Source organism: Schistocerca cancellata, unplaced genomic scaffold (assembly GCF_023864275.1).
Source record: "Schistocerca cancellata isolate TAMUIC-IGC-003103 unplaced genomic scaffold, iqSchCanc2.1 HiC_scaffold_1147, whole genome shotgun sequence".
NCBI lineage: Eukaryota > Metazoa > Arthropoda > Insecta > Orthoptera > Acrididae > Schistocerca > Schistocerca cancellata.
Window position 1 is genome coordinate 938,137 of NW_026047146.1, and position 72,089 is coordinate 1,010,225.

A 72,089-nucleotide genomic window follows, 5' to 3' on the forward strand; every position below is an offset into this window, starting at 1 on the left:
TCTCATTTTCATTTTGATGAACAATATGTGTTTTCGAAAACTTCCACACTTATGGCATGACAAAGCATATTTTGAAAGGGCCTTCCCGATGATAACAGACATTAAAAATAAAGGCCTAACAGGCTAAACCCTGAAAAGTAATAAATCAAGTTACTTGTTACAGTACGACGCAAAACAATCTCAATTCTTGCATTTAGTATCCAGATACGGAGGAACTTATCCTTAATTTTGGAAAATCTATGTATCAACTCTCTATCAAAGAAGAACAGGTGCCACAAGTTGAGCAAAATATTGCCACATTTACGGTCTCATGTGATACATTGATATTTTAAAAAATGTTAACGCATTTCACACACATAGCTGAGAAATCCTCATTTCGAATGAATACCTTAAAACTTCGCAAGTTCAGATTCCACATGAAGGGCAAGATACCTGTTGCATCACACTACAGTTAAACAGCGATCTTATGAATGGTCCACGCTCTTCGGTTCCATCGCAGCCGTCCTTGGTGTCTCTGTTCGTAAAATGGCCACAGATGCCACAAAGGCACAGAATAGACTTGTTTACAGTTTAAGTTCCTTCCTTAGGCTATTTTTTGTTGGCTGCATAATAAATTGTATCTGATACTGTAGCGGATTTTCCAGCAGTGCCGGATTAGCCACGTAACTGGAGTAAGCAAACGCTACGGACCCCGCACATTGGTGGTAGTGTGAGGGGGGGGGCTCAAAAACTGTTGTCAAGTTAGAGGTTTCTTTTCTTTTTTCTTTCTTTTAGTCATATCAAGTATAGCATTTATTTGTTGCAAGCAATCTGTGAAAAAGGTGAATTATCTCGCCATTTGGTTAAGTTCGCAACATTCTGCCAACTGATTGATAATGTTTCTGGCGTCACGAGGAAGAACAGGGTAACAGGTGTGTCAGAGCTAACCTCGATGGCCAGCAGTAGCTTCTTAGTGACGTTTAGTTCATGGAACAAACCCCCTGCATGCAGCCAACGCCATAGAGCGCACAATTAGAAATGTAAAAGCGCAGGAGTGTTGACGTTGGCAACACTGATTCAAAAAAGAGCAGTTGACACAAGTGCCGAGAGGCACAGACATCTAACAATCGGTGCGTGGAGGCCAATCGCCAACTTTTTTTACAAAGTAGAAGATTGTTTAAGTGGGTGACATCGATTTTATATAGTGATTCATATATACCACGAAGTTTAAACAGTAAAGAAGTATGTTGGGTTTCGTTATGTAACTATGTAATTACAGCTATTTGTGTCTGATATCATCATAAAACACTGAAGTTTTCATCTGGATGATTTCGAATACAGCAGACATTTATTTAGTGCTCAGAATTTGTTCACCCTTAGTAGTAGTACACACTTGGAGTTTTTAATACCACAATGGAACGTCAGTGACTTGAAGTCATATTTTAAAGCGGAAAACAGAACACTTATGAAATAACAAACAACCTTGCAATCGATTTTGAGTCAGAATTTGAGCAATAATTTTGATAGTGACGAACTTTGACCATCCGTGATGCACATTTTAAGCATTAGCACGTTGCAGTACCTCACCTCACTGTATCCTATTAATGGTAAAGAGTGAAGCACGGACACAGCTGATTGGTTAGACAATTATTTTAATAACATGTTAATAATTTTCAATTTACAAATCCGTGGCGTTAAAGAGTGGTGTAGCTGTTGAATCTGTACCTCACATTAATATTGTCAGCTTTATAGTTCAAAGGAAGTGTTCCCTTAACGATACTTTTAACAATTTTTCAAAGGGTGGTGATCTGGAATCACGTCCGCCCAACTGCTCCGGACGTTGGCAGCGAAAATCATTCAACATTGGACATAGCTTTGCTTCATACAAGTCGGTACCCTTTGATGATACGCTCAGTGGTTTCCACTGCATTGTGGATTTACACATATAATAAAATATATCAACTTGAAGATATCTGTACGTAGGAGCTTTTTAAGAAAACTAAATAGGAGGGTGTTTTTTTATAACAGCTGTCGAAGCGAAAAAAATAATTTTTAGAATTTTTGTGTGTATGTCTACGCGCACCACGCAAAAACTGATGCCCGCAATTGGATGCGATTTTGAGCTGTATTTTTGCAGGTCTAACTCAAAATTTGATACAGATTTCATTTTGACACGCCAGGTAGTGTCAAAGTTATCGCAGCTTTGCCATAAAAGTAGACTTGGCCACTGTTTCTATGTTTCGATACAGTGTATCGATACGTGGAAGTGTTTCAGTGTTTCGGAACGGCTGTGGTTCACTGTTTCGAAACAGTGGTGTTTCATTCCGCCCCTGTCTCGGATAACCGCACCAGATACGATCTCGAGCCAGACACAGAAACTGTATCGTTCTTTCAAAATAAGGCTGTTTCAGTCCAGCTGTGCTTGGAACGGACTGATTGTATCGAAACAGTGATGTTTCATTCCGCTCTGTGTCGGACGAGATTCGGGCTCGGCACAGGTACTGAAACACAACATACCACTTCGTGAAACACTTTCAAGAGTGTCGAAATCTTTTTGACAAGCGGTAGCATGAAGCTTAAGATATCCGAAAATAAAGCTTCGTTTCTAGCTGACTGTCCTATTCCGAAATGGCGTAACATTTGCTTTATAAACATTAACCAAACAATAAAACAACGGGTACTATTGACATTCAAAATAATAAATATGTGAAAATCATTCCGTTAAATTACCCTTTTTTTTATAACATACGCTTCTCTGTTCAAGTACAGTAATCATATTAAGAAACGCAAGTAAGCCTAGAACATTTTGAATAAAAAAAGGCGTAGAGTGACAGTTATTAGACATGTATATAAATTTGATGTAGGTATAATTGCAAGCAATCTGTTTGACATGTCACTGATAGTGTAATCGTGAACGGGAAGGGCTGGGAAGCATGGTGAATTTATAGTAACGGTTCGAAACACCTTGAAAGACAAAAATTTTTCTGTTGTATGTTGTTATTTATTCGAATTATTTGGCATTATTTGTGAGTCTATAGTCACTGTGCCTATTGTCCACAATGATTCCCTTTGTGTGCATGGGAATTAGCAGGATGGGTATATTCCCATACTAGCGGAATGTGGGAATCCCAGTAGCATATCCGTAGTTTCTGCAGTTTGCTCCCACTTCCAGTTCCGTTCGTGGTGGTTCTTCTGTCTTCAGCTAAGGCTTTCCTCAGCCAATTGAAAAGTATGAAAGTCACACGACACGAAAGTAGCGCATTTGCTGCAAGAAATACGAAACTGCCTATACGCCTAAGTGATAGTTTCATACTTTCTGCGACATGATTAGCGCTCTCGCACCTCACTTGTGTTTATATGGACATACCAATACAGTAGACACTCAAGATGATAAAATGTCTAGGTTTATTAGATTTCAAAACACATACTGTTTCACTGTTTCGAAACAGCGTATCGAAACATTACATTGTACTATTTCATTTGTTTCGAAACAGTTACGTGTTCCAGTTTGCCCATCTCTACATAAAAGTAAGCGCTGTTACGCAACACAGGAGACTGCCGCTTGCTGCAAACAATGAAATATGCCGGCAGGGCGGCAAAGCTTTGTAAGAGTCTTCAATACGCGGACGAAGTCGCGGATAAAAGCTGGTCGCAGTGTAAAAATGCACGAAGCAAACATGTCTCTGGCGCCAGGTGCAGACTAACAAAGCACGTGAACAGTCTCGAAACTATGTTTCGCGGGAAGTGGCGAAAAAAAATACGTGCACAAGGGAGCGGTAAGTGTGCGTGGCTCTGTCTTCTTTTAATGGCCGTTGAACGAAGCTACGCACAGAAATGTCGCCATTTAGTAAACATTTAGCAAAGACTGGTTATTAATGTGTTGTTTTGAGTCATTCTAATCTCTCCGACAGCAGAAACAAATCCGGGCGTGTCTCAGACAATCCCTCCCCGCAACGGACAGCTCTGGATGCGACCAGTGCCAAAACAAATCCGCAGAAAGCCAGACTTGTGACAACTCTAAACCAGTAGGCAATCTTCTTCCACCTGGTTTCACCGTCATTCCGGAAACGGCAGACCTTTCAGTTCCGTGTCCTTCACTCACTGAAGTGGTACAGCTCGCTGAGCTGCAGAAAACCGATATCGCTGCTGCCATTGACAGAAAAAAGAACGAAGCTTTGGAACTAGAAATTTACAAATTTTTAATGGAAAATTCGTTAAGATCGTGTTTTCCATATGTACAAGTAGCCTTACGCATTTACTTATCTTTAATTATCACCAACTGCTGTGAAGAACGCTCGTTTTCAACGTTGCAGCGGATTAAAAATGAATTAACAAATACGATGGGACAGGAACGTCTAAATGACCTCAGTATAATGAACATTGAATACGATTTGCTCAGATACGTTGATCTAACTTGTATTATTTCTAAATTTGCCGAAATTAAATCCAGAAAAGTTTATCTGTAACAACCTTGTTTTATTTGATATGCTAAAGGATACGACCCACACAAACCAAGAGCCCCTCGTCAGAATTTGCTACAGGCTCCGCGCTTGCTTAACCAGGCACTGAATTCGAGTACGCCTGTAACGGAAATGACTTACTCTTGTCTGGTGCCACTGCGAGACGAATAGCCGGCGGCTCTGGGCCACTGTTCGCTAATGCGATTCTAAAATCACTCGCTAGACCGCAGTAGCGGCCAAAAATAGTGTGTTCCTGGGTACACTATCGCACAGGCACAACACTCTCACCTACAGAACGTCTAAGATTAAGCAAGTTCGAATCCTGCCTCGGGGATGGATGCGTGTGGTGTCCTTAGGTTAGTTGCTTTTACGTAGTTCTAAGTCTAGGGGACTGATGACCTCAGATGTCAAGTCCCATAGTGCTTAGAGCCATTTCAAACATTTTCAAAGAAGCTGCACAAACATTTACTCAGACTTTTATACGATTTCAAATAAAAGCAGAGTTTAACAAACTGCTTTAAATCTGCAGATTTCTAAAACAAATCGTCTATTTTACCGGAGGACCAGGAATTTCACTGACTATATAATGGTTCGAATCCATTCGGATTTCAATGAATGACAACATATGTAGGGGAGCAGTTATTACTGACAACAGTCACACACAAAGAAAATATACACATTCGCCTTTCAGCATACAACTGCAAATCTCTCCATCGCCGTGACGAGTCTCCCTCTGCCACGCACTTGAGTCTTATTTGCGCAGTATTTAAATAGAAAACTGTGCACCTAAGAAGACGTAGAAACGTTATGTTCTAGGGTTATGGTATTAATGAGTCACCTTTTGAAAACAGGGAACTCAGATAAAGATCTGGGTGTGGCAATATGTGGGGATATGAAATGGAAATATCACATAGACTCAGTTGTAGGTAAAGTAAGAGGCAGACTTTGGTCCGCAGGCGAGACATTGGAGCAATGCGGTCGGTCTACAAGGGAGACATAGTTTACAAATCACTCGTGTGACCCATCCACATACATAGCTCGATTGGGTGGGACCCATTACAGACAGATTAACAAGCGATATTGAGCGTGTACACAGAAGGGCAGCGCAAACAGACAAAGGAGTGTTCGCAAGAAAGCCTGCTCACAGAAGTTCCAGCGCCAGTACTGAGTCAGCAGGCCACACACGGCCCCCTGTGTGAGGCCCCTGTAGCGGCTGCCGAGGCGGACTGCGGTTGGTACCTGCCGCCCTCTCAGCCGTTGGCAGCACTGGCGCAGCGGCCATGTCCTGCGACTTCAGTTGTCTGTCGCATTTACAGTGAGCTGTTTCCAGTGTGAGGGTCTGCGTCGGCATTTCGTGCTGCAGCTTCCGCTCCGATAAATTCTTGTGCGACACGGATATCGTTAATAAGGTAAGGATGACCATTTTCATTTTTCCCTGCTTTGTTGAGTTTTTTTTCTGTAGTGATAGTAATTCTGTGGTCTCATTTATTTTTTATCGGTTATTTCACTCGCAAATTGCTTATTAAGATCTTGGTATATTATAGTCATACCAAAATTCCCATTAAGTCTGCTGTTCTAAGGATTTTAGACCTGATTTCAAAGCATTTCACTCGCTCAGTCCGCTCAGAACGAGGTTCTTCTCTTGTTCACGCTCGAATCTTTTTTTTTTTTTATCGAATTATAGTGTTGTTTCGTGTACATCTGATTTGTACAAGGACTAACCTACTGTTACTGAGGAATGCTGAAAAAAATAGCTGCAGCAGTGGAACAAAACGTTTTCCTTCTATTCTAAGGAGACACGATGTTAAGACAAAAATTAATCTACTCAGGAATGAAATAAGTTTGCATTGGCACATCGCTTAGAGCTTGCTCAGTCTGTTGCCGTTATTTATCGCTCGACGTCAAAGCAAGTGGGACGAGTTTTAGCCTTCCTTAGTGGAGCATTGAATCACATGTTTCGGAATCTGAGCTCTACGAAAACTGCAGAGTACGAAACTTCGGCTACACAAAGATTTATTCCAACAGACCACAGAACATGACGTCACGCAAACATGTTGTAGTACAGAACGCTTTTCCATGTAATTTCGGTATATATTTCCTACAGTAACGTTTGTGGTGACACACCAGTCTGTTGGATAGGCAGTAAGTTAGGTGAGGTTGTGCTGCATTTCGTCTTTATTCTACCTCTGTAAATTCAGACATTAATAAACTGCTACGTTGACAAAAAACTGATAATTTTATTGCGTACTTTTGCAGATCTCAATGTTCGCCGTTATACGTTTCGTCTTTGTTCACTTCTGTTAATACGAACTCTATATATCCAGACAGTGACTGTGGCTTACACTGATCAAAAAACATTTTTTTTTTCGTAGTAAGAAGGGTGTATGAATGAGGGAAACAGTACCGCACATAAAGGAGCAGTACTGTAGAACTTGACAGTAAAACCAGTCGTCCTCAGTGTATTTTCTGATACGTCTTCATCAATGTTCAGAATGATGTCAAAATACACCGAATGACAATTACAGATCTTAGTGCAGAACACAACTACTACACATGTTCTTGATCAAACAGCCCACTATGAACCGGCATTCCACACTTGGGCTGTTCGATCAACAGATACGTGGGCAGAAACTGAAGATTGACATACATATTTTTGTTAAACAAAACCACATAAGATTTTGAGTAACACTTTATCAGGATAAAGAAAGGATTAATCAACTGCTGGTGCGGTTTTGCTTAACAAGAATGCACACTTACAGGTGTACTTTCCCACAGCATAAAGAGTGTTGCTATTATATACAGCAAAAGCATACATAGTTTATATCACAGCAAGCGGATCTCTTGATATTAATACGCAAAAGGTAAATTCAACGCTTTTTGTTGAAGTAAACGAAAAAATAGGAATGCTAATGGTTGAAGACGAACTTTCCAGAAGAAGGGTTGATACGATAGCGTCCTCCCCACCTCCCTGAAATCCTGGTTGTGCAGACAGACCTATCTGTAGCACAGCACGAGTTCTATGTTAGGTTGAAGTAAGGTGGTATGATTGTGAGATGGGGAAGCCAATGAATGTGAATGTGAAAGGAAGGGTGGGGCAGCGGATTCGTATGTAGCATAGTCTGATGTACACATTTTCACTGTGTTTGACGCATTGTGGCGTGTATATACATTACACCTTCAAAAGTACGACAAAACATGTCTCCCACGAGTGTTTTCCCGAAGTCAGACATTGGCTTTCACCTGTGTCGTAATTTGACGGGACATCCTGAGTGCATGGACGGAACACAACACTGACATTTATTTTCCTTCTACATTGTTTGCTTGGACGGCACAGCATGGTGATACTTTTATCTAACTTAGTTTGAAGGGGTAGTTTGTGATTTGGCGAAGCGTACGAATATATTGTAATGGGAATAAATTAAATAGTTCTTACTGCTAAAGGTATTTTACGTATATTACATTTTGATGAGTGATTTATCCGGCAGCGGTCAAAGGAGATGTGTAGTAGTATCAACAGGTGCCGTATTTTCGAACTGCTAGTGTGGGAACATCATGAAGAGCGCTGGTTTATATTTTCATTCACAAAATCGGTACACCAAGAATCGTCACGTGTGGCTATATGTGCTTTGCGTCTCGGTCGGGAAACAAGATCTTTACTGTCATATGATCTTCTGATGCTGATCTGTCAAGTGTTATATGGAGCCCAGAATTCATATGACAGCCTTCAGTCACCAGTATGCAAATGAACGGACGGTAACAATTCATGGAGATATGTTCCATCTATGCAACCAATTGAAGGCAAGAAAGCGCAAGTGATACATGCAATGTGTCCAATTAAATGTGCGTGAAAGAACACCGGAAATAGGCCAGCTGGAGCATGGAAATTACCGAATACATCTCCAGAACATGAGTAAACACCGCTGGAAATCGCCACTGAAGATGCTTCACAAATAAAAGAAGCGAAACGCGTATGGTAATAAACAAAACTGCATTCAATTAGTTGCATAGACGGAGATATCTCCACGAATTTTAAGGCAACTAAAAAAGAACGGAAAACAGAAAAATTAAGACAGTAGCAAATTTGCCGTCAGGGTGGGAATTTCGTTTTTAACTACATAATGCACACGAAGGTGCACCAAGAATTTTCCCATAATTAACAAATGGCGTGACGTCAGTGACATTTCTCATGGCAACAGTTGCCTTCTGCTGTGATTAGCTGAAAACAACACTCGGAGCAAAGGCCAGATTATATTCAGTTTTCGCGAAAGTTAAGTGGCACATTTTGGAGTCATTGTTTATTAAATTGCACACTATTAAACTTTTAAGTTCGTGGTAAATTTATTGTACATAGATACTGGAGAACGATATCATCTTCGTCTCCATGCAGTCCAGGCACGCAGTACGAGCAGTCGATAGCGTTTCCAGTACCTGGAGCTGGAAAGACGATTCAGAGATTCAGGACGCTTGGTCGGCTGTCTTGCTGTCGTCAGGACTGGTTAATAGGATGCAAAAGTTAACTCTCACATTGTTACTCTGTGAGTTCATGACGTATCTATGTGACTAGTATATTTATGCATACAAGACAAATTTAGTTAGGTTTGTCACGATTACTACTTTTACTAAAACTTTTTTTGTACAAATAAGCACACGAGTTCTCTTTAGATGTTTTTTTATTTCTTCAACGTAACGTTTACGCATATTTGACCATGAAAACATCTTTACACTGTGGCGTCTACCCTTATTACATGCCGGCCGCGGTGGTCTAGCGGTTCTAGGCGCTCAGTCCGGAATCGCGCGACTGCTACGGTCGCAGGTTCGAATCCTGTGTGATGTCTTTAGGTTAGTTAGGTTTAAGTAGTTCTAAGTTCTAGGGGACTGATGACCACAGATGTTAAGTCCCATAGTGCTCAGAGCCATTTGAACCATTTTTGAACCTTATTCCATGAGTGATATGCTGGCTGCTAAAAACCGCAAAATTACGCTGTTCTTAAGTCAAAATCTGTATATACACGTTCATAAAAACATTTTGGTTATAAATGTGTTGTGGGGTGAAGGAAAAACTATGAAGTGTTAACAATAGTTCTTTAATACGTCATTTACATATCTAAGTAGTTCACCAGACTACGTAACTAATCTACTTGCTGATAGTTGAAAAGATTAAAATTAAGACACACAACACATTTAACCTTCGTTAATACACACTATAACCCATGGTGAAATATTAAATCAAAAACTAAAGAAAGATTTACAAACTTAGTTAATCTGATTTCTTTCCATTTTCTCGTCCACAGTCGACACAAAACGAATAAAAAATTGTGTAATCTTCATATAATCAAAAGTTACAATTTGCGCAACATAACCTATTATTTTGCAGATATAATTCTCCACACTTGTTACACGTACATAGGAGTACTTTTCTTAATTTTTTGTCATCATCCGTGTCGTAGGGATCTGGTATGTTGTGCAACTATTTGAACGAAAATACATACAAAACAGAAATTTTTGCAGTTATTAAAAACTGTTATTTTAACTGTGTGGGAAGTATCCCTAGCAAAAAAAAAAAAAATGTGGAGCATGTGTACCGGATTTTGTTGTTGTATGTATCCTTGTCTATAGAGTAGAGACGCCATTCTGTACAAATTCAGGACCTTGATAGCCAAGATGGTCAGACTAAAATCAAAACGTGTCTAGCAGAACGTACTGCTATACAATTACTGAAACATTTGCAAATATTTGACCATTTTGTGCAACAAAGAACTAATCGTGGCACTGATAAAGGTTTGGAAGTAATATTTATGGAGTTATCTCAGCCATTCCCCAGAGAGTTTGTGTAAAACTACCCCTATCGAAACGTAAACACTTCTATTACAGCCTGGGGTGCACAGAGCAGCTGCAGTGCCAATGCTCACACACTCTGCCGGTGTTTGCCGAAACTGCGAGGAGTGCGCAGTCCGTAGCGCACGCGGCGCCTCTGCCGGATTTACGCAGTCCGACAGTGAAGGCACTCAGCAACACGCAGTAAACTTTACACACACGTTCTTCCTTCAAACCTTCACGAAACTTTTTCTCGCTGACCCCCCTTCCCCCCCCCCCCCCCCCCCCCACGCACAGACATTGTGAAGGAAGAAACCTTTTTTACTGTTCGATCAGCAAAAGTTCAGCAGAAGGCATAATATTCTTAATTTATTACTTGTTTACTACTGACGCTGTTCGCAACGCAGTTTGCAGGCAGCATCCAGATTCACTACTGGACGTAGCTGCGAAATTACATCACTGTACCCCATATTGCTGAGGAGATGCGATGTCAGAAAGATTGACATGCGTGAAAAACCCGCTTCCCCTTAAAGTGGAGCTCAAATTCCCTTGGATGTATCACCCAGTATTTCATAATGACAGAACTCAATGACCTCTGACAAACTTCGAGCTTAATTTCATATCTTTTCTAAACTTTTTGTTGCTTACATCTTTAACTCTGAATATTTATCGTATGAACTCACTTGTAACGTAATCAGGAGTTTGAAACTGTTGTGCACATGCAAGCATATTTTGATATCTTTTCTAAACTTTTTGCCGCTTACATTCTTAACGAAGAATATTTTACGTATTAATTCACTTGTAATCAGGAGTGTGAAACATTTTACACACGTGCATTGCATTCCTTAAAGCAGTGTTTTTCAACCGTTTTGAATGCGCAACCCCTTTCCAAGTAAAAATATTCTGGCGACCACCAGAACCACAATGTCAGCGATTTCAAGGGGAACGTATTCAGTTTTCTTTCTGTTGATGCTATACTGATCGATAAATCTCTGCCCGCAGAGATATAATAAAATTCTTTTCCCGGTAGAGGCGTGGGGGTGAGAAGGCATAGTCCCGCGCGTTTTCGGTCACTGGAATGAGTTGTCCGGGTACGCCAGCAAGTACGGACATGGGGATCGCGACCCACAGGTTGAAAAACACTGCCTTAGAGAATCGGCGGTTTGTTGGTTACACAAACACTAAAAAAAACTGGGATGAATTGGCTGATAACATACTTCTCTAACACGATCTCTCGGCTTTTCTCGGAGCGACTGATTAGTGGTGTGCTCCCGGTTGTTCTGTCGAGTTGTTTGCATTTTCAGCAACTGAAGACCACAGATGGCTCGACGCTCGCTGTTCTGTGTAAATTGTAAACAACTGGCCAGAACAACCTGAAGCAACAAGGACAGCAGAACGGAAACTGCAAACCCATTCACTAAACACATTGTAACGTGTTACTATGTTTAAGACGTTTCTCATCGAGCCATATACTTTATCTCGCATTTGTAGCTGCTTCGCTCACACAAATAATGATAAAAATTCAGAAATTCAGGGTCGCCACCAGCCCAAGACCTTCCTAACCATTTAGAAAAAACGGAGCTGGAAAATTATTAGTTTAAATACTTTAATAATTTAATTACAAGTACGGAAATTTCTTTAAGCAGCCGGATAAATAGCACTCCATGTCGTGCATGAAGCAACTTGATTAATTCAGGAATGGAAATCAGAGTAAGGGGGTAAGATCGACACCAAAGAATTTATCTTTCACGTAAATTATTTATTGTAACTAAATATTTGGTTTCACATCCTAACCACACATAACTGTTGCCTGACTCAAAATATTTAAGTAAGAATTGCGTGAGAATGAAACAGAGCACAATTTAACTACAGCAAGAAGAAACACGGAAGACGGGGGTGGGAGACAATTATACTATTATCTCTTTTTGCATTAATACCATAAAAATATCTCAGTGAGATTGGTATTACGATTCTACGCATGCTGTATTCTGGACAGAGGTTTAACCAATACACAAGGCTGTGCGATAATTATTCAACATACTAACTGCGTCTGCTGCTAGCAAACAACCGAACTAGAGCACGTGGTGCATTCTGACTCAAACTGTTGTGCTGCTTTGTAGAAAGCGCACGAAAGAACAGATATTCTTGCAGGAACTGTAGCTCATTAAACAAGCAAACTGTTAAAATGGAACGTTCGCGGTGCCGTGGTGCACCGGAAGGGTCATTAATTACCAGACACGTGGCACAAAATCGACACACAAAGACAAAAGCAATTTCCAGAAAATGTAAGATTAAAAATCTTAAAAATAATAACTCGCTTCACACGCTTCAGATAAGCTAAAGTTCTTAAGTATTTCACCAGTTAAACATAACGAAGTCCTAACTCAACCTGCTTCCTATCACCTGAAACCCCCTTTAAGAGCTACGATTCGTACTCACCAAGCGTTCACCGAAGAGTGCCCCATTCTCTTTCCAGATTACCTAGCTCCCCGTGCAGCGGAAGCTGCCAGAGGGGTAGCCTTGCGTCACCAAACTCACTCACAAAAACAGCCTTCGACTAAGATGGGTAAACCTCTCTGTTCAGGTATTGGAAACCTAAGTTGGTCATCCTGCGCTCTCCTTCAAACGGGAAGCGACGTCGTCTGCTCCCAGCAGACGATGACAAACTCAGCGTTTCCCAAAAAACAAAACCGAAACCCCACATTGAAACACACATATAATATCAATATTCCATAGGCCTAATTTGAGTGCTCTGTCTTTCTGAAAGAGTTCATGAATTGAGCTAAAATCCGGTAGTAAAGTGAATAAGTTGTACCGAATTCGACAAGCGTCTTATGAAACGACTTCACAGAGACGTTTCGACATATTTCATCAGTTCATCCAGTGTGATCAACACAATGGTAAACAATATGATGACGGGCGAAAGTTTTAACAACTACCGCTTCGGAGACCAGAGCAGGCCACATTTAAATTTGGTGAGACGTTTTGGTCGTTGCTGTGGCAATCAATATGTGGCAGAAGATCGCTAAGAAAAAAATTCCATCTCTCAAAAGTTGTGACTGATTGAACAGCTTTGTCGTGTGGCATTCTTACAATGCGAGTTGACAACACACACACGATGATCACATGGTGAGTGGCCTGCCAGCTGCCAGTCGGTGATGCCACATTTTGTCCAAATTTCCTGGGCAGGTTCTCTGAGCAATCAAAGCAAGATGTACTAATTTGTAGCCCACACAGGGAGACTAGTAAGTGAAGCGTGACAAAAAGTAGCGGTGGCACCTCAGAAATTTTGGTCATGTTTGGAGCGCTGTATTTCAGTGAATATTTCTTGTACAACTGTAAAACCTGACATGATGGTTGGACGGTTCACACTGTGCACAGCCTGTAACTTTTACGTAATTCGATTCACTGCTTTTGTTCGAAACGTACTTGAAGATAAATTGTGGCGACCATGTTTCCCCCGTGTAACTAGAATACTTAGTTCTCCTTTTCTGACCTTCGTATCTGCTGGCTTTGTTATAAAACGGGTTCACCGAGCTGACCGACTGGAAAACGTATCCCCACCCCTCCAGCAGGGGGTATGCGAAACCTGACTTCCTCAAGCGTGCTCACCATGTTCTGGGGTGGCCCCCTGGCAGTGGAGACTGGAGCTGCTGTCCAGACGCCGGAGAGACCGACTGTCGGCCGTTCTCTCCTTGGCTGACGTCTGGGGGGGAGGGCAGAACATCACACCTTGTGTTATTTCTTTAATCTGGTATTACGTATTTCTGGAAACGTGTCATGATGATTTCTCCATTGGCGAAAGATTCCGGACTAGTTCCCATTCGGATCCCCGGGCGGTGGGTGCCAATGGCAAGGTAACGTGAGAAAAAGATTCAACAACCAACGAAAGCATAATAGTCTACGTGTCGGTAAATGGAATGTCAGAAGTTTGAAGCTGGTACAGAAACTACAAAATATGGAAAGGGAAATAACAAGCTCAATATCTATATAAGGAGGACAAGGATTTCTAGTCAGATGAGTACAGGATAATATCAACAACAGTAGAAAGTGGTATAATGGGGAAATTGGAAATTTTTGGTAAAGCCTTATGGGACCAAACTACTGAGGTCATCGGTACTTAAACCTACACACTACTTAAACTAAGTTTAACTTACGCCATGGACAGCACACATACCCATGCCCGAGGGAGGATTCGAACCTCCGACAGGGGGAGGGAATAATGGGAGTAGGATTTGTTATGAGTAGGAAGGTAGGGCAGTGGGTGAGGTAATGTAAAGAGTTCCATGATAGGGTTCTTACCAGAATCGGAAGCACACGAAATCGACAACAATAGTTCAGATATACATGCCGACGTCGCAAGTTGAAGACCAAGAGACAGAGGATATTGAACAAGGAATTCAGTACGTGAAGGAAGATGAACATCCAATAGGGATTCGAGTGCGGTTGTGTGGAAAGGAGTAGAAAAAAGGGGTACAGGACAATACGGCCTTGGTTCTAGGAGTGAGAGAAGGGAAAGACTCATCGAGTACAGCAAAAAACCATTCTTGAGAAACGTGGCTCAACTTCGTGCTAGATGAAGCTGCCCAAAAACGTGGTAAGCGTACGGTTTGTTTCTTGATGGCTTCTCTGCGCAGTACTCGTTCAGAACGTGATTACCCACGGTGAGCCATGAACTTTGCAGTCGATAAAACGCCGTGACGAAGCACACGGAGAGATTACGACGCTGTGGCCGCCTGCCAAGGCAGGCTCACGTGGGTCGGCGGCAGCTGAGCTCAGGGCCAGCGGAGGCCGGGGTCTGGCGCCGTGGAGGGGAGGGAGGGAGGGAGGGAGGGAGGGGGGAGAGCAGCGTCCACCGCAAACATCTGCATGCAGTTAGGTTCACATTACGTGTCCGACTCGAACTCAGAAACTCCCTTTTCTTTTGAAGTGGATGAAAAGAAAATTGAGAGGTCGCTACAGCGTAGCAGGTACATGTAGAAGCGAAGAACACGTCGCGAATACGAGATGCCCACATAAGTTCCTGGTCCATTATTCACGGAAAGCTTCCGGCTAAAATGCCGGTTCAGGGAGATTCAGGTGGTGAGGCATGAGATGGGAACCAAGCAACGTGTCGGAGGCTGCAAAATTACACTTATACACTGAAGTGCAAAAGAAATACAGAGATGTGTAAACAGACAGAATACGGCCCTTCAACACCGTCACTCGACTGTTGACTGAAACATGTTGCCTGATCGGACGAGTTGTAAATAGGCTGTTTAGGTTTTTATGTTGGAAACGCCATGTAGCACTCTGTGTGAAAATCACTGGCTGTGCTGTGTGCACTCTGTGTCTGGTTGGCATTGTTTGAATATTCGCTCCTGGAGTGTTGGGCAGTTGGATGGGAACAGCACGTAGCATTGCGCAGTTGGAAGTGAGCCTCCAGCGGTTGTGGATGTTTAGAGAGAGATGCCAGATTTCTGAGTAGTTAATATAAGCAAACGATCTGGACGTGTGTCCGCCAGAAAAAGGAAATTTGTAAAGATGGATGTCATGAGTTGATATATATACTGTATATATGATGACTTTTGAACACTATTAAGGTAAATACATTGTTTGTTCTCTATCAAAATCTTTCATTTGCTAACTATGCCTATCAGTAGTTAGTGCCTTCCGTAGTGTGAATCTTTTATTTAGCTGGCAGTATTGGCGCTCGCTGTATTGTACTAGTTCGAGTAACGAAGATTTTTGTGAGGTAAGTGATTCATGAAAGGTATAGGTTATTGCTAGTCGGGTCATATTGCGTTGCGCTAAAAAGTATTGTCTGCCAGTTTAGTGATAATCAGAATAAGTAAACAGAAAACTGTTTGAGTACGATGAGTTTGGCTCATCTGTTTCAAAATCAAATAACGTAGAAGCTTACCAATACCGTCATTCATAATTTTTCAAAGGGGATGTTTCAGAGTCTCGTTTCAAATTGTATCGAGCGGATGGACATGTACGGGTATGGAGAGAGCCTCATGAATCCACGGACCCTGCATGTCAGCAGGGGACTGTTTTAGCTGGTGGAGGCTCTGTAATGGTGTGGGACGTGTGCAGCTGGAGTGATAGGAGACCCGTGATACGTCTCCATTCTGTATCTGGCTCACTGAAACCCTTCGCAACTTAGTTTGGTCAGAAAACGTACTTGCGACGCTCTTCTAGTTTTTTCTAAAGCGCTCTACCACTGTGGTTCCCGCCCTGGGGTGCAACGTATTTAATATGGCGTTTCAAAGGTCATTTTATTATTTTTCCATGGTCGGCTGGGAAACACAGAAAAACAAGTTCCCTGCAAAACCTAGATTTGTATGTAGCTGATAAGGACGTCAAATTTTCTCGTATCGCTGATGTGTTATCAGTTACAAGAATTTGTCGGCTGTAGGCATCCCTCGTTTACCCTAGTCATGTACAGGATGTCTCTGGAGGACTGGCTAGTGTTCAGGGAAATGAGAGGAGTGGTTATTCGAAGCAAAAGTCCAAAATACATGGGCTCTAAAATGCATACCTCAGGCTGGTATTACACTATCAAATTTCTTTGTCAAAGTTGATATGTCAAATATTTATGTCAAAGAAGTCTGTTGGTGTAATAGGGCACTTTTGTCAAATCTCGTCTGTCGTCAAATAAATTTGATCAAATGTAGGGCGTCGCTGTAGATTTGAACATACGAGTCGCTTGTCTTCTGTTCACTGCAATGTGACGTGTTACCACGGGGAGCGCTAGCATAGCTACAGTGAGTTCATAAACATCGCCGGTAAATACACTCCTGGAAATGGAAAAAAAAAACACATTGACACCGGTGTGTCAGACCCACCATACTTGCTCCGGACACTGCGAGAGGGCTGTACAAGCAATGATCACACGCATGGCACAGCGGACACACCAGGAACCGCGGTGTTGGCCGTCGAATGGCGCTAGCTGCGCAGCATTTGTGCACCGCCGCCGTCAGTGTCAGCCAGTTTGCCGTGGCATACGGAGCTCCATCGCAGTCTTTAACACTGGTAGCATGCCGCGACAGCGTGGACGTGAACCGTATGTGCAGTTGACGGACTTTGAGCGAGGGCGTATAGTGGGCATGCGGGAGGCCGGGTGGACGTACCGCCGAATTGCTCAACACGTGGGGCGTGAGGTCTCCACAGTACATCGATGTTGTCGCCAGTGGTCGGCGGAAGGTGCACGTGCCCGTCGACCTGGGACCGGACCGCAGCGACGCACGGATGCACGCCAAGACCGTAGGATCCTACGCAGTGCCGTAGGGGACCGCACCGCCACTTCCCAGCAAATTAGGGACACTGTTGCTCCTGGGGTATCAGCGAGGACCATTCGCAACCGTCTCCATGAAGCTGGGCTACGGTCCCGCACACCGTTAGGCCGTCTTCCGCTCACGCCCCAACATCGTGCAGCCCGCCTCCAGTGGTGCCGCGACAGGCGTGAATGGAGGGACGAATGGAGACGTGTCTTCAGCGATGAGAGTCGCTTCTGCCTTGGTGCCAATGATGGTCGTATGCGTGTTTGGCGCCGTGCAGGTGAGCGCCACAATCAGGACTGCATACGACCGAGGCACACAGGGCCAACACCCGGCATCATGGTGTGGGGAGCGATCTCCTACACTGGCCGTACACCACTGGTGATCGTCGAGGGGACACTGAATAGTGCACGGTACATCCAAACCGTCATCGAACCCATCGTTCTACCATTCCTAGACCGGCAAGGGAACTTGCTGTTCCAACAGGACAATGCACGTCCGCATGTATCCCGTGCCACCCAACGTTCTCTAGAAGGTGTAAGTCAACTACCCTGGCCAGCAAGATCTCCGGATCTGTCCCCCATTGAGCATGTTTGGGACTGGATGAAGCGTCGTCTCACGCGGTCTGCACGTCCAGCACGAACGCTGGTCCAACTGAGGCGCCAGGTGGAAATGGCATGGCAAGCCGTTCCACAGGACTACATCCAGCATCTCTACGATCGTCTCCATGGGCGAATAGCAGCCTGCATTGCTGCGAAAGGTGGATATACACTGTACTAGTGCCGACACTGTGCATGCTCTGTTGCCTGTGTCTATGTGCCTGTGGTTCTGTCAGTGTGATCATGTGATGTATCTGACCCCAGGAATGTGTCAATAAAGTTTCCCCTTCCTGGGACAATGAATTCACGGTGTTCTTATTTCAATTTCCAGGAGTGTACAATTGGTGTGTACCGACAACTACAGAATTAATAGAGATGTATGAAGCTGATGACTCGCTTTACAACGTGAGGCACCCTGAATACAAAAATAGATTAAGAACGTTGTAGAGGTATAATAATATTGCGGAGATCATTAGCCGTGAGATACGGGCTGGTTGCACGGCAGCAGACATTATTCGAAGCAAAAGTCCAAAATACATGGCGTCCACAAAGCAAAAGTACGTATCGGCATATTTATTTCTTTTTATTTACGCAAGTAAAGTTGCCTCATGATGCCTTACGTTGTAAAACGCCTCATCGGCGTCATACATTTCTATTAATTTCGTAGTTTTCGGACATAAAATGTAATTGATTTGTTTACAAAGGATATAGTTCTGAATGCACATAAAGTGTATTGAACATTTATTTACCTTCAGACATTGGTCCTTTAGTGCTTTATAAATTGCTGCAAACGTTTCAAGTATTATTTTCGTTAATGTGCACTGTGGTATTCGAGTGGAGTGCGTATTGTGCTTTGTAATATGAGGATACACTTCACTGAGCACATACTGAAATGTATGCTCATCCATTCTTAAGTAATTTATGTACGACTTGACGCCCTCCACTACAAGCTCACGTAATAAGTTTTGTTGAATCGCCGGCCGGGGTGGCCGATCGGTTCTCGGCACTACAGTCTGGAACCGCGCGACCGCTACGGTCGCAAGTTCGAATCCTGCCTCGGGCATGGATGTGTGTGATGTCCTTAGGTTAGTTAGGTTTAAGTAGTTCTAAGTTCTGCGGGACTGATGACCACAGAGGTTTAGTCCCATAGTGCTCAGAGCCATTTGAACCTTTTTTTTTTTTTTTTTTTTTGTACAATGCTTTAATCGTCTCGTCGTAAAACCCACGGCTTCACCCAGGTACGTTTCCTTTTTTTCCCCCGCTTCTCTCGCACATGTGCACACAGTACAGTTGTGGTACATGCAACTGCTGCGGTTAATAACAAGTTGTTGTTGTCAGCGATCTTCAACTTTGACGAAAACTATGATGACCGTGTAATTACCCCTTTTTAGGGCCACGTCAAAATCTCTGTAAAATAAATTTGACGAATATTTGACCATATCTTTGATCTAATCTTTGACAAAGAAATTTGATAGTGTAATACTGGCCTCAAGAGCTATGAGCACTACTCTAATAGAGGAGATGTTTCGCAGTATGGAAGACGAAGCAGTGCACTGAGCTCTTGTGGTGTGCATTTTACAGCACATGATTACTCGACTTTCTTTTTGCTATGAGTCAGTGTTTCTGTCATCTGCCTTAATACTGGCCATCCTTCTGGGACACCCTGTATTAACATCGCCACACTACTTTATACCCAGAGTAAGTGAGCCAGGCTGAACTTTAAGACGGAGGAGTAAATTGGGCCGGCAATGCTCCAAAAGATACTCAAGAATCTGTTTTACTTGCGACAATGTTCTGCCAAACGGCACGCCACGCATCTTTTTGAAAAGGCGGCAAACGCAACTGCTGGGCAGAGTCCACATCTTGCGTCAGCTGACTCGAATGACGTCCAGGTGACCGACGCTACGACCAGATACTGCCTCAGCATCTGCAGAGAACACTCTGGAGGCCTTGAAGACATGTAGTCTGTTTAGCAGTACTTGTTCTCACACTGTTAAATGTAATACACGACCTTTAAGAAACGGAATCGTGCACTTTTTATAACTTCTTACCAGACTTCGTTACTGTATTTAAGAATAGCTTTTCTCGATCGAATTATAATTTTTAATTTCTTAAGTACTTGGCCCGATTTGTTTTTTAAATTCCAGACAATTGCACAAACTTTTCAACAGAAGTAGCAGAGAATTTAATTTTCGTAAAATGATCATAATAACGTTAACCGAAACTGTATGAATGTGTGAGATAATGTGCTTTTATTAATACCATAGCACACGTGAATTCATGTTAAACCGGAAAAAACGCTTAAATACACTGTTTACATTATGTTCTTTCACTGAAAAACACAGAAAACTAACTCGTTTGAAGGTTCGGAAAAGACTGAAACAAGTCAGTCACGGTGGCCAACAATGACATGAACGTTTCAACATTCTTAATGGAAAGTAAACAAATTTACTCGTATAATAGTCTTTGCTTCTCTGGATGTTTTGGAAAACTACTGCAGATTCACTTCTGGGACATGTTGTATTAGATTCACCAGACCAATAACAACAAAGTAAATGGAAACCGTCCTTTACTTTAACCTCATACAGTTTTGCGATGGCTTCGTATCGGCGAATTTGCTAAATGTCAGACCAAATCTTTTATTAGCCTCAACTCCGTAACTAAACATTTGCGGACATATGTTTATATGAACTTTTTTCTTTAGTTTTAGTTGGAGAATAACATACTAAGATATTTGCAGTATTCTGTGTACGAACTGACTGCTCGATTATGTTCCATAAATGCTCAATGGGATTCATATCAGGCGATCCGGGTGGCCAAATCATTCGCTCAAATTGCCCAGAATGTTCATCAAACTAGTCACGAACAGTTGGGGCGCAGTAACATTTTCACCCATAGGAATTCCATCATGGTTTGGGGACACGAAGTCCACGAATGGCTGCAGATGGTCTGCAAGCAGCCGAACATAACCATTCCCAGTGAATGATCGGTTCTGTGGCACCAGAGGACCGATTCCATTCCGTGTAAGCACAGCCCACACCTTTATGGAGCGACCACCAGCACGCTTAGTGCCTTGTTGCCAAGTTTGGTCCGTTGCTTCGTGGCACCACACTGGAACACAGCTGTCAGCTGTTAATCTGACAAGGCCACGTTTTTCCAGCAGATAAGGCGGAGAGCCCAGGAGAGAGGCGCTGCAGGCGATGCCGTGCTGCCAGCAGAGGCACTCGTGGCGGTCCTCTGCTGCCGTAGCCCACTGGCCGGCCCCACATTGTTCTAACGGTGACGTTCTTGGTACGCGCCACATTGAAATCTGCGGCTAATTATTCCAGGCAATGATGTTCGTCTGTTAGCCCTTCTAACAATACCGCCACTTGCAAAGTTGGTTAGAAATCAGATTAATAATGTTGCTCACGCAGCATATGTTCGCTTTATCGGGCAACAACAATGGAAATAATGAAGTCACTGTAAAGAAGGCCATTCATTTTGGCACTTTTCTTGAATGGATTCCCACGTAGACTTCGTCGAAGTTACTATGGCTCATCTTGTTGACTCTAGGGTGATTGCACTTTGACTGCTAGAAGGTCCACATCTGTATTTTAGCAATATCTCAAGACCTAACAAATGCGTTTTTCAGGAAATTCTTAACGATCAAACAATCCCAGATCATAACAATGGTATGGTAGAAATAATTATTGACTTGGTGTTCACGATCCACATTTTTATTAAACTTCTTGTAAATTCACATATACTTCTTCGTAATTGTCACATCATCAAGAAAACAGTTTTGTATCAATCTTCATATATTTAATTTCCACTTTAACCAAACACAAGACTTGACTGTTCTTTTACAAAGCGAAATAACAACTTAACTTCTGCCAAAGTGAAACAAAGACCGCTCTGCGCGCATTCGCGCCAAAACGGTTAGAAGCAAGTCAAAGATTATGACAGTCTCACAGAAATGATTACACACAAGAAGCATATCACTGTAATATATCGATACATCGGTGTACGTATACATTAATAAAACCAAATGTGAATATTGTCACAAAAGTGTGTCCGTTACTTCGCGGAAAAGCAGTACGATATTACTGGTATCGAGAACTGCGGTTGGAGTGCCGTGATGGTCACGTAAATAAAGCACCACTACACCCTGACGACTCTACGTAAGCGCCGCTGCTCTCGGTAGATACGTGGGGGCCGCCGGCCACTGCGCTGCCTCCGCAGTGAGAGGTTTAACGCCTGAGACGCGGTCCTGTCGCACACTCCTGAGACTGTGGACCTCGCAGTGTCGAATTCCCAAGTGGTTTCCGAAACGGAATGTCTCACGCATCTACTTCCGACTACCATTCCACGTTGAAAACTATCACTTCCCTTCGTGCGGACATAATCACTGCGGGATGCTTTTCACTCGAATCACCTGAGTACAAGTCACACCTCTGAGAATGCACTGTCTTTTTCACCTTGTATAAGCGTTACTACCACGCGCATACCGCTGTCCCGTGACCTTGGTCACGCCAGTGTAATCCCATCACATACCTGCAACGTCTCTGTTTCTCTGTAAGCTTTAAATCAAAACAGCACCGCAAAAATATAAGAGGGTGTGCCCTTCGATGTAAAAGTACTTGTAATGCAGGAACTCAATGTGAGATCCTTGACACATTGTAAAACCGCGATATTACCTAAGATGGGCCACAGCCATTCTGCCTCTCTGTGTGTGATGTTGGATAGGTAAATTCTGTATATAATAAAAGCGGGAGGGCGATTTTACGAGACATCATTCACCTTAAACTGCGAGACAGCCATCAAAAAGTTTGCGGTTGCGATAGACGGCTCGTGTCATTGAAGTGTTGGCAGAAGTGCCAACACCTTGTAGTTAGAGGAGGCCGAAATGCACGCTAAGCTCACGCAGGCTGGCGTGAGGTCTGAAACAGGATACGTAATGAATGCTATAAAGAAAAGTACGTAGCTTCTGGAATACTTAACTTTAATCCACATTTGTAGAGCATCGCTCTTGATGATACATTAATAGAGTCTTAATATCAATTGAATACGGCGCCTTGCTAGGTCGTAGCAAATGTAGCTGAAGGCTATGCTAACTATCGTCTCGGCAAATGAGAGCGTAATTCTCAGTGAACCATGGCTAGCAACGTCGGCTGTACAACTGGGACGAGTGCTAGTACGTATCTCTAGACCTGCCGTGCGGTGGCGCTGGGTCTGCAATTACTGACAGTGGCGACACGCGGGTCCGTCGTATACCAGCGGACCGCGGCCGATTTAAAAGCTACCACCTACCAAGTGTGGTGTCTGGCGGTGACACCACAATCATTACTTTGTGGGGCGTCGAAGATAATGGGGGACGCAATGATTCACTCGACGTGCAGCATTCAGTCGCAGGATGAGTCCAGACTTGGGAGAAAAGAAAGTGCTGTGAGGCCAGAATTACACTATCATATTTCTTTGTAAAAGTTGATACGTCAAATATTTATGTCAAAGCAATTTAATGGCGTAATAGGAAATACTCTCAAATCGCGTCTGCCGTCAAATAAATATGATGAAATCTAGTGTGTCGCCGTAGATTTCATCATAGAAGTTATTTGCCTTCTGTTCACTGCAATGTGAAATGTAACCGCCTGGAGCGCTGGCGTCGCTACAGCTATTTGACGTCTCTGCAGTGTGCCTGTAAACATGGCTTCACAGTTAGCGTTTTGCTTCGACTCTTAATTATAAACTTGCTTCGACTATGGTGGGGGTTTGAGCAAGGGGCACAGTGCATGCTATTAATTGTATGTTCATGGGCAGTTGGAATATGCTGCAGGCGACTCCATGTCCACAATCACAGCTACAGCCATCCACGTCTACATCTGGAAACATCCAGGCAGCTTTTCATCAAGCCAGCATAGAGGATGTGGTCACACTATAAAATAAAAAAAAATCTTTCTTAGTTTTGCGTTTCTACTTTGGACTCTGGATACCACAAGTTAAAAAGCGCTTCATCTGTTTAGCACTTTTTATTAATTTTGTAGTTGTGACTCTTTAAGCTTACCCGATGGATATGTAGTGCATAGTCTTCACGGGTTTCCCGCCTGATCACGTTGTGCAAATTCCACAGTATTTCCTCGAAGCAACTGTTCAACCTTGCTGGTGGCTTGGTACGACGGACGGTATCCGCACGTCGACGCCCCGTTCCTTGAACACGCGCACGAAGAACGCGCAGGCGCGGAAATCACGCATGCGCAATGCTTTGCAGGTAGATGGTGCCAACACTCCAACGCCCTCTGCCGAAAATCGCAGAGCGGCTCTCCTGCGTGTGCGCTGTACGCTGTGTTTACTAGCAGTGCGGCCAGACGTTACTCAACAAAAACCGTACTACACCAATATGATCACGGGCCTGTTACCGAAAAATCTTGACTTTCGCGTCGTGATTTTGTAGTTGTTCCAACATTAATTCCAGTAATTCAATTATTCAAAAATAAAAATAGCTCTTATTGCCCATATAGTGTATTAAACATTTATTTGCCTTCACACATTCTCCCACCAGTGCTTTATAAATCGCTTCACACGTTTCTGGAACTATTTTGATTAATGTGCAATTTGATATTCCAGTGCTGTGTTATAAACTAGAGTAGCTCTCTCCTGTATCGAGAAATTCCAGTGTTACAGTTTGCCTGTCTTCTGCACATACAGCTTTTCTCAAGAGAATATTCTGTTTTGTAATATGAGAAGTCACTGTGCTGAGAAAATACTGAAATGCACTCTCACCCACTCGTAAGTAATTTATATAGTAGCAGAGTTGACATCCTCCACTAGCAGCCCTCGTAACAAATTTTGCTGAGTGCTTTTACTGTCACGACGTAATGCCTATGACTTCAACCAAGTATGTATCCTTTTTTTTGCGTCGCTTTTCTTCCAAATACGCACACAGTGCAATTGCGGTACTAGCAACTGCAGTGCGTAATAACAAGTTGTTGTTGTCCGTTACCTTGAAATTTGATGAAAAATATGACGAGAGTGTAATAACCCTTTTCAGCGCGTTGTCAAAGATCTTTGTCAAAGCTATTTGGCGAATAAGGATCATTTTTCTTTGTCAGAGATAGTGCAGTACGAGCCTTAAGCGAAGGTCAACGCCTCTGGCTTTCGACCTTCTGCGGCAGCACTCTCCGTGGTGTGTGTGTGGGTGGTAGTGGGGAGGAGGGGGGGACAGTGTGACGTCAGACCAGCTGCTCCGGCAGTTCTGGAACATTCTCTCGCGACGCGTGGCGCAGCGAGCGGCGTTCAGTTCGTTTCCTACAGCAGGACAGGCGGGAGTGTGTGCGGAAACAGCAGGTAGGGAAACGAGCCTAGTAATGTTTTCGTGTCGCAAACGTTTGGTGAGCAAGAATGGTAACGAAACTTCCTTCGAAACAAAAGTACTACTCTGCTGATTTCATGGGAATCTTATCATTGCAGTTTCTTAGCTCTTGTCACCCAGTTTTTTTTCATAAGAGAAGAGACGCAATGGAAATGAAAGAATGACTTACTTTAGGTCAAACATTTTTGATGTACGGTTTATTTATTTACTCGCAATGATAAAGTTGCACGGCGACCTCGTTTCGGCGTCTTTCCATTATGAACTGTACCTGTGAAGATGGTTTAATACGTGTAAAATTGTACCTTACGTCTGTTTTAGTCAACGTCTCCATATGCCACCTTATGCTGAGGTCTTAGCTGATATATCGTGGCCCTTACGGCTTCTTGCAGCGTAAATGTCGGTTGCCTTTTTATGATCTGATCATTTGCTTCATCCTCCAGCGATGCTGTATGTTTGAAAATGAATTTATATTTCTCGAAAAGTCTGTTATCACGTTTAATTTTTCAGAGATAGTATTATGAGGTGTTTGCACCTACAAGCATTCTGTTATTTTGTGTTTATCGCTATAATTTACCCTTTTTCTTTTACAGCAGAAATAAAATTTTAGAAATATTTTTCATGTTTAAATTTTGTCATAGTTGGGGATGTACTCTGGATATTTTTCTGTATGAGTGTAAATTTCCATTTTCTCCAAAATGTTCATAGGTTGTCATTAAGCTACTTTGTGTAGAATTTTAAGGACACGTATTTTCTGGCTTATATTCTTGGCTTTTTAAATACAAGTAGAATATCGAGGTACTATTTCTTATCGTATTTTAGCCTTGAAGTTATTAGTAAGAAATGCTGATTTTGTTTTGTTTCCTTTTCTGATATTTGCCCTACATATGGTGTTGTAACACAGGTAGGATTAGTTTGTGATTTTCTTTCTTCTCATTTTAATGTTATTTCTTCACTCTTGCCACCTGCTTTATGGTTTTGCATGCTGTTCATGTAACTTTAGAACTATTTTGGGATTGAAGTCAAGTATTCCAGAGTTTTTTTCTTTTGCATCTAGTTATCATTGAGAGCTAACTTCAACAGAACTTTAATCATTGTTATGAAAGTTGCGTATTTAAGCGAATTTGAGTGTCGGGAGTTTTTGTTTATGATAGTGTCAATCGTAGTAGGTTAGCTTCTCTATATATTTGAAACTGGTGGTGACTGTTATTTCTCATTTTCAGATCTCAAAAGTTTAATGATTGTTTTTGTTCTGTTTGCATTGTAAATTTTGCGTTATCGTGCAAGTTGTTTAGTTGGTATTCCCAATATTTTTCAAGATAGAAAACGTTAAATGTTTTGCACAGTTTTCTTGAATAATCAGACAACCATGGCCTCTAGCCAAAACGTGTCGCAGTACAAATAAATTTTACTACGTGAAAGTTTCTATTAATTTTCTCTTCGTCTAATAGTTGGCTCAATGAGACCGAGAGAATATTGACAATCTCACGTGACGTGCATGCACTGTAGTTTAGGTATTTCTTGTTGGTCAGTTTCGACAGTTTCCTGACTTAATAGACCAGATGTTCCCCATGTGAAACTGTGCGTCTCGAATACCTCTGCACTATTTTGGTTCTTTCAGAACAATGGCAATGCACTGAATAATACACGAGATAACCAACAATGACCATTAAACGTTTCTATCTCCCAGCGTAGCTGGTATTAGGTGTTTCCATTTTTTTATTTTATTTTTGATTTTTGCAACATGCTCCAGGTCAACAATAATTTTGTGGTACTACATCTTTCGGTTTCATTTTCACACAATATACATCATCAGCAAGACTTTGATTCACTCACTTGAATTGCGATTTTTTTGATCGAAATACGAAAATATGGTTATTAGAGTGCATTTCATATGACTCGTATTGTTTGCAAATAATGTTTCACGATAATTGCGAGGGGGTCAAAAAGTTTTTACCCTAACAAATAAACAATGACAGAAATTTCATAATACCAATTTACTTTTCAATATAATACCCGTGTACACTAATACACTTAACAACCATGCTCAGATAACTTCTGCTAACCATTAAAATAAAAGGTCTTCGATTTAGAGTCTAACCAAGCGTTCACAGTACCAATCACTGCATCATTATTGTGAAATTGTCGTCCTTTGAGGTCATTTATTATGTTTGGGAAAAGACAAAAATGTCATGGAGCCAAATCCGGAGAATATGGTGGATGACGTAGCAGTTCGAGCTGGCAGTCACGCAGAGTTTCCAGTGTTGCGAGGGCTTTGTGCGCTTGTCTGTTGTCCTGATGCAAAAGCACTCCGCTCGCCAATTTTCCGCGCCTTTTTTTTTATCTTTATCTCTTCTCTCAAACGGCGCAGGTGGGTGCGATAGTATGATTCATTGATAGTTAACGCCCTTTTGCAAGCAATCCTCCATCATTTCCCCTTCTGCATCCCAGAAGACCAATACCATCACCTTAGCGGCTGTTGTTTGTACCAGAAATTTTTTTTGAGGGTAGGGGACGAAGGATGTTTCCATTGTTGTGAGTGTTGTTTTGTCTCAGGATGAAAGTGGTGTACCCACGTTTCGTCCATTGTCACATACCATGCAAGAAACCTCTCTTCATCCGTTTCAGATTGGCGGACGATTTCTTCACAACACTGCACACGCTCCTGTTTCTGATCTGCATTCAAATCTTTCGGGATCCACCGAGATGAAACTTCCCGCATTCCCGAAACATTCACAACAATGTCATGCCCACGCCCGTGGGAGGTTCCAAATGTGGTTTCAGTGTGCTGCGATGCTGCTCGACGATCCTGCAACATCGCATCGTGAAGTGCAGTCACTGTGGCAGCGCTGACACGCCTTCCGCTCCTTGGCGCGTCTCCCACACTCGTTCATCCACGTCTGCAGTCGGACACCCAGTTTTTCACTGTCGCGTAAGACGGAGCACTCTCCAAATGGTTCAAATGGCTCTGAGCACTTTGGGAGTTAACATCTATGGTCATCAGTCCCCTAGAACTTAGAACTACTTAAACCTAACTAACCTAAGGACATCACACAACACCCAGTCATCACGAGGCAGCGAAAATCCCTGACCCCGCCGGGAATCGAACCCGGGAACCCGGGTGCGGGAAGTGAGAACGCTACCGCACGACCACGAGCTGCGGACGAGCACTCTCCTTCTTAAGTGTATTCCGCATGTCCTGCTCAATTTTCTAGGGCGTCATTCGCTTCAAATGAAGATATTCAAACACAGCACGTTTCTTGAGTGTCTCATTATCTGCCATTTAGCTCGCACTACGGTATACAACGTATCCTAGCGGCAAAACTAACGAAGCCGGAGCCGTGAAATTTGACTTGCACATCCACAAAAGGCCACCATAAAAGTAGGTGACGTTGTTTGTGCGAGACATTACGGTAACCTTCTCGGGCTAGAAACTTTTCGGACCGTCCCTCGTAGGAAAATACTGTGGCATAGGTAGTAACTGTGTACGCTACATGAACTTGTCAGGTAGAATAATGTTTTCCTCATCTTTGACAAACGGTTGCTTATATTTTGGAATAGTTTGACTAGATAATTTTGTGAATTCGTGTTCATGTATACTTCCATTAAAAGTCATGGGCAGTCAGCTCTGTTGGCGGCGGGGGAAAGGGGAGGGGCGAAATCTCAACACATGGGGGTGGGAAGTTAGTCTCGCCTGCGTATTATGAAAGTATGCCGTTTCAAGGCAACAGCACATCGAACCTTTGCAAAGAAAAAACGTCATTTTTGGTACAATTTGTTATGAATAAACGACATGTAATGACGTGTGGGCAGGTAAAGCCTTCATTACATTTAAGTTACGGTACGGAGGCTGCGCTTGCATTAGTTCATGGTGATGTAGGGGTTATAAGCGTTGAGTTACAGAGCAGAAGGTAACTGTGGGAATGATTCGCGTCCCGCCATGTCCAAAATTTTGTTCTCGCCTTCTCCTTTGTGAAAAGGTTCTGGGACTTCTTCATTAGACTGATAGAAGTATAATCTGTTATGTTCGATGTTGTGTACGTCTAGAAATGTTCTCTCTCTCTCTCTCTCTCTCTCTCTCTCTCTCTCTCTCTCTCTGTTTCAGGTGTGAGTCGTCAATACTTTACAAATTGCGCCTGAGACGTATTGCAAATTCGAATAAATATTCATCGTTAATCCTCTGGTAAAGCAGATTAACATTCAAATTAAAAAAAAAAATTATAGAAACGTAAAGCGTATTAAAGACAATTTACGGCGTAGTTAATTTAGACCACTTTTTTCCCAAACAGACGTCTTCAATTAAAGAACATCTTTAACCATCAATATTACGCTTTTCATCATTTTATTGCAATTAATCGACCGTTTTCGAGACATCCTCAGTGTCTTATTGTTTAGAGACAACGTTTACTCACTGGACGTCAGGTACATGAGATGCTGCTTTACCTCGCCAGTTGGAATGGCTGCCCGCCCTGTATTACTACAGACCAACTCCTGACGCTAGTTCTCAGAGATTTTTTAAATAAGTTTATTTTGTTGAGACACTTAGTGAACACTGCCGAATACACACATTAATGGATTCAGTGCGGGCCGGCTTCAACTTTCTTTTGCTCGTAAATCCGTAAGTCGTCTCATTTTCGGGGTTGACAAAGGCATATAGAGAAAATAGTACAACGTTTTTCAGTAAGTTCCACGCTAATTCTTGACAACACTTTAATCTCTCTCCTACCCACAGTCCAGTTCACGTGGATGAATAATCTTACACATTTAGGAACGAAGTAACTTCCAAGTTAACATACCCTACAGTAAAGGAAAAGCATAACTTCCAGTTAACATCAGCTGCGATGTTATATCGTTACTCTTCCATCACGTTCCGCATACCGTTAAGTTATTGAAAACCTCTACGAACGCTTTCGTATGCCACAGACGAAAAGAATATAAATTGAAGAGCTAAAGAAACTGTTACACCTACGTAATATCCTGTAGGGCCCCCACGAGCACGCAATGTGCCGCAATTCTACGTGCCGTGGACTCGACTAATGTCTGAAGTAGTGGTGGAGGCAAGTGACACCATGAATCCTGCAGGGCTGTCCATAAATCCGTAAGAATGTGAGAGTGTGGAGAACAGCACGTTGCAAGACATCCCAGATATGCTCAATAATGTTCATGTCTGCGGAATTTGGTGGGCAGCGGAAGTGTTTAAACTCAGAACAGTGTTCCCGGATTCACTTTGTAGCATTTCTGGACGTGTGGCTTGTCGCATTGTCGTGCTCAAATAGTCCAAGTCCGTCGGAATGCACAATGGACGTAAATGGATGCAGTTGATCAGACATGATGCTTATGGACACATGTCACAGTCGTATCTAGACGTATCAGGTGTCCCATATCACTCCAACTCCACATGCCTCACATCATCACAGAGCCTCCACCAGCTTGAACAGTCCCCCGCTGACATGCAGGGTCTATGGATTCATGACATTGTGTGCATACCTGTACACGCCCACCCGCTCGATACAATCTGAAACGAGACTCGTACAAGCAGGCAACAACATGTTTCCAGTCATCAACAGTCCAGTGTCGGTGTTGACGGGTCCAGGCGAGTCGCAAAGCTTTCTGTCCTGCAGTCATCTTCTTTATTCTGGTCTTCTTTGTTATTGTTTCAGGAGTTTTTTCAGCTTCAGCTACAAATTGCCTGTCTGTTCATGGAGCCCACTCACTATTTGACACCTAATCCATTGATGCTATCTAATCTGCTTGTTACTTCATTATTAAAACATATAATGACAATCAGACCATCAGGAAGAGGTGACCTACAAAAAAGAAAAAAAAAGACAGTTTTAGGCAAGCATTCCCAAATTGCAGCTATTGGAGCTTTCATTCTGTTTTTGTGTTTTGCAATGTAAATATTTTTCCAGGAGTTTAGAATCTGAAAGATCTCTGTATATTGGCATTAGTTCCACAGTAACAGTTTCTGGAATGAGGTGTGCATGTGCCTGTTTTTGTCCATTTTCTTTTGTTTTTCTCATCTCACTGACATTATCACTGTTTCTCCTGATGAACAGACCATAATATTGTGTAAGGTTTTCTATCTTCGATTTGTTGTCAGCCTTGTCGACCAACAGCTATGCCAACTGAAAAGTTTTTTTCTATCGTGTTCTTCTCTTTAGCACATACGCTACACATTCCATTTTTTAAATTTCTGTTTCAGCATATGGCTTAGCAGTCACAACAAAGTCACAGATTCCACAGTAGTGAATGTATTGCACACAGCATCTAAGAACTAACCTAGTAAAAATAGAGACTACCTCCCTACATTTCATACCATCACTGAAACCTTCAAAGTTTTTGTCACATTTGTGTTAGTCTGCGTTACTGACTTAATCTTGGCAATGTTTTGTCAGACATTCGTAGTTCAGCACGTTTCTCATATCTACAGAGGTAGCTGTGATAACTTGTCAGCAATGTGTGGCGTCACGTCTGCCAGGAACCGTCCAGTGCAGCAACAGTATCAGCATACTGACCAATACCTGCAGTTTATTTCGCTGTCCTCACACAGAAACTTCACTTTGTTAGGCCATTGTACAAACACTCGTAATACCTCTCGGACCTGACAGGTCGCAGTGGGAGATCCATCATAGCACATAGCTTTCTTCCCTTCGGAATACACCTCATGTCACGTGCAAAGCGAATATCTACTTCCCTACATTTTATGCTTGTTACAGGAGATGTCATTGTACAGGGTGATTATAATTAAAGTTAAACTTTAATTACAAAGTTAAACTTTCAAAACACTGTACAAGTAACACCACTGGTCAGCATGAAGTCAAATTGCAACGGGATATTAACGGAGAGGGGGAAAACGTACGGCAGAATAAAAAAAAATAGATGGCGCTGTATGTGTCAGAATACGTAAATCAAAACACATGTTATGCGCACGAGCCACTGAAGTCGGTATAAACATGCCGGTTACACGGCTTTTCCTCCTCTCGCGTCTGCGACGTTTGCCATGACTGTCTCAAAGCAGGATCGCGCTGTGCTTGTAAAGCTGTATTACAAGAATGACGATTGTGCACGCGTCGCTCTGCAGAAGTTCCGGACACGTAAGGGTTTGAAAAAAGACTTTGGTGCGATGACTGCCGTGGGTCTGGAGAAAATGATTTTGAATTTCGGAAAGACGGGTTCTTTTGGTGTTGAACCCGATAGAGGGAGGAAACGAATTGATTCGACGTCAGTGCAAGCAGTGGCCACAGCAGTGCAGGGGGAGACGAGTGGCGGTGTGCAAACGTGTAGTGGACGGACAATTGCCCGAACATTGGACACACCCGTGAGCACGGCGGGTAAAATCCTACGAAACATCCTTCTTTGCTAGCCATTCAAAATTATCCATGTGCACGAGTTGCTTCCACACGCAAATTAACCACTACCATTCATCATGAAAAGGTCAGTGTGTGGTGCGGGTTTATGGCATCATTCATCATAGGGCCACAATTCTTTCGAAAACACAGGTGCTTTCGGTCCTGTTGCCTGTACCTGGTAAGCGCTATGTGTGTCTTTGGCGTCATTCCAGCACTCCAACAGCGTGGGTGTGTGGGTGGGATCATTTTTATGCAAGATGGCGCCCCTCCGCGCATTACAAATCCAGTTAAGCAGCTGCTGAAGCGCCATTTCGGAAATGCTAGAATTATCAGCCGCCATTTGCCTACATCCTGGCCGTCCCGATCACCTGATCTCAATCCGTGAGACTTCTGGCCGTGGGGCTGTCTGAAAGATGTTCTGTTCCCTGTTCCGACTGCAAACTTAGCTGCGCTGAAGGCGCGCATTGCGCAACACATTCTGAAAGTGACCCCGGAAACACTTCGATCAGTTGTGGAACATGCTGTTTTTCGATTTCAACTTTTTGCCGTAAACGGTGGACAGCATATTGAACATGTTCGGCGGCACTCAGACGGAAATTAATAATCCGATTTGATTTTGATTGATGCATTTTATGCGGGTTTTGGCCTCGGGAAAATAGAAAACCGATGTGAGTGATGCTTTTTATGCGGTTGTTGGCTTCAGGACAATTAAAAACTGATTTTTCCCATACGATGTGATATGACCTTGCCGCTGTGGATGGACTTACTTAAGAAACAGTATAACACCTCTACACCCATGAACAATGAATAGTACAGTTTATTTAACGTCAAACGTACACTTTAGGCATTGTCGTATGACTCATTTGTCATTTGTAGTCGAGCACCATTAAATTATGTTTACAGCGCGCGTCTATTGCTACGTCTTGCAACTATTTATTTTTCTTCTGCCACGCATTTTCCCCCTTCTCCGATAATATTCCGTTGCAATTTGACGTCATTGCGACCAGTGGTGCTATTTCTGCAGCGTTTCGAAAGTTTAACTTTAATTGTAATCACCATGTACATTTCGTTTCTTTACAGACTTGACATCCCACTACAGGTCTGCTGGATAGAATTCGTTCTTACTTACGTCTTCATTAAATGTGAGATATTTTTCACTAGTACAGTATTTACATTAGCAACAGACAAATGCAATTGTGAAAGGATGCACTTACTAATAAATGTAGCCGTTGCTTTTACTGTTTAAAGCACCAACATTTTGTTAATAAATTCTCTATAAGATGTTTCAACTTGGTTTTGAAGTACAGCCTGCCGGACTTTAAGGCCTAAACCCACTTGCCGCAGCGTAACAGGTTTTTCATTTTTACAGTGTCCATCAAATTGTTTGTACTGATTACAGTAAAACTTACGACTGTAATTAAACTTATTCGGTTTTGGTGCTTTATGATGTCAAATCTTTGAAATACGCAGTCACAACAACTTTACAACACGAACTCACACGAAAAACGTAAGTAAAGTAATCTAATTGTATTAACAGAAAGATCGATTGTAATAAATCCCTGCTCATAATACTGTCCATAATTTCTTTAAGGATATTATACAAATGACTTGCTATGGAAATAGCGGCGCCAAAGTGAAGTAACAAGACACTGCAGGCAAGATTTTGTGTTTGATGGTAGCGTGACAGGCATTCAAGAGCTACATATTATGCTTTAGAAGGACATTTAAACACCACAGTAGTGAGGTAATACACGCAAAGCATGAATATTTTACAATAAGGAAGAATCGCATAATTTTATTAAATAAAAAAATCCATTTTCTGGGCGCTCATGACCCCAGCTCCCTTTACACTTAATTTGTTTGTGATTCGTAAGCTTCCTGACATCCCTCTGTAACATGCATTTTGGTAGGAGTAAATCGTGTGTCGCTTGCAGAAATGTGAAAATGCACACTAATGGCTAACTTTATAGACGGTGTACTCTAGATGAAACCACACAACTGGCCGAGCGGTTCTAGGCGCTTCAGTCCGGTACCGCGTGACTGCTACGGTCGCAGGTTCGAATCCTGTCTCGTGCATGGATGTGTGTGATGTCCTTAGGTTAGCTAGGTTTAAGTAGTTCTAAGTTCTAGGGGACTGATGACCTCAGATGTTAAGTTCCACAGTGCTCAGAGCCATTTCAACCATTTGATTTGAAACCGCACAACGCTGCATCAGAGATCTTTTACCAGGAAAATAGATCAACTTGCGAGTATTATAAAGATGCCTTAGAATCCCTGGAGAGAAGGCGACGTTTCATTCGAGACAATTTAGGGGTCGATGATGTAAATTATGTGTAAGTCCCATAAAGACAAGAGAAAATCTAGGGCTCATACAGTGACATACAACATAGACGCTCTATTTCGGAGTGTCATGACGTACCATCGACTATGCAGCGCAAAGTGCCCTGTGGAGTAGATGTGTTCTAAAAGGTTAGAAGAGTCGTAATGATCAGGATCAGTAAGGATACAGCGACCCAGGGCTCGGACCAGCATTAAAAAGAGCACGAAGACGTGTGCAGGATTAGCGAACGTCCGTCTGCTTCTCGGTTCAGTGTGATTGTTCTTCACACACATGCATATGTGAACCCTGATCAGGTTTCCCATCTCTGCAGTAAAATAGACTTCCGTGATAGTCACAAAAAATTTCTCACGAAAAGCTATACCTCACATCTATTAACACAACCTGATAATGTTCGCATGCTGATGAACAACTCTCATATCGTGATGTCTCTTTCAGGTAACACACCACGAAAAATCGAAATCATTTCCAGAAATGTGTAAGGCAAATATTAATTAATTATAGATTAGACCCATCATGATGTGTGTTGTGGGTATTTTAAGACTGCATATTGAGATTAGGATGTCGTGGTGAAACTGTGAAACATGGCCACTTCAAATGTTTTATGTTGTAATGTTAGAGCACCTAACACAAATCGAGAAGATTACGTACCGACTAATCACAGTAGTGCCAACATTTATTCTAATTTTGGAACTCATGATCACGTGATCAACGTAGAGTTTTATTTCTTCACAGTAGACATCTGGCAGAACTGCATATTGACACTGAAGAGCCAAAGAAACTGGTACACCCGCCTAATATCGTGTAATGACCCCGCGAGCACGCAGAAGTGCCGCGACACGACGTAGCATGGACTCGACTAATGTCTGAAGTAATGCTGGAGGGAATTGACACCATGAATTCTGCAGTGCTCTCCATAAATCCATAAGAGTAGGAGACGCTGAAGATCTCTTCTGAAGGGCACGTTCCAAAGCATCCCCCATACGTTCAGTAGCGTTCAGCTATGATGAGTTTGATGGCCGGCGGAAGTGTTTAGCTTCAGAAGAGTGTTTCTGGAGCCATTCTGTAGCAATTCTGGGCGTGGGTGGTGTCGCATTGTCCTGCTGGAATTGCCCAAGTCTGTAGGAATGCACAATGGTCTTGAATGGATGTAGGTGATCAGCCAGGATGCTTGCGTATATGTCACATGTCAGAGTCGTATCTAGACGTATCAGGGTTCCCATATCATTCCAACTGCACACGCCAAACACCATTACACATCCTCCACCAGCTTGAACACTCCCCTGCTGACATGCAGGGTCCATGGAATCATGACGTTGTCTCCACACCCGTACACGTCAATTCGCTCGATACAATTTCAGACGAGACCCGTCCGCCCAGACAACATATTCCCAGCCATCAACAGTGAAATGTCGGTGTCGACGGTCACAGGCGAGGCGTAAAACATTGTGACGTGCAGTCATCAAGGGTACAATAGTGGGCCCTCGATTGCGAAAGCCCGTATCGATAATGTTTCGCTGAATGGTTCGTACTCTGTCACTTGTTCATGGCCCAGCATTGAAATGTGCAGCAATCTGCGGCAGGGCTGCATTTCCGTCACGTTGGACGATTCTCTTCAGTCGTCGTTGGTCCCATTCTTGCAGGTCCTTCTCCGGCCGCAGCGATGTTGGAGATCTGATGTTTTGCCGGATTCCTGTTATTCACGGTACCCTCGTGAAATGGTCGTGCTGGCAAATCTCCACTTCATCGCTACCTCGGAGACGCTATGTCCGATCACTCGCGCGCCACGTTCAAACTCGCTTAAATCTTGATAACCTGCTGTTGTAGCAGGAGTAACCTGTACAACAAAAGCGCCAGACACTTGTTGTCTCATACAGGCGTTGCCGACTGCTGCGCCGTATTCTGTCTGTTTACGTATCTCTGTATTAGAATACACATGCCTGTACCAGTTACTTTGGCGCTTCAGTGTATAATTTAACAAGTAATGGCTTAAGTCTCACTGACAGATTGAATCCTTTAGGTATCTGCATTTTTGCCAGCAAGACGGTCAGGTAACTCCTTGGTTAGAAGAGACGAGTAGATGTTCTTTGCATTTTGAGATTTATCCTCATTGAGACAATGAGTCTCATCGAGTTTTTAATGTTCTTACCACTAGCAAAACCCTATGGGACGGTGGTGCTATTGCCTGCCATACTTGCGAGTGCGTAACTTCAAACGATAACATATTCCCTAGTATCATTATCATCAACTTCGTTCCATAGCAATTGTCAAACCAAAGTAACTTCACCGGCGAATAGATTTCCGTGTACCAAGCAGCCACTCACCCATTCGGTCCTACTATCGAACAAAAGTTCCATTGACACTGCAGCAGATGCATTCCGTACTGCATTTGAAATGTAATTTTGTTATGAAGACTAGGCAGCCATCCAGCATAGCAACATAGAATTTCACCAAGATACAGTCTGGAATACAACAGTCGGTATCGTTGTTTGGTACTTTGTGTAAGCGATTTTCATGCTAAATATCTATCCACTCCCATTAGCTGAGTGATCAGCAGTGGCTGAATGCCCCACCAATGGGGCCGGGTTCGATTCTCCCTCTGTATGAGTACAGATATCCTGTATTACCATTTAGGGTCTGGATTTTTCTATATTTTCCAAAATTTTAGTCTTTTACATATTTTTCCAGAGTCTATGGAAATGTATAAAAATGTATATACTTATCAGCTAGAACATTATGACCACCTACCTAACAGCTGGTATGTCCACCATTACCACTGATAACAGCCGTGATTTGTCATGGCATGGAAGTAATGAGGTCTTGGTAGGTCGCTGGAGGAAGTTGGCACCACATCTGTACACAAGTCACCCAATTCCCGTAAATTCCGGGGACGGGGGCAAAGAGCTCTGACGTTATGTAGAACCACATCCCAGATGTGTTTGATGAGCATCAGATCTGGCGAGCTGGGGGCTGTCACATCAATTAGCACTCGCCGCTGTGTTCCTTCAATCACTCCATTGCACTCTTGGCCTTGTTATGTGTCACATTATCTTGTTGAAAAATGCCTCAGCCGACGCAAACATGATCGTCGTGATGGAGTGTATGTGGCCTGCAACCAGTGTACGATACTCTTTGGCAGTCAGGGTGCCTTGCCCGAGCTCCACTGGATCCACGGATGCCCCCGTGAATTTCCCGCAGAGCATAATGGCGCCGCCTCCAGCTTGTCTCTGTCCCGCAGTACAGGTATCGAGGAGTGGTTCCCCTGGAAGATGACGGATTCGCGCACTCCCGTCAGCATGACGAATAAGGTGTAGGAATTCATCAGACTATGCTGTGCTCTGCCACTGTGCCATGTCCAGTGCCAGTGGCTACATGCCCATTTCAGTTGTAGCTGCTGATGTTGTTGGTGTTAACATTGGCACATGCATCGCTCATCGGCTGCGGAGGACATTCGTTAGGAGTGTTCAGTGCACTGTGTCTTCTAACACGCTCGTGTACTCTGCCCTGGGGTAAAGTCTGATGTTAGTTCTGCCACAGTTCGTTGACTGATCTATTTTACCAGTCTGCAAAGCCTACGACGTACAACACGTCGAATGAGGGATGGCCAACTAACCAACGACGTCTGGACTTGGTTTCACCTTGGTTTCGCCATGTGCTGAAGACACTCATCACAGCACTCATAGAATACAAGTCGTGCAGTTTCCGAAATACTCGCGTTGAGCCACCAAGCCATTACAATCAGCCCTTGGTCAAACTCAGATAGATCGTGCACCTTCATCATTCTATATATGGACAGCATGTTCACTCATACTACATGCACCATGTGTGTATCTGACGATCAATCATTTCTCGCCAGGTGACGCTGGTATAGCCTGGACAGGTTTATATAGATGGTATGTCGATGATCATAATGTCTTGGCTGATCAGTGTATGTTCTTATTGCTTACCTCTCCAGATTTCCAAACCCAGCCAGAGTATGTACAAACGGCACTTGAGTGCAGAGTTTAGCCGTATCTTAAGTACAGCTATCTGTCCACAGATTATTACAAAATACTACTCCATGACCACATAACGATGACATCTGCTTATATTTTCTTGTAAGTTAATAACTCCAAATATAATACAACTAGGGCTGTCAGAATTTATGATAAATATAGACTCTAATGGTACAAGATGGAAATAGTCTTCGAAATTCTGATCAACTGCAGCTATCAGAGCCTAGATCCGAGATGGGTGTATGTATGCAACATATGGAAATAATGTTTGAGGAACTGAGTTAATCCCGTTATAAACACATATACATAGCTCTCTTTTGCTGCTTTCGTGCGTCGTGGTTTCTCGCTCTCAGCTTTTGCTCCCAACACCCCCAGACCAACGCTGGTTGGAAACATTTCTTGTCACGAGTGCAGACATAACTCGTATGTACATCCTGCATCCAATCTGATGCAGTTCATTCGATCTCTGACAGATGAGAACACAGCATTGCAGGAGCGGTCGAGCAGTGGTGCACAAAAATGCAGTGCACAGGGAGTTACTCCAACGTTGGCCACGCCTGCGACGCAATGCTCAAAATCCTACGAAACATCCTGAACTGCTATCCGTACAAAATTACCTATGTTCAGGAGCTTCTTGCTGACCTGCCAGCAAGACTGATTTTCGCTCTGGAATTTCTTGCTCTCATGGAAGTGGAAAATGAGTGGCTGTGGAACACTCTGTGGACAGACGAAGCCCATTTCCAACGACATGTGAATACGCAGAATATGGGGAACAGAAAATATGGACGGCCATCAAACGGTATCACTTCATTCTGCAAAGGAATCGGTGGACTTCATCGTTTATCGCAAGGCCGTATTTCCCCGAGGGGATGAGTCCTGTGGGTCCTGTTACCTTTACCGTCACTGGTTGATGATGTGAGTGTCTTTCGCGCACCAACGTCATTCCAACCCTTTAATAGCTCGTGTGTCTGTGGATAGGATCATTTTTGTGCAAGATGACATTCCTTCACACACTGCACAGCGAGTGAAGCAGTTGCTCAGAGCCAGTTCGGGAATGGCTGAATTATCTGCCTGGCCGTCCAGCTCACCTGATCTTGATCCGTGTGACTTCTGGCTGTCAGGTTATCTGAAAGATGAGACGCTCGGTGCTTCAGTTACGAACGTTGCTGAATTGGAGGCACACATGCACGACGTCTTGTCAGCGTGACCCCCGAGACACTTCCATCTGTCGTGGAACACTCTGTTTCTCAGTTTCGACTCGTGGCACAAAGCGGTGGGCAGCTTACTGTACGTGCCTCGCGCCAGTCTCACGGCAGTCAGAAACAGATGTCACGTTGCGGGTTTTGGCCCCACCACAATTAAAAACCGATTTCTCCCCTCCGATGTGCTACGATCTCGGCGCGGTGGATCGGCTTGCCTAAGTAACACTGCCACATCTGTTAAGACTGCCAAACTTGTGCAGTTGCGCACATTGAACAGTACAGCTGGTGTAATGTGCAACCTAAACCGCAGCCTTTGTATTGCAGTTGACCTGTGATTTGAAACCGAACGCATTTTAATTTAAGAGCTTTACACCATCATCTATTGGCAAAATGTTCTTTAGCCTTTTTTTTTTTGTTCCATCATGTGTTCCCCTGTGTCAGTAATACGATGTTCAAATCTGACGCCATTCTGAGCAGTGGCGTTTTGAAAGTGGAGATTTAATTATGGACATCCTCTATATGGGAGGAGCATCACACACACACACACACACACACACACACACACACACACACACACACAAGCACACACGCGCGAGCGGGAGAATGCTTTGTACCGAGGGAGTAATCAGAATACATCGTAGAGAGGGGTTCTCCGTCTTTAGGGTAACGACATGATGTAGGAAAGGGGATAACTCTACACTTGCGTATGTGTGTGTTCTCATTACCTCCATGTTCGCGAGAAAAGGGTAGTGTTTAAGAAAACTCAAATAACGAAATCAATACGTTCTCACGAAGAGGATCCTATAATGAATGCAAACAAGTTTACCAGAAAAGTTGTGATGATTATTCGGAAAGTGAGATGGTACACAGATCCCAATTAAACACGCCTTCTGTCACCTCATAGGTAAGAACTGAAATGAAATCCAAGAAGATCCTCACTTCCCAAACTTTTGTTTTGAAATAAAATTCAGAGCGATCAAGAGATTATGTTTAGCATTTCTCATATACAGCTGCGGTGAGTTGCAACTGAATATTAGATCTGTTATCCTTGACCTTATATTCATTTTCTATGACATGATTGTGATACATAGTAGTTATTTCTTCGTAAAAGTTTTAAAGAAATGATTAATAATACTTCCTCTACAATTAGGTTCCAAATTTTTGTTTTAAAAATTCCGTGTATTTGGTCGTTAATTTGAAGTGGGGGAGCATGAATCAGTTCTCAGCAATCGCCAGTGACTGTCCAGATCAATTAGTAGCGGGGCATACAGGTTACATGTGGGAATACCAGTCACTGGGTAGTTCACCACAAAGTGTATGCTGACACTAATTGCATTGAACGTGAGCATGAGCAGAGAAAAGCTTTGGATGTTTGAAAAAAAAATTACATAATGGAGGAGTAATGTCAGTAAAAACTATCCTTTTATTAGTATTATCTACAGTGCTGTGATAAGGGGAGGTCAATTCCAGAACGATAACACATATGTTAGTTGGACGGCTGATGTGTTCTATATTTCTGGCTCAACATTTTTTCCTATTTGTGGTTGGGTGTCGTCCTCTTGGAATGTGTCGAGTGTGTTGATGAGTCACAGTCGGACTGGTTAACTGACTGTTTGATCCAAGCCATGCAAGACAACGTACGGGAAATAGCTGTTAAGAGCAGTGTAAACAGATTCCTTAATACGATGAGCGATTAGTAAGATACATCGTTTACTGTAGCTATTTATGACGTTCTTAGTAGTTTGCTAGACATCGATTTTGGTGACTGTGCGGTAGCTACAAATTTATGGAGCTACATCTCCAGTCTATCTGAGAACACATTGTGGAAAATCTTCTAAATTGGGGTGAAGATTCGCTGCTGTTCACCTGTGTAGTTTGACATACCAATGATAACTTGGTGTTGTAATTCATCTGTTATGGGTACCTTTTACGAACTGTTTCTTGACACAGGTCTCTGTACCATATACAAATGCTGAGGGTGCTGTTGTAAGGACAAAGAGCTGCTCAGTGGTGACATGTTTCAGAATCAACCACCATGTTGGCCACCAAGAAAGTTCAGGAGACCGCAGCTGTGGATCTGGGTGCTCTCCTCGATGAGAGTGACGGCGCCATAGTGATTCTGGTGGCAGGGCAGACGCGTCTGGTGGCACACAGGGCAGTCCTGGCCGCCAGGAGCCCCGTCTTCGCGGCCATGTTCCAGCACGACACACTGGAGGCCAGCACAGGTGAAGTCAGCATCACGGATATGGAGGGCCCAGTTTTGCGCCAGCTGCTGTCATACACGTACACCCTCCAGGCCCCCCGGCTGTCCGGCTTGACCCCACAAACGCTGGCAGCTGCTGATAAGTACGGCTTGTCGGCCCTGAAGGCTGCTTGTGAGCAGCAGCTGGCCACTCAGCTGACTGTGGAGAACGCGGCAGCCACAGCTGCCCTGGCAGTGAGGCACTGCTGCCCGAGCCTGACTCCGGCTTCAGTCGCCTTCATAAAAGACCACAACTTCCGGGTAATGGCTACACAGGGCTGGGCAGACATGATGCGTAGCCACACTGAAGATTTGATTGAAGTGAGTCGCCTGCTTGCTGAGCCACCAGAAGAAATCAGGTAAATATGAGAATATGTGCTTATCTGTGTTGCCCAGTGCTCCCTCCCTCTCTCTCTCTCTCTCTCTCTCTCTCTCTCTCTCTCTCTCTCTGTGTGTGTGTGTGTGTGTGTGTGTGTGTGTGTGTGTGTGTGTGTGTGTGTGTGTGTGTGTGTGTGTCTGTGTGTGTGTGTTTTCAAGTTTACAATGTTTGCCATTGAATTTCCTTGCATGTGTCCACACTGTGAAATACATCTCTGTTGACAGCTACAAAAGCCACTGGCTGATAGCTCACAAAGCTTTCATTGTATTCTCATGACTGATTCACTGGATCTCTGGATGGAACTGTGTTTATTAGTAGATAAGTTAGCTACCCAAAATCAGGGATGAGCCAAATTTTTGATAGCTTCAAAAATTGTTTTCATCTTTAACATGTTCCATTTATTTGCAGTAATTAATTTGTTACATTGTCTATGTACAACACATTGTTAGATGTTGGCATCTGGTTTCCAAACAAAGATTATGTTAACAATGCTCCCGGCATGTGACATTCTTGCTGTGGTCACAAAGATGTGCTGCTCTCTACAGTAAGAGACATGACTGTGTGTGTAGTTTGTAGTTAAGCAGGAGCATTTTTGGAATTTGTTTTGCGTGACCTACAGGTCACCATAACCTCTTTACAGTAAGAATACTTCAGGTGTTTCGTGTCACTGTAGCTGCTGGTGCTAGAGGCAATAAGATCGCTATGAATGGCATACTGCTGGATAAAGAGAAGTTGAAGATAAAAAGTAAGCATGTCAATCTATACCAGCACCAAGAACATGTTAGTATGTTGAATCAACGAGGGCAGCAACATATTTACAGTTTGCATTTCTCGTGTTACCATGCTGTAAGCGCTTACCTGTCGAAGCTCTTTGGTGCAGGGAAGTGTACCACTGTTACCTCACTCCCAAATAAACGTCTCTCACTATGCATTCAGCGACGAAGACGACACCTTAGAGCTGACAAGCGGACATCTGCACACTTCAGCATTCTACAGTCTAGCAGTTCCAGCTTTCACAAACATCCCATAAAGTGCCAACAAAAGTGGTGATTTCATTGGTGGATATTAAAACTCGGCATGTCCTAATAAAAAAAAAGTCTACTTAATAGTGTTACACACCAGTCAGTGTAATCAACGGCTGGCGTTGGCTATGACAGTCTTTGCCTGAAAAGTTCTCGGTTGCCACATGAGATTTGAATAAAACTCAAACTTTCGATTGTGTCCTCCACCATAGTCCTCCCTGATGGTGATGATGGAGGAGTTCTCACACTGGTGCTCCTCTCACACTACCACGGCATGTGTCTGCCACAGTAGAGGACAATACCACAGGTCTGTGTGTTGCATTATTCGCTTCCACCTCCATAGTACATGTACGCATTATGCCAACAGTTTTGGTAACAAATTATTCTGTTAACTGCCAACAATATAACTCTTAATGCACATAAAATGAAATGTATCAGGCACTAAGGGAAATGGTATGGTTCCCAGTCTGGTTGTGTGTGCAAGCCATCCAGTACACAAGGTGCTGCAAGCACAGGGGCAGTAGGGTGTAGCAGTTTATTCCTTGTGTACCCACAAGACATCAGACCAGCCCACACAACAGTAACACAGCAACTTTGTGTGTGCCACACATTTCCCTCTCCTCTCTGTTTGTCGGTGTCTCAGAATGTGTGCTACACTTTGGTGCTATTTCTTAGTTCTTACATGAGCTGCATGTATTGTACAGTGTGTCCAGGAAGCTAAGGTTGGGTTATAGGAATACATATAATATGTACACAAGTGCTTGAATTGTTAATTTACTGTGAGGCTATAGGTCTTTCTGATGTAATATTTAGACATGGCCGCCACAATAATCTATTTGAGTGCATGTGCACATGCTTGTGTGTGTGTGTGTGTGTGTGTGTGTGTGTGTGTGTGTGTAATGGACTTAATATCATTGTTATATCTGTAATATGTCAACAAACTGTTTTCTGCAAAGCTGTAATTTTCTCTAATTGGTGATGGCATGCACAGAATTTTACTAACTGGATTGAAATTTTATGCTGCCATTTGAGGACATTGCCATCAAATTCCTAGAGATTTGATTAGTTTTGTGTTTTCCCTTTAAAGTGTCAGAAGATATTGCTGTTCAGAGATCCAGTGTTAGCTGTATTAAGTACATGTTTCTACAGAGGTCAACAAGTGGTTAACTGTAACATCCTGATTTCAAAGGAACTTTGTGTCTAGAATGAATTATTGTAAAATGCGATAACTCACTCATGAGTTGAATTGTAGTAAGTTGTAATGGTACGTGAATGAAAACTTTGATGAGAACATGCTGATATACATACATATCTTTTACATTGACTTTCAGACTATCCCACATCACAGATGGGATGCTGCTACTTTTTTAATTTTTCACTGGCCAGATGCGTTTTCATACAGTTTCATTGCTATGACAATTACCTTCATTTGATCTTTGTGTTTACAGTAAAGTGTAAGAACTTCAATGTTCTGTACAGGAGTCTTTCGGTCGAGGAGAAAGGCAGGAGGCTGATCCAGGCAGCTGAGGAGGGGGCAGTGGAGGAGATACGGACTCTGCTCGCTGCTGGTGCTGACTTAGGAGTGAGGGACAAGTACATGGGGACCGCCCTGCATTGTGCAGCGAGGGAGGGACACGTAGATGCAGTGAAGTTTCTGGTGGAGTGCGGAGCAGGCCTGGAAGACAGGAACAGGAAGGAGAGCACACCTCTGCACTTAGCTGCATGGAAAGGCCACACGGCTGTGGTGCGGCTGCTGGTGGCTTGTTCTGCAGACCCCAACGCCAAGGGTGACTGTGGGTGGACGCCACTGCACTTTGCGGCATCCTATGGTCACACAGAAGTGGCAGCTGCGCTGCTGGAGGCAGGATCTGACAGGGGCGCAAGGAATGACAGGGGAAACACACCACTGGACCTTGCTAGAAATAACAATCACCAGCAGATCGTAGGGATACTCACGTGAAGTTTACAAGGCAACAAAAATCAGGAGGAAAACAATCAAAGCATCACGTCATGACTTAACATTATCTTTAAATGAAGTCCTGCATCCATTGTTTGCACCCATCACTGTGTAGTGCATTTTCTACTCCAGTAACAACTCAGCAATAGGTACAACATGGTTAGTAACGTAAGGAATGTAAGTATTCTTCCTCATTAGGAAAAGATCTGAAAAACGTTAGTTGAGTAACCATTTTAACACTTGAGCTGTCATGTCAGTTTTGTAACATCAGTAGTCGCCAACCAGCCTTCATGTTCTTTAGAGGCACGAAAAATATTGCCTCAATATGTTTGGTATTGAGAAAGAACTTTACTTTGCTTTTTACATAAATAAATATATATTTCAATGTTTGAATTTTATTTATTCTTCATAGGTAGTTACAAAATCCCACTCTTTTATTTAACCACAAATTTCTAACGCACACAATAATCTCACATCACATTTCGTCGACATGTATTTTACAGTGTATATTGCTTGTACACCACTAATTGCATCATACTCAGGTTATTTATTGGACGTGTTGTTACTTATACACAAAATTTTACTATACCTGTCCCACCATTTCATTCAAAGTGCCACATGTACAGTTTCCACAGACAATGGAAGAATGATTTTTGCACATAAACATCTTAGACTGACAACAACAAATTTTGGTAACAACATTCCTTTTTCCTGCATGCATAATGCAGCGACTCTTCCTTGTGTTTGCAGGCTCTTCCAGTTGTCAAGGTTATTCCTATTTATAAGGTGCCAAAAATATTTTGGGATCATTTGGAAGGGTAAAAATGTGGAATGCTGTAACTATTGAGCTTCCTCTAAGTTGTTGAGACAACTGTTTCAAAAATATCCTTCTTGGTTTTCTTGGGTTTCCTACATTGGACTGCAACAATGTTTGAGCATTATTATTTTCAAAGTGTCACTGTAAGTGATTTGTTTCTGCAAAAGTGGGACTCCTATTGGAAAACTAGTACACCAATTACCAAAAGTAATATTCCATTTGGATCCATTCACAGTTTCTGCCAGTCAAAGCATAGTATTATATACTTTATTTGACACCTTGTAAGGGCATTGATTGTGTTCCACCAACTGATGATGTGTAGAATGATGTGGCCTCACAAATAGCAAAGAATTTCAAACCATACTTGGCTGGTTTGTTTGTTATGTACTGAATGAACAATAACATGGGCCAACGAAAAATGTTTTTTGAAAAACATTTTTTACTTTGGTAGCTGATCTTTATAGATTTTTATGAGCTGAATCCAAATCTAGCCCAAGTTTTTTTTCTATCGTCCATGGTTTTCGAGCATTATTCTTTTTATTGTATAGTATAAAAATGCTATGCTATATGGTAAATGGGGACATTAATGAAATGCTTTGTTACAACATAAACATGGTTTGTATTTACAGTTGTTCTTACTTAAAACAATGATATGTGTTAATAGAGTTTTTACTTGTCAGCTGGAATAGGTTTGTATTTTCTTTCTCTTTTTCCTTTAAGCTACCTCAGTAGCTTTTTCTACGATGAGTTTCTTGCTGAACTTCTCGGTGAAGTGACCAACAGTTGTCCCCCATCATGTTGGTGTTCCAGCGGCCTTGGTAGCGTTTTTCCATCACTTTAATGTCCTGGTGAAATCGCTCTCCATGCTCCTCACTAACATCTCCCATATTGTGAGGGAAGTAATCAAGGCGACTGTTGAAAAAGTGAACTTTCAGGCTCATTGAACATCCTAAAGTTTTAAACTTCTTTAACATTGTAGCTTTAACAGAAACATATTCTGGGTCTTTTTCATGTCCTACGAACTTTGGAACGAATTGCTTGAATGATAACCATCATTCTTTCTCATTTAAGGTCATTGTGGATTCAAAGTTAACATCAAACATCAATTTTCTAATGTCAGGTCTGACAGAGATGCTTTCTTTTAGTTTAGCTTCTGAAAGGTATGGAAACGTTTGGCAGAGATACGTAAAACATGGTCCATCTTTAGGCAAAGTCTTTACAAACTGTTTCATTAGGCCTAACTTTATATGTAGGGGTGGTAAGAGTACATTTAATTGGATCTACAAGGTTTCTGCATAGAATGTTCTTCTCAGCAGGTTTTAAAGACTTCCACACAGGGCAGGTCTTCGGCACCAGTGTTGATCCCTAACACTACTGTCCCATACACATAAGAATCATGGAAATTTGGTAAAGCCACCCACCTTGCCGACCAAGGACCATGCATACTACTTTTAGATCGCCACATATCATCCAACCATAAGCAGAATAGCCTATTTCATTTAACACTATTTCTAGGTTTTCATAGATTTCTTTCATTTGTATAGAATATCCAACAGGTATAGATTCATACATGTTACCATTTTGTAATAAAACAGCTTTTAAACTAGTTTCGGATGAATCAATAAACAGCCTCCAGTCGTCCTTTTCATATTCAATACCGAACTCATTCATAAGATTGGGAATGTCTGAGCAGTACACTAAATCACCTTCTTGTTGAGGCTTGGAAAATTGCTCCTCTCTCTTTCTATACATATATATGCTGGTTCCAACTGCTAATAAGTTTTATTTTAATCTAGAGCCAAGCAGTGTAGCTTCTTCTTTCGTTAAGCCCAGATCCATAAACAAATTGTTAAGATCGGTCTGAGTAAACATTTTGGGCTCTAGACTTTCTGTATTACAATGGAATTCATCAATATTTGGTTCATGCAAATCAAATTGCACACCAAAAAATATTTCTGTTGGATAGAATTTAAATCATCTGGTAGTTCAGGAACCAGCAATTCTACACCATGCCCTACAGGTCGGATGGTGGACAGAAGGGTAGGGTAGCTTATTACCTTTTTGTTTTTCTAATTATAACCAGTAATATCAACAATGCAAAAGTAGCAATCATCAGAATGATTTCTTGGCTCCCTCCATATCATTAGGACCATTTTCTCAGATCGTTAACTCACATAACATACCTTATGCAGCGCCCAAGATTAATGTTGATAACCAAGTTTAGATCCAAAGTATGATAGATAAACCTTTTTCACAAAGTCTGTAATGTTTCTTTGGTGTTTTTTAATCACAATGCACCACAGATGTAACAAAAACTGCCAACAAAGTTTTTACAACCACTATTAGACATTGTACTGAGCACATGTACAGAAAATGGGAAAGTGAGGTTAGGTTGACAGTAAACAAAGCACCATCTGTTATCACAAAAATAGAAACGAACTTTTCTTGCCAGCAAATGTTTTTCAGCACTGCTACCAACATCATCTACATTCATTACACCTGATTTTAAAATAATTTGACCTATATAAAAGCTGTTAAATTCTTTAAGAAGTCGCTTAATTTCATAAATTTAACTGTAAGACGTGAAGAAATGGTGGGTGTTACAGATTTTTAATTATCATATTTGGATTTCCCACCCTAAAAGACATAAGAATAAGGTATTTACAGCAAAAACGTTTTTCCATCGTTGGCCTGTGTAATCTTTCTCTAAAAGCTGTCAGCATCTCGTATATGATTGCAAACTCACCAAAATTGTTGCTTTCTTTACAGTTTGTAACAAATTTATCCTAATATGACCTGATCACTGCTAATTTATCTTTCTCATGCCTTTGTGTTCTTGTCACTTCATAATCGAAGCCCATTCTTCCGCGGAGAAATTAGAACCATCTGTATGATCTACATGCTCTGAGAACTACACAGAAGAGCCATAGAAACTCGAACACCTGCCTGATATCGTGCAGAGACCCTGGAAGCACACAGAAGTGCCGCAACATGACGTGGCATGGACTCGACTAATGTCTGAATTAGTGCTGGAGGGAACTGACACCAAGAATCGTCCAGGGCTGTCCATAAATCCGTAAGACTATGGCGGGGGGGGGGGTGGAGATCTCTTCTGAACAACATGTTGCAAGGCATGCCCCCCAGATTTGCTCAATAATGTTCATCTCTGGGGAGTTTGGTGGCCAGCAGAAGTATTTAAACTCAGAAGAGTGTTCCTGGAGCCACTGTGTAACAATTCTGGACATGTGGGGTGTCGCATTGCCCTGCTCGAATTTCCCAAGTCTGTCGGAATGGGCAAAGGACATGTATGGATGCAAGTGTTCTGGCAGGATATTTACATACATATCACCTGTTAGAGTGGTATGTAGATGCACCAAGGGACCTATATCACTCCAACTGCACATGCCCCACACCATTACAGACCTCCACCAGCTTGAACGGTCCCCTGCTGACATTCAGGATCCATGGATTCATGAGGTTGTTTCCATACCTGTACACATCCATCCACTTGATACAATACGAGACTCGTCTGACCAGGCAACTTCTTTCCAGTCATAAACATTTTTATGTCGGCGTTATTAGGCCCTGGTGAGGCGTAAAGCTTTGTGTAGCGCAGTCGTCAAGGGCACATGAGTGGGCTTTTCATTCCGAAAACCCATATCAATGATGTTTCGTTGAATTTTTCACTCGCTGACACTTGTTGATGCCCCAGCACTGAAATCTGCAGCAATTTGCAGCGTATGTTTCTGGCCAAAGCGATGTCGGATATTTGATGCTTTATCATATTCCTGACATTCACGGTACACTCGTGAAATGATCCTACAGGAAAATCGGCACTTCATTGCTGCCTCGGAGATGCTGCATCCCATCGCTCGTGCGTTGTTTACAGTGCCAAATTCAAACTCACTTAAATCTTGATAACCTGCCATTGTAGCATCAATAACCGATCTAACAACTGCGCCGTATACTTGTTGTCTTATACAAGGTGTTACAAAAAGGTACGGCCAAACTTTCAGGAAACATTCCTCACACAGAAATAAAGAAAAGATGTTATGTGGACATGTGTCCGGAAATGCTTAATTTCCATGTTAGAGCTCATTTTAGTTTCGTCAGTACGTACTGTACTTCCTCGATTCACCGCCAGTAGGCCCAATTGAAGGAAGGTAATGTTGACTTCGGTGCTTGTGTTGACATGCGACTCATTGCTCTACAGTACTAGCATCAAGTACATTAGTACGTAGCATCAATAGGTTAGTGTTCATCACGAACGTGGTTTTGCAGTCAGTGCAATGTTGACAAATGCGGAGTTGGCAGATGCCCATTTGATGTATGGATTAGCACGGGGCAATAGCAGTGGTGCTGTACGTTTGTGTCGAGACAGATTTCCAGAACGAAGGTGTCCCGACAGGAAGACATTCGAAGGAATTGATCGTCGTCTTAGGGAGCACGGAACATTCCAGCCTATGACTCGCGACTGGGGAAGACCTAGAACGACGAGGACACCTGCAATGGACGAGGCAATTCTTCGTGCAGTTGACGATAACCCTAATGTCAGCGTCAGAGAAGTTGCTGCTGTACAAGGTAACGTTGACCACGTCACTGTAGGGAGTGTGCTACATCTACATCTACATCTACATTTATACTCCGCAAGCCACCCAACGGTGTGTGGCGGAGGGCACTTTACGTGCCACTGTCATTATCTCCCTTTCCTGTTCCAGTCGTGTATGGTTCGCGGGAAGAACGACTGTCTGAAAGCCTCTGTGCGCGCTCTAATCTCTCTAATTTTACATTCGTGATCTCCTCGGGAGGTATAAGTAGGGGGAAGCAATATATTCGATACCTCATCCAGAAACGCACCCTCTCGAAACCTGGCGAGCAAGCTACACCGCGATGCAGAGCGCCTCTCTTGCAGAGTCTGCCACTTGAGTTTGTTAAACATCTCCGTAACGCTATCACGGTTACCAAATAACCCTGTGACGAAACGCGCCGCTCTTCTTTGGATCTTCTCTATCTCCTCCGTCAACCCGATCTGGTACGGATCCCACACTGATGAGCAATACTCAAGTATAGGTCGAACGAGTGTTTTGTAAGCCACCTCCTTTGTTGATGGACTACATTTTCTAAGGACTCTCCCAATGAATCTCAACCTGGTACCCGCCTTACCAACAATTAATTTTATATGATCATTCCACTTCAAATCGTTCCGCACGCATACTCCCAGATATTTTACAGAAGTAACTGCTACCAGTGTTTGTTCCGCTATCATATAATCATACAATAAAGGATCCTTCTTTCTATGTATTCGCAATACATTACATTTGTCTATGTTAAGGGTCAGTTGCCACTCCCTGCACCAAGTGCCTATCCGCTGCAGATCTTCCTGCATTTCGCTACAATTTTCTAATGCTGCAACTTCTCTGTATACTACAGCATCATCCGCGAAAAGCCGCATGGAACTTCCGACACTATCTACTAGGTCATTTATATATATTGTGAAAAGCAATGGTCCCACAACACTCCCCTGTGGCACGCCAGAGGTCACTTTAACGTCTGTAGATGTCTCTCCATTGAGAACAACATGCTGTGTTCTGTTTGCTAAAAACTCTTCAATCCAGCCACACAGCTGGTCTGATATTCCGTAGGCTCTTACTTTGTTTATCAGACGACAGTGCGGAACTGTATCGAACGCCTTCCGGAAGTCAAGGAAAATGGCATCTACCTGGGAGCCTGTATCTAATATTTTCTGGGTTTCATGAACAAATAATGCGAGTTGGGTTTCACACGATCGCTGTTTCCGGAATCCATGTTGATTCCTACATAGTAGATTCTGAGTTTCCAAAAACGACATGATACTCGAGCAAAAGACATGTTCTAAAATTCTACAACAGATCGACGTCAGAGAGATAGGTCTATAGTTTTGCGCATCTGCTCGACGACCCTTCTTGAAGACTGGGACTACCTGTGCTCTTTTCCAATCATTTGGAACCTTCTGTTCCTCTAGAGACTTGCGGTACACGGCTGTTAGAAGGGGGGCAAGTTCTTTCGCGTACTCTGTGTAGAATCGAATTGGTATCCCGTCAGGTCCAGTGGACTTTCCTCTGTTGAGTGATTCCAGTTGCTTTTCTATTCCTTGGACACTTATTTCAATGTCAGCCATTTTTTCGTTGGTGCGAGGATTTAGAGAAGGAACTGCAGTGCGGTCTTCCTCTGTGAAACAGCTTTGGAAAAAGGTGTTTAGTATTTCAGCTTTACGCTTGTCATCCTCTGTTTCAATGCCATCATCATCCCAGAGTGTCTGGACATGATGTTTCGAGCCACTTACTGATTTAACGTAAGACCAGAACTTCCTAGGATTTTCTGTCAAGTCGGTACCTAGTATTTTACTTTCGAATTCACTGAACGCTTCACGCATAGCCCTCCTTACGCTAACTTTGACATCGTTTAGCTTCTGTTTGTCTGAGAGGTTTTGGCTGCGTTTAAACTTGGAGTGAAGCTCTCTTTGCTTTCGCAGTAGTTTCCTAACTTTGTTGTTGTACCACGGTGGGTTTTTCCCGTCCCTCACAGTTTTGCTCGGCACGTACCTGTCTAAAACGCATTTAACGGTTGCCTTGAACTTTTTCCATAAACACTCAACATTGTCAGTGTCGGAACAGAAATTTTCGTTTTGATCTGTTAGGTAGTCTGAAATCTGCCTTCTATTACTCTTGCTAAACAGATAAACCTTCCTCCCTTTTTTTATATTCCTATTAACTTCCATATTCAGGGATGCTACTGGAGAACCAGTTGTTTCCGTACCATGTACAGCGTGTGCAGGCACTATCAGCAGCTGATTGGCCTCCACAGGTATACTTCTGCGAATGGTTCATCCAACAATGTGTCAATCCTCATTTCAGTGCAGATGTTCTCTTTACGGACGAGGCTTCATTCCAACGTGATCAAATTGTAAATTTTCACAATCAACATGTGTGGGCTGACGAGAATCCGCACGCAATTGTGCAATAACGTCATCAACACAGATTTTCTGTGAACGTTTTGGCAGGCATTGTTGGTGATGTCTTGATGGGGCCCCATGATCTTCCACCTACGCTCAATGGAGCACGTTATCATGATTTCATACGGGATACTCTACCTGCGCTGCTAGAACATGTGCCTTTACAAGTACGACACAACATGTGGTTCGTGCACGTGCACATTTCAGTCGAAGTGTTCGTATGATTCTCAACAACAGATTCGGTGACCACCGATGGATTGGCAGAGGCGGACCAATTCCATGGCCTCCACGCTCTCCTGACCTCAACCCTCTTGACTTTCATCTATGGGGGCATTTGAAAGCTCTTGTCTATGCAACCCTGGTACCAAATGTAGAGACTCTTCGTGCTCGTATTGTGGACGGCTGTGATACAATACGCCATTCTCCAGGGCTGCATCAGCGCATCAGGGATTCCGTGCGACGGAGGGTGGATGCATGTATCCTCGCTAACGGAGGACATTTTGAACATTTCCTGTAAGAAAGTGTTTGAAGTCACGCTGCTACGTCCTGTTGCTGTGTGTTTCCATTCCATGATTAATGTGATTTGAAGAGAAGTAATGAAATGAGCTCTAACATGGAAAGTAAGCGTTTCCAGACGCGTGTCCACATAACATATTTTCTTTCTTTGTGTGTGAGGAATGTTTCCTGAAAGTTTGGCCGTACCTTTTTGTAACACCCTGTATAGGCGTTGCCAACTGCAGTGGTGTATTCTGTCTGTTTACATGTCTCTTTATTTGAATATCCCCCCCCCCCCCCCGCCCATACAAGTCCATTTGGCGCTTCAGTGTGAGGTACCAGTACCATCATTACTTGAAAGTTCTTCAACTTTTATTTCTGCCCTTGAAGATGATCAAAATATGTGTTCCAGTAAGAGCACAGGACTATTACCTTGAAGTTTTCTTTACACTCTCACTCTAGAATAGTTGTTTCGTGACATCGGGTTTGTAATATTTAAGCCGGTGTATTCCACCAGTGAATCAGTCATTTCCTCACCAGTAATCCAGTAATCTGTAATACCTTTATCAGACCTGTCTGGAACAGGAAACATTTTATTATGTTTTTTGAGGGCGTCTTTGCTGTTTTATCTGTAAAGCTTTGCTTAGACCATGTAGTTTTATCATCTTTACCAACAAAAGACCCACAAATAAAATCAAAATTGTCATCACCAAAATCTTCTTCATGACTCTGAATTTCCGCTTCTTCAGGATGTGTGGGTTAATTTCTCTCTAAAGGGCCCATTTCTAGTTTTCACTCACTGTTGTGATCGCTAACTATCCGAAAATTACCTCGAGCAATTAAACAGAGAACCGACTCGTGGAGATAGCATCTTGGACCTACTGATAACAAACAGACCCGAACTTTTTGACTCTGTAAATGCAGAACAGGGAATCAGTGATCATAAGGCCGTTGCAGCATCCCTGAATATGGAAGTTAATAGGAATATAAAAAAAGGGAGGAAGGTTTATCTGTTTAGCAAGAGTAATTGAAGGCAGATTTCAGACTACCTAACAGATCAAAACGAAAATTTCTGTTCCGACACTGACAATGTTGAGTGTTTATGGGAAAAGTTCAAGGCAATCGTAAAATGCGTTTTAGACAGGTACGTGCCGAGTAAAACTGTGAGGGACGGGAAAAACCCACCGTGGTTCAACAACAAAGTAGGAAACTACTGCGAAAGCAAAGAGCTTCACTGCAAGTATAAACGCAGCCAAAACCTCTCAGACAAACAGAAGCTAAACGATGTCAAAGTTAGCGTAAGGAGGGCTATGCGTGAAGCGTTCAGTGAATTCGAAAGTAAAATTCTATGTACCGACTGACAGAAAATCCTAGGAAGTTCTGGTCTTACGTTAAATCAGTAAGTGGCTCGAAACAGCATATCCAGACACTCCGGGATGATGATGGCATTGAAACAGAGGATGACAAGCGTAAAGCTGAAATACTAAACACCTTTTTCCAAAGCTGTTTCACAGAGGAAGACCGCACTGTAGTTCCTTCTCTAAATCCACGCACAAATGAAAAAATGGCTGACATCGAAATAAGTGTCCAAGGAATAGAAAAGCAACTGGAATCACTCAACAGAGGAAAGTCCACTGGATCTGACGGGATACCAGTTCGATTCTATACAGAGTACGCGAAAGAACTTGCCCCCCTTCTAACAGCCGTGTACCGCAAGTCTCTAGAGGAGCGGAAGCTTCCAAATGATTGGAAAAGAGCACAGGTGGTCCCAGTCTTCAAGAAGGGTCGTCGAGCAGATGCGCAAAACTATAGACCTATATCTCTGACATCGATCTGTTGTAGAACTTTAGAACATGTTTTTTGCTCGAGTATCATGTCGTTTTTGGAAACCCAGAATCTACTCTGTAGGAACCAACATGGATTCCGGAAACAGCGATCGTGTGAGATCCAACTCGCTTTATTTGTTCATGAGACCCAGAAAATATTAGATACAGGCTCCCAGGTAGATGCTATTTTCCTTGACTTCCGGAAGGCGTTCGATACAGTTCCGCACTGTCGCCTGATAAACAAAGTAAGAGCCAACGGAATATCAGACCAGCTGTGTGGCTGGATTGAAGAGATTTTAGCAAACAGAACACAGCATGTTGTTATCAATGGAGAGACGTCTACAGACGTTAAAGTAACCTCTGGCGTGTCACAGGGGAGTGTAATGGGACCACTGCTTTTCACAATATATATAAATGACCTAGTAGATGGTGTCGGAAGTTCCATGCGGCTTCTCACGGATGATGGTGTAGTATACAGAGAAGTTGCAGCATTAGAAAATTGTAGCGAAATGCAGGAAGATCTGCAGCGGATAGGCACTTGGTGCAGGGAGTGGCAACTGACCCTTAACGTAGACAAATGTAATATATTGCGAATATATAGAAAGAAGGATCCTGTATTGTATGATTATATGATGGCGGAACAAACACTCGTAGCAGTTGCTTCTGTAAGATATCTGGGAGTATGCGTCCGGAACGATTTGAAGTGGAATGATCGTATAAAATTAATTGTCGGTAAGGCGGGTACCAGGTTGAGATTCATTGGGAGAGTCCTTAGAAAATGTAGTCCATCAACAAAGGAGGTGGCTTACAAAACACTCGTTCGACCTATACTTGAGTATTGCTCATCAGTGTGGGATCCGTACCAGATTGGGTTGACGGAAGAGATAGAGAAGATCCAAAGAAGAGCGGCGCGTTTCGTCACAGGGTTATTTGGTAACCGTGATAGCGTTACGGAGATGTTTAGCAAACTCAAGTGGCAGACTCTGCAAGAGAGGCGCTCTGCATCGTGGTGTAGCTTGCTCGCCAGGTTTCGAGAGGTTGCGTTTCTGGATGAGGTATCGAATATATTGCTTCCCCCTATTTATACCTCCCGAGGATATCAAGAATGTAAAATTAGAGAGATTCGAGCGCGCACGGAGGCTTTCAGACAGTCGTTCTTCCCACGAACCATACGCGACTGGAACAGGAAAGGGAGGTAATGACAGTGGCACGTAAAGTGCCCTCCGCCACACACCGTTGGGTGGCTTGCGGAGTATAAATGTAGATGTAGATATATTTTGTTCTTCCTATCCATCATACCAGTGAAATACAGTATTGTCGCTGTCATCAGAGTGGTCATTGAAAAGCTTTTCAAATTTCTCTTCTGACAACCCGTGTTTGAAACGAGCCCCAAAAATACAAACAAAAATGAAACTTATTTGATAATGAAAGATTTTAACTTATAAAAGCGATGATACAAATAATTAATATAAAAAATGTTCCTTACATTACCCATTATGTGATTCACTGCACACCAAACACAGCATGGACAAAAATAAGCTGTAATTACAACTCCAGCAACAATGCAGATGACTAAATGAGGTCCAGCTCGAAGACAGGTGGAACCGCCAGTAGTTCAGCAATGAGTAATTAGAATTCACAGCACAATAATAAATTCATATTGACTCAGTAAACCAAGGTAACTGCTTGATGGTTAAAAATCAACAACAGTTGAAAAATACTTCCTTCGTTGCCATTACACAACAGTTCTGTGTGAAAGTGAGATTTTCCCAGTGTAAAAAATTTTCGAATAATTTAAGGGAATGCAGCCGGGTGGCGTCTTCAACAACCACAAATACTTCAACAGGTGAACACCTAATCATTTTCAAAGTACAAACGGAGAAATATCGGTGGTTGTCGAAGACAACACTTGTCTTTGGTCCTTGTAAACTGTTTTAGTCAAACCTCTACATTATTTTGTTAATTTGAAGTACTTTGTACAAACAAGTATGTTGCTATATTCAAGTTCTGTAAAGTACACCCATATCTAGATTATGCCGTGTAAACGGTATTATTGTAATTAATCTTCAGCTCTGATCCAAGGCTGAATCGACTTTTGTCTTTGCAGTACAGATGGTGTAACACGAGGAGGCTCCCAAAAATGATTGGAATTTCTTTGCAGAAAGCATTTGCTTTATTATTTTTCAAATATGGATTTAATCTGCTTCAAAGTATTCTGCGTTAACGTTAATACACTTGTCCAAATGTTAATTCCAATGTTGGAAGTATTCTCTACATTCGTCCTCTTTGATACCTGCTAGCACCTTCGTGACACTGTGTTTTACGTCTTCTACATGGAAAAAAATGCTTCTCTTTCAAGTCTCTAATCATCCTTGGGAACAGGAAGATGTCAGAGGGTGCTAAATCTGGGGAATATGGTGCGTGAATCAAGGTATAGGTCTTCGTTGAGGGGAAAAACTGTCGAACACTGAAGACCGTCTCTTGTGGGAGCATTGTCGTATTGCTGGAACCACTCGCCAGAATTTCATAACGCCAGACATTTTCGCGTCAAACTTCTGTGAAGCCTTTTCATAAGCTACAAATAGAATTGTTAGTTTACTGTCTGGATTAAAGGGACACATTCCGTGTGTACGGTTCATTGCATTTCACTTTCTGAACATTTTTTGGACGAGGTGAGACAGTGTACTTCCATTGTGTTTACTCTCAATTTTTTCTGGATACCACCATGATTTTGCTGAAAAAAATTGGATCATCTTCAAATGCGTCCTTCATTTCATTTCAGGTTTGTAAGTAATGATCTCTTTCATCTCTGGTGAGAATTCTTTGCACGAACTTTGCTGCACTCTTCACAACCTCAAATAAACGATCAAAATGTGCTGAATTAAGCTCCAGGACAACCCAAATGAGTCCTCGAGTTGGTTGGTTGTGCTTCATTGATCTGGTCACGGATTTTTCCGATGTTATTGAAAGCCGACTGGAACAGGCTGATGTTGAATCACCATTGCTCCTTTTTAAACCGAGGAAAGAATTTGTACACTTGAGTTTTACTAAGAGTATGTTCTCTGTAAACTGTTTGCATCATCACAACAGTTTCAGCCTCGTTCTTGACGATTAAAAAACAAAATTTCTACGCTGCACATTATTTGTAAGAAGTAGCCATTTTCTCGTCTCATGTCTGCACTGTAGGCAAACTCGCAGAGCTGCCAGAGAAACCACACTAGTCGCTGTCTGGCGACGCCACCAGGTGGAGTGATTAAGGAGAGGTCCTGTAACAGCGATCTGGCGGCACAACATGGTACTACATGTACACAAGGCACAGAATTACGATTCTGGTTGTTTTTGTGCCCCCCCCCCCCTCCGCACCCCTTGTAACTCGTGTTCAATTACAATGTGACATTGGTAGCAACTTTCACAATACATAATAGGTTTACCATCTGCAGTTATACTATCACTTTACTTTTCATGAAAGGGAACTGAAGAACCATCTTAAATCAGTCTTTTCCCACACACTTGCCACGCAGCTATTGCAAAACATACTACCATCTCCCAAGGAATATCCACCTTCACTCTCACATCACAGTACGCTACAGTAAGTTTTCCAGCTTTCCTCACTTCCCATGACCCTCATTGCATTTCCCTCTGCCTGGCGCCACGTCTGCAGAGCGCCTCCAGCTGCCGCCACGAAACTCTGACCGGACTGGCGCCGCTGCTGACAGCACCATCATTGCCCCAGACGGCATTCTAGAGAACTACGGCTCCAACGAAATGCAGAACTAAGGGGACAATGTTAGGAATTTCAGCAAGCAGCCTGATCACAAAACTGAATACAATATTACAATCTGAAGGAATAGAAACCAATGATGCTTGTCACATCTTAAGCACTTACTGCAGTGATAGGAAGAATTCTGCAGTTTGCTAAAATAGTTAACAATATGGTCAGCAGTCACAATGATCAAATACACTATTGCCACAGACTATCAGGTAGTAGCTACATCCTGCAGCTCATGGTCTGGTGGCTAGCATGGCTGCCTCTGGATTACAGGGACCTGGGTTCAATTCCGAGCTGGGTCGGGGATTTTCTCCACCTGGGGAATGGGTGTATGTGATGTACTTATCATCTCATTATCATTCAGGAAGTGCCGAGACAGGAAATGGAAAGACTTGGAACCTGTATGAGAGCTGATGACAACGATGTTGAGTGTCCCAGAAACCACCATCATCATCATAATGACTAGGTAATACCCTATAAAACAGTTCGAAAATTTAGCCACAAAATTCTGAGATAGTCAAGCAGTTTTCAGTGGAATATGTGAACCGCTGAAGTGACAAGAATCAGTAATAGAAGCAGAAATGAAATGTAGGACATGCGAAAATAGGAAATTTCTATCCTTGTAATATTATGTATGGTGTTGATGATGAAACTACAATCGGCCGAAGACTAGAAGCAAGGCACAGATACTCAACTGTGAACTTAACAAGAGACCACAACTTTCACAACACTTCACATGAACAGTGATATGTATCAGGGAGAATTGTACATGTGTGGTGGTAATGAAAATCACAAAAGTACAAGAAACAAAATTCACTACCTTGACACACAACTTCAGCACATAATTCTAATTGACAAAATAAGTTGGATCAGTCACTTACTGGTACGTTACTTACTTGTAACGAAGCTATCTTAATCGGTAAAAATTATACAGTTTCTGACAGCTGCAGACAATAACCCATTTATACTTCAGTACCTTGATATACCTGGGAAACTAACGTCCTCCATGTAATGTCATCAGATTTTTTCGAGCCTTCATGAGGTTTCCAATAATTACTCCACCAGTCGCCTTTTGTTTTATTATTTAATTTTTTCCATTACCAGTTTCGAATTGTCTATAGTCCAATTAAAATTAGTTGATAGTGGACGCTTCACACATTGTAGCTGCTTTCCTCCAATCAAAGCGTCCAACGTCACACTTGAACCATTCGCCATTGCCAAACTGTCGAAACAGTTGGTTAGTTCCCTTCCAATTCCTTGTTCTGTTTCTATCTTGATGTGTTTGGATCCCAAATCCTAGGTCTGTCCCTTTTATTTCGTATTTCATCACACATACAGGAACAATGATGCTAACGAAATACACACATTTCACACGCAGTACTAACCAAAGACTTCTGTATCCTTCAACACAAGACACGATTCAGCATGTCTTATGCAACTATTATAATGATAGAGAACGGTTTATATTAGATAAGCTTCGCACGACATCGCGTGAAGCCGAATTTTTTAGGGCTGTTAATTAAGCATTGCGGCTGGGACACAATGGGCTAAATACGAATTCCTTTTAGCAGAGTCTAATGGTTAATGTATAATCCCGACGTGTAAACGGGCAAAGATTCGAGTCACGTCAAACGCAACAATTTTTTTTCTTTTGTAAATATAATCAAAAAACTTCATTATTTTTATTCATTTAATTAGTTTAAATGCAATTTTTTATATCTAATACTTTGCCATGTCATTTTCACCATCGTATTGACTGTTTTATTTGCTCTTACTTTTCCACCTATTATTTGTTTTTCATTTGGAATCTGCTTGTGTTGTGTATAACCTACAACAAAGTTCCAGCCAGGACCACTCTCGTTGGGTAACACGGCATCCTGTGTAGCCACTGTAAGGATGGTTTGAGACGTCCAATGAAGCGAAAAACTACAGTTTGCTTTTACCGCTATAACTGAAATTTTGCTGCGGAAAATGGCTATGCAGACAAACAAAATATAAAACTTTTCTGTTCTGAGTTGTCTCAGGTTAGCCCTAAAACGCCGCGAATAAAGTGATCGCTATGAAGATCTGCCGGAGATTGCTGATTGCCGTTATCTCAGATACAATGCGCATCACGAGGTTGTGGTTATGACAAGAGTTTAAATTCAGGCGTACAAAACCCAACATATGCCGCAGGTCAGTCGTTGGTCACTTAAAATCAGCTGTCGAAAGAGAATCTCACATTTCTGATGGCTACTTCCAACATTGCTGTGTGTTACAAATTAATAGCATTTCTGAAGTGACACACGGTGTTAGTATGTAGGCTACAGCTGAGTGGCAGCTGGCAGCCAATGTGGCAACACTGTAGCGTCAAGTGACAGATGTCAACTATCAAGTAATTTTAATCAGACTATAGTGATTCATCATCAGATACTACCTATTCATGGCATATTTGCAGCATTGTGTGGCTTGTGCGGAGTTAGTAGTGTCTGTTGGTTCTTGTTTATTTCAGGAGCAGGTAACTCGGATTTTGTATCTACAATATGGAGCTGGTATGTCGTTAGGATGGCATTGGGCACTTATGGGCTTGGTTGCTTTAAGTCGTACAGGCCCTACAAATAAATAAAGAAATAAAGCAGGATAGCAAACGTAGATCTGACATACTTTAATGCAACCATTGGATGAGGATCCCCAGCTGAATGAACTCCTCCGTGCCAACCAGTGCGAATTTCGAAAACTCTGGTCATGTGAAATCCATGAGACGTGAAATCCGTGCATGAAGGCAGTCAAGTGGACGTTGTATTTCTTGTCTCGTTGCCACAGCACACAGCAATGTTTATTAACGGAAGTGTGATCATATGTGGTAACAGAATTGTGTCAGGACCGAGCCTGTTTCACAAGGATAAAGCATCACCTCATGTGCGGTGGAGAGTCATTAACAGACGCATGAGGAACTTCAGATGTACGCTTGTAAATGTGTTGCTCATCTCTTTATAAGGTTTGGAAATGGGACAAAGATGGCAGCCTGCTTTAAATTCTCATAAATATAATACAGCGTGCTTCACAAAACGCTAAAACATACTATCATATGAATTCCATATCAGCAAGTCACAGCTGCAATTACTCAACGCATACAAGTAGCTGGATGTAACAGTTTGTTGGCATATGAAAAGAATTGATGACATGGACTCAGTTGTTGCTAAAACAGGTAGCACACTTCTCTTCACTGGACGTGTAAATACTTACAAAACAGCTATTTTGTATGTTTTTTCAACATTTCTCCAGTGTGTTACATACCAAACACAAACTAAAACGAAATATTAAATATATAGTAAGAAGGACAGCACAAATGGTCACCGGTTTGTTTGATCCACGAGAGAACTTCACAGATATGCTGAACAACCTGAAGAGTGAGATGTCTCAAGACAAATGCCAACTGTCCTGCGAAATAACTGTACAGGATGGGCATACGGGCAGACGGTGGGCGTTATGAAATGAATAGGAGAAAATTTAGACAAAGTCCATTTATTGGCGAAAGCATGTTAAAAAGGGGTCACATGGGCCTAGGCAGGTGAGGGTGAGCCAGGGCGTAGAGTTTGGCGAAACGCAGTTCGCGAAGCTACCGAAAGTTGTTGTCTGCCAAAACTAAGTCCACAGTGCCGCAGCACCGGGAGAAGCGGGAGATGTTCGATGCTACAGGGCGCGCGTCCGACTCGCGGGTGAGCAAGAATACAAGAGAGCGGGCCCGGCGACGGGCGGCCGGGTGGATTCGACGCACCACGCACGCGGCTTCCTCCTCCCTGATTGGTCAGGACCGAGCAAACCGTGAGGGTGGCATGGAACTTTCCAGAGCGTTGCCTGCTAAGCGACGCCTGGGGCGGCGTTACCTCGTAAGCACGTGAGAGAGGCGCGTGTCCAAGGTGCCCTTCCTAGGTGCTGACTTCCTGTTACTAGACCGTGGGACGAAAGAATTTACAGGCAGCTACCACTGCCGGCCGTGGCTTGGCCGTAATGGAAAAATGAAGTTACCGTTTGAAAGCTGATATATTAAAGTAAAATCCCCTACAGTCTGGCTCATCCTTTACATAACTGTTAAAAGCTTCGAAAACTGGTACTACTTGAGGTATACAGGAATATACCACAACCCTCTATGTAAGCAACAGCGAAAACAATATCAGACTAATTACAGCACTTACAGAGCCAATAATGTAATCAGTTTCCCCTCACTCCATACATAAATGGAATGGGGAGAGAGCTAGCTTACTGTGTGTTTCCATGGAAAGTACCATCTGCTATGCACTTCAGTGGCCTGCGGATTATGGGGGTGGACGCAGAAATCTTCAGAAACCGACCTGAGTAGTGTAGAGTAAATGGCAGAGCGTTCTCTATACCAGTACTGATTCAATCCTTTCATACTGGATCAGGGAAAAGTATTGTCTGTATTAACTCCACATGTGACATAATGTCCCTCTTACTATTCTAAAGCCTCTGTGCAGATGAACGAAACAGTCAGCAAAACCACTGCAGATTTTAGGTTCGCTACCAGTTTCCTGCTGTACATGGGCAGGGAGAGGGAAGAAGGTGATTGGATTCTGCTTGCGACGACAGTGTACAGGAAAACGACCGGTGAGGACTTGTGAGTGAGCATCCACGACTGCCGTTAAATGATAGAACAGGTAATTAGGTAAAATAAAAAGATTGTATTTCAATATAGGGAACAGAAAGGGCGTGCCCAGGGTTGGAAGTTACCAGGTGTAGGCCAGTCTAAGAGGATGAACAACTAAATAAATGGGCAATGGATGGGGATGTTGTTCATGTTAACTTCAGTTGGTGGCCAGTCAAGGAATGTAGAGCCAGAGGCACTGCCTGCTAAGAAAGACATGTGTTCTGCTCGAGGTCTCGATAATAAGAGAGAGAACCAACTGTGTTTTGCACTGCAGAACACTCCAGCATCCACACACATGACCTGTATCCCATGACCTGCATCCCCTAAATTATTCCTCGACTAGCTGCCACCCTGTACATTCCTTCCCTTTCCAAAGGTGTGGTGACTCACATTGTTTACAAAAGGGCGTCAGGCACTCCGCGGAAAGATGGTTTGCCCTAGCAGGGGCCTTAATGCAGTGGGAGGGATCTGTTACAATATTTCATTTGCTGTAAATGGGAGGCAACTTACATATAATCAAGTTTATCAGATTTCACAAGTTAAGAAAATAGTAAAATATGAACTGTTCAGATTTTGTGCAGAAATACAATAGCTCCTGTAATAACTGAAATCAACGTCTAGATAATCAGTTCTTAAACGAAACAAAATTAAAATCACACTAGAAAGCAACACAAAAGAGGAATGAACTATTACGATTGCTCTTAGGTTGAGGGGAAGAAATCTGTTATTAATCTGTTGTTGGAGTACTGAACTCGTTGCCATAGAAAGTAGATGGTGGCCAAACTGAATCAGCACTGATCTTTTAATGGTTTACAGGCGTTGTTTGTATTGTCTCGTAAATATTAATCTTGTTGTTTGCTTAGTGGAACAAATACTAAAATACAAAATGCATCAGCAACTTGACAGATTACTTAATCCTGTGATAATCACAGTATTTGGGTAAAAAACATAATAAACCAACTCGTTGCAATCGTTAACCCTGACTTGGGTAAGAACTGGATTAAGTACGTTTAAAAAGAGTGATAGCAAATGTAAAATCTTAGTACATCCACTGTGTATTAGTTATGGTAGTGGTTATATAAAGTTCCACAGGCTACGACTTGTTAAGGCAATTTCAGTAAAATGTAGAATGCAGTTAGCAAGATGAAGAGATGATATTCCATATATCACATGAAAACTTTTACCCACATTAAGTCATGTTAAAATAAAAAGTACAAAACCTTTTCTTATGCCGATAAAATACTGAAATTATGGATCAAATCAGGGGATAGCAAAGGCTACACATCAAAACCATGAATTTCTAGTATTAACATTCTACCTAGTCAATTTAAAAGACCATATATTGCCTTGTAGAGAAACAGTCCTTCAAAACATTGCGCACTATGGCACACTTAAGAGCATACAGTAAGAGAGGGAGAGAGAGAGAGTGGAATATTACACCTAGAATGAGATTTTCACTCTGCAGCTGAGTGTGCGCTGTTATGAAACTTTCCTGGCAGATTAAAACTGTGTACCGGACTGAGACTCGAACTCGGGACCTTTGCCTTTGGCGGACAATTCTCTACCAGCTGAACTACCCAAGCACGACTCACGCCTCGTCCTCAAAGCTTTACTTCCGCCAGTACCTCGTCCCCGACTTTCCAAACTTCACACAAGCTCTTCTGCGAACCTAGTAGAACTAGCACTCCTGGAAGAAAGGATATTGCAGAGACATGGTTTAGCCATAGTCTGGGGGATGTTTCCAGAATGAGATTTTCACTCTGCAGCGGAGTGTGCGCTGTTATGAAACTTTCCTGGCAGATTAAAACTGTGTACCGGACCGAGAGTCGAACTCGGGACCTTTGCCGTTCACGGGCAAGTGCTCTACCAGCTGAGCTACCCAAGCACTTGCCCGCGAAAGGCAAAGGTCCCGAGTTCGAGTCTCATTCTGGCACACAGTTTTAATCTGCCAGGAAAGATTAATATTGCACCTAGTTCAAAATAACTCAGTAACTTCAATCGGAACTGAGCAGCTGTAATCGATATTTCTCGTGATTTAGTGCTCCAGGTCCAACACAATACCGTCCAGTTGCCAAATGAGTATCTGGCATGACCTCAAATATTTGTGGGGTGAATGGGTTCCCAGTCATAATAAAGTTTTGACTTACACTCATCAATTGTAGAAAACACATACTACATTAAATGCTTACCCAATTCCCAGAACCACAAAATAAAATCATCTACCTGCATATGCTTATTTCATCACAGCTATAAAAAGAATATGAAGCAAAAGTATTTGAGGCAACAGGTCTATGAAAAATCGTTAATATCCAATATCTTACTCAAGAATATTGCTCATTACCTCACTAAAACCATGGTACCACTCTTAAGTCTCTTTATCAGAAAAAAACATTCACATTAATCTAAGGAAGTACAATGTGAAAATATGCCAAGAGTTTAAGATCTCACCTCAGTGCACTGTGTATTGGTACAAGACCGAGTGCTCAGGAAAACACACACACTTTTTTCCAAATAGCGTCATTTAATCATTATGTTCTGCAAACATGGTAAAGTAATTGTAAACAAATTGTCTTCTATAACTGAAATTACAACTAAAAATTCAGAAGGACAAGACCAGAGACAGCACTTGATGGATTACCAATTGAAAATGAGGAATTGTTACAACCTTATCTTTTCCTCGAAAACGGCAAAGTTAAATAGTTTACAGTTTCCACATTATCAGGAGACCTTCACTGGCATAACATAAGCTTGTAAAACAAGGTTATGGGCATGGATAAAAACGGAAGGCGTGGACAGAAAAAGAATAAAAGGTAGGAGGAGAAAATGTAGAGAGACGCAGAAAGAAGAGGAAGAAAATGCAGAAAATTTTCAAACCTTTCGTTCCGCAATCCGGTATGTCACACAGATTCCCATCGTGTAATTACGACTGTGTATGCGCTCGGAGTCTCAGGTCGCCTAGTATTAATAGTAAACTACGGATAACACCAGGGTCGTCAGAATTCAATGGTTTGTCGCTTTTCTTACAAAGCCTAGACTTTGGTTTCGCGTCTGTGTCTCGTCTTGCAATATAAAAATTCCATCACGGGATAAAGATTTAGCGCGCCAACGATTTCTGAAACATTGAAGACGCCGTATGGAGGCCTGGGCCGTTGCAGAGCCCTTAAGGTGCTCACGTCCGTGGAGCGAGGAGCAGGAAGCTACTTTCACCAGAGGGCAAAGAGATGATGCTTACAGGAAAGATGAAAAAAAAATTGATCATGACACGAAAAAGAAATGGAAGAAAATGCCGCGAACGGCTGGGAGACTGTGCTTGCCAAACACATTTTGCGAACTGCAGATCCCTGGAGATTAAAACTGTCAAAATATACCTCCAGAAACTTTTCACCACAACATGTAAGTATGACATACTTTGTGGACATCAGAGTTTAAAACAAGTATCAGAAATTTATTGCAGTACACAGCTTCAATGGAAGTGTGTTTATAAATTAGACAGGCATTAAACATCCAACCAATGAACGCTTTAAGTGGTTATCTAGGACCAATTATACATTCAAGGCACCTCATAGAAAGTAGACTCACAAAAATTTAAAGTTGAAATCGTCGTAGGTGAAGAGACCCCCAAAAATCGGGCAATAAGTGCATAAGATGCAAAATTTAACTGTGTAGTGCACTAAAGAGCCAAAGAAACTTGTACACCTGTCTAATATCGTGAGCGTGCAAGAAGTGCTACAACTCTATGTGGCATGGACTTGACTAATGTCTAAAATAGTGCTGGAAGAAACTGACACCATGAATCCTGCAGGACTGTCCATAAATTCGTAACAGTACGAGATCTCTTCCGAACAGCACGTTGCAAGGCATCCCTCCCAGATCTGCTCAATAATGTTCATGCCTCGGGAGATTGTTGGCCAGTGGCAATTTTTAAACTGTGAAGAATGTTCCTGGAGCCACACGGTAGCAATTCTGCACTTGTGGGTTTGGCATTGTCCTTCTAGAATTGTCGAAGTCCATCGGAATGAACAACGGACATGGATAGATGCAGCATCAGACAGGATGCTTACGTACATGCCACCTGTCAGACGTATCAGGGTTCCCATATCACTCCAACTGCACATGCCCCACACCATTACAGAGAGTCCACCATCTTGAACAGTCCCTGCTGATACGCAGGGTCCAGGGATTCAAGCGGTACACGTCAAGCCGCTCCATACAATCTGAAAAGAGATTCGTCCGACCAAGAAACATGTTTCCAGTCATCAGCAGTCCAATGTCGGTGTTGACAGGCCCATGTGAGGCGTGAAGCTTTGTGTTGTGCAGTCATCAAGGGTACACGAGTAGACCTTCGGCTCCTAAAGCCCACATCGATATTGTTTCGTTGAATGCTTAGCGCCTTGACACTTGGTGATGATCGAGCACTGAAATCTACAGCAATTTGCAAAAGGGTTGCACTTCTGTCATGTTGAACGATTCTCTTCAGTCGTCATTGGTCTCATTCCTGCAGGATCTTTTTGTGACCGCAGCGATGTCGGAGATTTGATGTTTTACAGGACTCATAATATTCACAGTACACTTGTGAAATGATCGTACGGGAAAATCCCCACTTCACTGCTACCACTACGCTATCCCATCACTCGTGCGCCGGCTGTAACACCGCGTTCAAACTCACTTAAATCTTGATAACCTGCCATTGTAGCAGCAGTGACCGATCTAACGACTGCGCCAGACACTTCTACATCTACATCTACATTTATACTCCGCAAGCCACCCAACGGTGTGTGGCAGAGGGCACTTTACGTGCCACTGTCATTACCACCCTTTCCTGTTCCAGTCGCGTATGGTTCGCGGGAAGAACGACTGTCTGAAAGGCTCCCTTACGCACTCGAATCTCTCTAATTTTACATTCGTGATCTCCTCGGGAGGTATAAGTAGGGGGAAGCAATATATTCGATACCTCATCCACAAACGCACCCTCTCGAAACCTGGCGAGCAAGCTTCACCGCGATGCAGAGTGCCTCTCTTGCAGAGTCTGCCACTCGAGTTTGTTAAACATCTCCGTAACGCTATCACGGTTACCAAATAACCCTGTGACGAAACGCGCCGCACTTCTTTGGATCTTCTCTATCTCCTCCGTCAACCCGATGTGGTACGGATCCCACACTGATGAGTAATACTCAAGTATAGGTCGAACGAGTGTTTTGTAAGCCACCTCCTTTGTTGATGGACTACATTTTCTAAGGACTCTCCCAATGAATCTCAACATGATACCCGCCTTACCAACAATTAATTTTATATAATCATTCCACTTCATATCGTTCCGCAAGCATACTCCGAGATATTTTACAGAAGTAACTGCTACTAGTGTTTGTTCCACTATCATATAATCATACAATAAAGGATCCTTCTTTCTGCATACTTGTTCTACATACTTATTGCCATATATAGGTGTTTCCGACCCCAGCGCCGTATTCTAACTGTTTTCATATCTCTGTGTTTGAATACGCATGCCTATACCACTTTCTTTGGCGCTTCAGTGTATAGTTTACTGATCTGTGCCTTCTACTGTGAACAAATGGCCGCAAGTGCCTCACTATATATCGTCGCGTCGCTTCTCGGCGGTACCCGCGTAGCAGCGCCGAGGGCGGCGGGGGTGGAGGCTCCACGGCTGCGAAAGTACGCGCACCGGGAGCTGAAGTCAGAACCCTAACGCAGATGGCAGCAGTGAGCTGACCGGCGGCGAACGTGGGGCGGCGCCTCTGGGCGGCGCGGCGGAAGGTGGGCCGCGCAGTTGGGCGACAGTAGCTGATATATATATATATATATATATATATATATATACAGGGTGGTCCACTGACAGTGCCCGGGCCAAATATCTCACGAAATAAGCGTCAAACGAAAAAACTACAAAGAACGAAACTCGCCTAGCTTGAAGAGGGAAACCAGATGGCGCTATGGTTGGCCTGCTAGATGGCGCTGCCATAGGTCATACGGATATCAACTGCGCTTTTTTAAATAGGAACCCCAATTTTTTATTACATATTCGTGTAATGCATAAAGAAATACGAATGTTTTAGTTGGACCACTTCTTTCGCTTTGTGATAGATGGTGCTGTAATAGTCACAAACGTATAAGTACGTGGTATCACGTAACATTCCGACAGTGTGGACGCTATTTCCTTCGTGATACATTACCCATGTTAAAATGGACCGTTTACCAATGGCGAAAAAGGTCGATATCGTGTTGATGTATGGCTGTTGTGATCAAAATACCCAACGGGTGTGTGCAATGTATGCTGCTCGGTATCTGGACGATATCATCCATGCGTCCGGACCGTTCGCTGGATAGTTACGTTATTTAAGGACACAAAAAGTGTTGAGCCACATGTGAAACGTCAACCAAGACCTGCAATAAATGATGATGCCCAAGTAGGTGTTTTAGCTGCTGTCGCGGCTTATCCGCACATCAGTAGAAGACAAATTGCTCTAGAATCGGGAATCTCAAAAACGTCGGTGTTGAGAATGCTACATCAACATCGATTGCACCCGTATCATATTTCTATGCACCAGGAATTGCAAGGCGACGACTTTCAGCGTCGTGTACAGTTATGGCACTGGGCACAAGAGAAATTACGGGACGATGACTGATTGTTTGCACGCGTTCTGTTTAGCGACGAAGCGTCATTCACCAACAGCGGTAACGGAAACGGGTATAATATGCACTATTGGGCAACGGAAAATCCACGATGGCTGCGACAAGTGGAACATCAGCGACCTTGGCGGGTTAATGCACGGTGAGGAATTATGGGAGGAAGGATAATTGGCCCCCATTTCATCGATTGCAATCTAAATGGTACAATGTACGCTGATTTCCTACGTAATGTTCTACCGATGTTACTACAAGATGTTTCACTGCATGACAGAATGGCTATGTACTTCCAACATGATGGATGTCCGGCACATAGCTCGCATGCGGTTGAAGCGTTATTGAATAGCATATTTCAAGACAGGTGGATTGGTCTTCGAAGCACCATACCATGGCGTGCACGTTCACCGGATCTGACGTCCCCGGATTTCTTTCTGTGGTGAAAGTTGAAGGATATTTGCTATCGTGATCAACCGACAACGCCCGACAACATCCGTTAGCGCATTGTCAATGCATGTGCGAACATTACGGAAGGCGAACTACTCACTGTTGATAGGAATGTCGTTACACGTATTGCCAAATTCATTGAGGTAGACAGACATTATTTTGAGCATTTATTGCATTAATATGGTATTCACAGGTAATCACGCTGTAACAGCATGCGTTCTCAGAAATGATAAGTTCACAAAGGTACATGTATCACATTGGAACAACCGAAATAAAATGTTCAAACGTACCTACGTCCTGTATTTTAATTCAAAAAACCTACCTGTTACCAAATGTTCGTCTAAAATTGTGAGCCATATGTTTCTGACTATTACAGCGCCATCTATCACAAAGCGAAAACAGTGGTCCAACTAAAACTTTCATATCTCTTTTCGTACTACACTGTAACACCGCACCCATCACTTATCTGGTTTTGGTGTGTGTTCATCCCAGGTAATTGACTAACAGATCAACA

The 72,089-nt window shown here is 42.7% G+C and overlaps 1 protein-coding gene across 1 annotated transcript; it reads left to right on the forward strand.

Moving 5' to 3' along the window:
• The first annotated feature begins 25,331 nt into the window (after positions 1-25,331).
• LOC126159800 (CARD- and ANK-domain containing inflammasome adapter protein-like) lies at positions 25,332-46,021 on the forward strand. The gene is made up of 3 exons (XM_049916579.1): positions 25,332-25,437; positions 42,371-42,947; positions 45,469-46,021. Exons 2-3 carry the CDS (start codon positions 42,382-42,384, stop codon positions 45,947-45,949), a joined length of 1,047 nt encoding a protein of 348 aa, XP_049772536.1. The 5' UTR covers positions 25,332-25,437; positions 42,371-42,381; the 3' UTR covers positions 45,950-46,021.
• The last annotated feature ends 26,068 nt before the right edge of the window (positions 46,022-72,089 follow it).

What these genes read in the sequence shown, in the direction of transcription:
- LOC126159800 (XM_049916579.1), top strand. Translation starts at nt 42,382, where the DNA reads ATGTTGGCCACCAAGAAAGTTCAGGAGACCGCAGCTGTGGATCTGGGT. An exon ending in GAGCCACCAGAAGAAATCAG is followed by an intron (nt 42,948 to 45,468) that starts GTAAATATGAGA and finishes TGTTCTGTACAG; the next exon opens with GAGTCTTTCGGTCGAGGAGA.